The sequence below is a fragment of the Herpailurus yagouaroundi genome, unplaced genomic scaffold (genome assembly GCF_014898765.1).
Source record: "Herpailurus yagouaroundi ecotype Mexico unplaced genomic scaffold, PumYag 181, whole genome shotgun sequence".
NCBI lineage: Eukaryota > Metazoa > Chordata > Mammalia > Carnivora > Felidae > Herpailurus > Herpailurus yagouaroundi.
This window is the reverse complement of record NW_024412412.1, coordinates 4341475-4395829: the sequence shown is the minus strand read 5'-3', so window position 1 is coordinate 4395829 and position 54355 is coordinate 4341475. Positions and strand designations below refer to the sequence as shown.

The following is a 54355-nucleotide window of genomic DNA, read 5'->3' as shown; positions in this document are numbered from 1 at the left end:
CTTCCTTCCTTCCTTCCTTCCTTCCTTCCTTCCTTCCTTCCTTCCTTTCTTTTTTAGTTTCAAAAGCATCTTATTCTGCTCAGGAGGCAATAACAAATTACCATAGACTGGAGAGAGTTGACAAGAAACATTTACTTCTCATATTTTTGGAGGCTGGGCAGTCCAAGATCAAGTCACCAGCAGATCCAGTGTCTCGTGTGGACCTGCTTTCTTGCCTGTTGACGACTGTCTTCTTTTTTTTTTTTTTTTTAATGTTTATTTCTTTTTGAGACAGAGAGAGACAGAGCATGAAGAGGGGAGGGTCAGAGAGAGAGGGAGACACAGAATCTGAAACAGGCTCCAGGCTCTGAGCTGTCAGCACAGAGCCCGCCGCAGGGCTCCAACTCACAGACCATGTGATCATGACCTGAGCCGAAGTCGGACACTTAACCCGCTGAGCCACCCAGGCATCCCACGACTGTCTTCTCATTGTATCTGCACATTGGCAGAGAGTAGAGAGAGAGGCGGCCAGCTCTCTTTGATCCTTTATAAGGACACTAATCCCATTCATTACGATTCCATCTTCATGACTTAATTATCTTCAAAAGACCCAGCTCTCAATATTATCACACTGGGGGGTGAGAATTCCAACATATGAATTTTGGGAGGACATAAACATTCAGTCAAGTAGTGTGTGTCTTTTTAGAAATCTGATCATTTAAGGACGCCTGTGTGGCTTAGTCAATTTAGCATTGGGCTTCGGCTCAGGTCATGATTTCGAGGTCCATGGGTTCAAGTATCCTGTTGGGCTCTGTGCTCACAGCTCAGAGGCTGGAGCCCGCTTCGGATTCTGTGTCTCCCTCTTTCTCTGCACCTCTGCTGTTTTAACTCAGTCTTTCTATCTCTCAGAAATAAATAAACATTAAAAAACAAAAATTTAAACAATAAGAAATCTTATAATTTAATCTGGAGTATCATATATGTTGGCATAGAGTGAGTGAGTTATTTATTTATTTATTTATTTATTTATTTATTTATTTATTTATTTTCTGCAAGTCTGGTAATCATATCTCCTCTTTCACTCCTGGATTTTGTAATATGAGTCTTTATTCTTTATTTTCTTGGTCAGTATAGGTAAAGATTTGTTGGTTTTGTTAATCCTTTCAGAAATCCAATTCTTGGTGTTTTTTATGGTCTCTATTCTTACTCTATGCCCTAGTTCATCCATTTATACTCTAATCTTTATTATTTCCTTTTTTCTTTTTTCTTTTGGTTTAATGTCCTTTCCTTCTAGTTTCTTAAAGTGTAATGTGTTGTTGATTTATTTTAGATCTTTCTTTTAATACAGGAATTTGCAGCTATAAATTTCCTTCTAAGCATGTTTATCTTTATTCACTGATTTTTTTTTTTTTGAGTGAGCAAGACCAAGTGTGGGAGAGGGGTAGAGGGGGAGAGAAAGAGAAACTTAAACAGACTTCATGCCCAGCCCAGAGTCCAATGCAGTGTTCCATCTCACAACCGACTGTGAGATCATGACCTGAGCCAAAATCATGGGTCAGATGCTTAACATCCTGAGCCACCCAGGTGCTCCCTAGAATGTTGTTCAAGTTTTCTATTTCCTAGTGGATTTTCCCGCTGGATTTTTTATCTATTATTGAAATTGTGAAATTGAAGCCTAAAAATTTTTGCAAAATTATCCATTTCTCATTTAAGTTCTGTTTTGGCTGTATGTATTTTTCACCTCTGTTGTCAGGTATATATATGTTTACCATTGTTATGTCTCCCTGGTGTAATGAAAATTTTATGAATATTAAATATATTTTTTTTATTTTACAAACAATTTTTTTATAATATTACTACACCTACTCCTCTGGTTACTATTTGCAAGGCACATTTTTTTCCATAGTTTTACTTTTAACCTACTTGTGCCCTTGAATGTAAAATGTATCTCTTTTAGATAGTTTAGAGATGTTTTTTATCCATTGTATCAATTTTTATCTTTTGATTAGTGCATTTATTTATGCTTAATGTACTTCCTGATAAAGTAGGATTTATATTTTCTGTTTTCTTTGCCTTCAATGTGTCTTATGTATTTTGTTCCTCTATTCCTCCATAATAGATATATTCTTGTGTGCTGTTTTAATTTTCTAGTTGTTAATTTTAGGACACATTTTTAATTAACTTTCTTGTCCTCATCCAGAGGATTACAATTTGCATTTTTAAATAATCTTATTTATATTAATAGCAACTTTATTTAAGCAATATGCAAAAAATGTATCACCTGTGAAGAGCTAACCTTCCTATTTGACATTCCTGTGTCATATTTTTTGTTGTTGAAAAACAGACATTTTAAATAATGTAATGTGGCAACACTGTGCACTAAATCTGCCTATATTTAAATTATCGTCGCTGCTCTTTGATTATTTGGTGACTTTCCTGGTCTCATTCTGTAAAGTCTAATTTTTTCATATGATGTCTCTTAAGTCTCTGTTTTGTTAGCTTAATGGGAAGTGGATGATTGGACAGCTACATCAGAATTATGAATTGAAAATATTGAAGGGCACCTGGGTGGCTCAGTCGGTTAAGCGTCCGTCTTCAGCTCAGGTCACGATCTCACGGTTTGTGGGTTCGAGCCCCATGTCGGGTTCTGTGCTGACAGCTCGAGCCTGGAGCCTGCTTCCGATTCTGTGTCTCCCTCTCTCTCTGCCCATCCCCAACTTGTGCTCTGTCTCTGTCTCTTTCTCAAAAGTAAATAAACATTAAAAAATTTAAAAAAAAAAGAAAATAATGAAAAGAAATCTGGGCTTTGGTATTGTTAAAATTATAAATATATTTGAAACCTTACTTAAAGATTAAAGTTTTGTTATTTCTCTCTTATTCATCTAATGGAAGTGTTTACAACTCTGCTTTAGCTTTTATTTTCAGCTTGTACAGAGACTCTTGGTCAGCCAGACATGAGACAATATGTTCTTAGGTCCTTCCTGGGCATACACAAGCCCTCTACATGCACATTATCTCTTTGATTCCCAGGAATACATCATAACTTTTCAAACCCTTCAACGATCATCTGATTTCCAAAATAAATTTTTTTTTTATTGCAAGCATTTTGTTTGCCATTTTGTGCAACTTTACTGTTAAGCAATCACCCCTGATTCCTTGTTCAACAGTTACCCTGGGCAGACGGTTTCTCGGTGAGCAAACACTCAGTCAAATCAAATAAATACAAGCTCTGTGAATGAGAATTTTCCTGGAAACTGCAAGGAAGGTCAAATAGTGAAAAAAATCTGCGATTGGGGCCTTTTGGGGAGATCCAAGCTCATTTTACCCCCTTTAGTGACTTATTCACTACTGGGTTTCTCAATTACTTCGGAACTAGGGAGAGGGATATAGAAATAGGGAAAATTAAAATGACACAAAGCCCATTGCTTTTACCAAGATCTAGACATTTTTATTCAATAAATAATCTTCTAGTTTTTGCTGCCTTTGGTTGACTTCCAGAATTCTGAATAGTTGAATGTGACCATTTAGCCTGTGTTGTCATCGCTTTTATGAAGGAGTGGGATTTCAGAGGCCCTTACTCTGCCATTTCAGAAGGGCTCCCTATTACATTTTATTTATAGCTTTTATGTTGTTCAGCTGGGAACAGGTGTGAATGAGGTCAGACCCTGGGAAACAGTAGTCATCTGTTGACTGTATCCTGACTATAAATTGGACTCACCTGTAAGTCCTAAAAAAAGTACTGATTCTCTGGTCACATGTATTTGCCTTAGAGGGAGGCTCAGACTGTAAGGAAAACTTTTCAGGTAAATCTAATGTGCAACTAGGACTGAGAAAAATAGTTTCAGGTAAAGAGAGCGAGGTTTGTAACATCTTAGACACTGGTTCCCCCCCCCCCCCCCGCCGCCCCAGAAGGAGTAGAAGACACTCTAGGGAAGTTCCTTCCATGGAGGGACCAAAAAGAGGAACTTACAATAAAAAGCTATGTGGTTTAAAAGACTTAACTAGACAAAGGGATATGATTTAGGTCCTGGGCCTAAATAGTTATAAACATAGGTTTTAAAACAGGAAATTATTTTAATTCTCTAGTTCTCTGAGTACTGTTTGGGATCCACATAGCTCTAAGGGAGGAAAGGAGAAAAAAAATTAATAAAACCAACTGTAATGATCACCCCCAAGGGAGCCCAGATCCCTCTTAAACCTTAACATACCTATGCAGAACTAGAGCAGTACTCCACAATGAGGACAAAGGGCTCTAGCCCCCGATGGCCGGGAGCTTCTCAAAATGGTCATGAAAGTGTGAAGATATTTGGGACAAGACCAGGAAGATAAACACAGAATGTTCAAGACATCAGTAAGCTACCTGATACCATTGCCACTGTAGGAGACGGGGTGTGGTGTGTGTTGAGGGATTTGAGGCATGTAATTCTAAAGGCATATACAGTAAGATGACATTTATATGATTTGGTGATTGACTGAAGGAAGGAGGTGACAAAAGTAAGGACTAGAGGGAAAAGTAAAACAAAAAGTTTAAGACTAGCGCATAACCATGTAAAGATGTCTCTTCTAAAAAAGGAAATTCTTCCAGGCATTTGGGCAAGAGAAACAATTCAAAAAATTTGAAAGGAAATTCAGGTTAGATTCAGACTTCAGGTAACAATTAATAGAAGAAGACAATGGAACAGTGTATAGAAAGAAAAAATAAAGGAACAGAAAAAGAAAGTGTGAACAAAGAGTCCTCTCAAAATGCTCGGGGTGGGCAGAAAAGATCAGCAAAAATGTGATTGTATTAATTCTTAATATTTCTTGGAATGAAATGATATTGTGCTAGTTTGAATATCAAGGAAAGAAAGTCTACACATAGCATTTTAAATAATGAAAGCAACCGGGGTGCCTGGGTGGCTCAGTCGGTTAAGCGTCCGACTTCGGCTCAGGTCACGATCTCGCGGTCCATGAGTTCGAGCCCAGCGTCGGGCTCTGTGCTGACAGCTCAGAGCCTGAAGCCTGTTTCAGATTCTGTGTCTCCCTCTCTCTGACCTTCCCCCGTTCATGCTCTGTCTCTCTCTGTCTCAAAAATAAATGTTAAAAAAAAATTAATAATGAAAAGCAACCTGTGGGATAACTAAAAATAAGTGTGATTTCTAAACAAATCAGAGATGGGAAGGAAGAAGCCCTTCTAGGAAGTGTTAGTAACAAAATGCTCTCCTCTTTGACCATGTGAAATCATACCTGTTTTCTAAAGTGCTAAGATGTTGGGTGAAATACACACGCTTCGGCTCATTCTTGTTAAAATTAGACTATAAACTTTCCAAATTGCCAGTAGGAAAATGTGTGCCCCGCAACACATGCATGGAAACAAAGAACAGAAATTACAATCTTTATAGGAGAAGTGACAAAATCAGGGAACATTAAAATCATATAAAGTGGCAAAATTAAATCAAGCACATCACCTTTATAAAGAAATATAAATGGGGGCACCTTGGGTGGCTCAGCCAGTTAAGTGTCAGACTTCCGCTCAGGTCGTGATCTCATGGATTGTGAGTTCAAACCCCATGTCGGGCTCTGTGCTGACACCTCGGAGCCTGGAGCCTGCTTCGGATTCTGGTTCTCCCTCTCTTTCTGCCCCTTCCCAGCTTGCACTCTGTCTCTCTCATTCGCAAATATCAATAAAAATTCCCCCCCCCAAAAAGAAATATAAATGGAAATACATACATGAATATAGATATTTGGATATTACAAGGAAAAAGGGGGTGCTTGCATGGCTCATTCAGTTGAGCCTCTGACTCTTGGTTTCAGCCAAGTCATGATCCCAGGTTCTCAGATCGAGCCCTGCGGCAGGGCCTGGAGCCTACTTGGGATTCTCTCTCTCCCGCTGCCCCTCTCCCCCACTCATGCTCTCTCTCTCTCTTTCCCTAAAATAAATTTGTTTTAAAAAAGGAAAAATGGACCTGAAGTCACGTAAAATGTAAAGCCCAAATATAAACAGCTTAGACAAAGTAACTTAAATGATTAAAAGGACAGGCAAAATAGTAGTGAATGAGAAACCCGTGATGCTGTGATCAGCCAGGACTAAGCTTAATTTAAAGGATGCTTTGAAGACAAAGGGTATCACCCTAAGTGTCAGGTCCTGACAAGAATAGGTGGCCTGTTCAAACTGAAGTAAGTCGAAAGGTGCTTGATGAGGGAAACAGGTGTTAAAATGTGGGCAGAGGGGAATCCAAGGACCAGTGTGTGTGTTACCTCAGTGCTAGCCGCAGCAGAGCCCAATGCCCTCAGGTGTAAAATTTGAGAAGGGGGGCAGTTAGATCTATGGGGAGAGACCAGACGTGCAGCAGGCCCACCCACAGATACCTTGAACTTCCAGACTCACCACCACCCGGAGCGACCCTCTGAGACGGACCCTGGTGAGCTAACCCAAACTCACGTTCTTCCCTCTGTCCGATCTCTAGCAAAACTCAAATGAACAACAGAAGGCGACAGAGCCCAGTGAGGTCGCCCCCACAGACCACCCTCCAGTCACAGAGCCACGGAGGATGTATGAAGAGCAGAGCCAACCAGTGGTTGTTCAGTATCACAGTAAAATAGAGTGCACCGCGCAGGGAGGGTACAGCCGTCGTCAACGTTTATGCCCACGTCACGCTGACATTTGAGAAGGCAAAAGTAGGAAAGCTCAAGGATGGCAAAATCATGGTTGTATGAGACTTCCTATTCGTCTGTAACACATCAAATAGATAAAGAACTAAGATAGGATATTGACAACTGAAATTGAATTATATTCGTTCTTATACCCTGTTGACCGCATATTCCTTATTTCAAGCATCTGTAACATGTTTCACAACACAGAGGAAAATCCTCTCTGTTGAATAGAGGCCAACCCTGCTTGGCTGCTGGTGGCGTGGCTGTAAGCAACGGGTCCCATGAAAATGGGCTTCCAAGGAGAAAAAGATGGGGGAAAATCCGTACGACCCACCACCTGGAACATGGGCGATTCTCACAAACGAACAGCTGTAGGTGAGTCAGTGAAAATCTGCAAGCATCTAGAAAGAAATACAGTCCTCTGTGTTTGGAAATCCAATATCAAAATTGTGCCAAGCCCATGATGGTTCTACCAATTTACACAATTACTGAGGAGAAGCACCGAGGCAGATGTCAATACTTGGGGAAATCATTCACACCTGAGAAATGAACATCTCTAATGTTTTTCTACATTAATTCAGATTACTTTATATATTAGTCCACCAGCTTGTGGGATGAAAGCTCAGTGAGACGCACATCGAAAGAGTGATGATAAATGATACCAAATTAAAGCAAGACTTCGAAACGTTGGCTCTGCGGCTGATTTGCATGTGATGATATACACAAGCGTGTTAATTTGTTTTGATCCTGCAGCACCCGAGCATGTTTTCCGCCCGCAATATTCACATAAAACGCATGAAATGGAAGAAAAGCACTTCAGGTTCTTTTTTTTTTTTTTTAGTTGAGTAAATTCTGACAGCTACGAGTCCACTGTAATTACTTAAAAGATCTTTAATGAGTGTACAAAAGCATATTGAACAGGACTCCAGAATACTGTGGTTATTTTATAAACCTTTCAGCAGGTCTAACTTTATGAAAGGTTAGCACAGTGATTACCTTTAGCACTTTGCAATTTGCCATCCAATTTCACTGATATTATGTTGTCTCTGATGATCCCCACACAACCCAAGTTATTGTGATGTTACTGTCCTTATTGTACCTGAGGAAGCCGGGTTTGGCCAAATTAGGGACCTAGCCGGAGGGAACCAGCAGATAGGCAACTGGACATCAAGGCCCTCTTTTTTTTTTTATTTTTAAGGCTCCTTTTTTAATTTCAAATACCCACCCTCTCCTACTAGGCGTAATTAACCAAACACGAGGACACCAGCTGTGGACAAAACATGGACATACAACAATAACAATGAAAAAAACAAAAACAAAAAAACACCTTACATCCCTAGAACACTATATAGTTTACTAAATGCATAGGCAGACGTGCAGCATTTTATATTCATATCAATAACGTGGGAAAGAAGAAGCTGGCGTTCTTGGGTAGACAGTTTTACAGGCTGGCGGGGGAGACAGCACCTTAACCTGACCCGGATATAATCCACTCTGATTCTTCTTGTACCCTCAGTGTCACTCCTGCTGTCTCTTTATCCGTGCCTTTCCTCTTGATTGAGCATGATGAGGGACCGTAAGGCGAGCTGAGGGGACAAGCACAAGCTCGCACCCACACCTCGCCCAGGGTGGGACATGTGTGCTACTCCTCAGGTGCTCCCGGCCGCCCAAGAACAAAGGAGAGGAAAGGATAGAAATGGGTAACTGACAGAGACCACAGCCCTGCAGGACATGAGTCTCCATCAGTTTACAAATGTCTTAGTAAATTACAAGAGAAAGACCGTCTTATCAGGAGCCTCACCTCCATGAAACCTACAGACTCCGTTTCCTGGAGCCCCAACATCACCCCTCCGTGGCGATATGGGGGGCAAAGGCAAGAAGGAAATGGCAGGTAAAATTAAATCTCCTCCTAACCTGCAGCCGTACGACAAATACTTCTGGCAAACACAGAAAGAATATAACATTTCTCTGGGAACGCCCTCCTGTCTTAATGTTAATGCTTTGCTAGAGGGAAAAGCAACCTCAGCTTGACAATAGCTAGGCTTCCAGTAATCTGTGAGTCTCTAGCATATGAAAGTCTCTTTGGAAACTTCCCTTTTGACTTTACTGCCCCCAAGTCCATAGTGCGTAACCAGCCATTCTGCACAACCCCAGTGCAGCCCTTTCTGCCCAAGGTCCCGTCCCGTGCTTTAATAAAATCACCTTTTTGTACCAAAGACGTCTTCAAGAATTCATTCTTGGCCATCAGCTCCAGACCCCACGAACACCCCCACCACCCCAAAACCTCATGAGAGCTGACACTTTCTTTTGCACTGGCTTGTAGCCTTCCCCTGCCACATTTTTGAGACTCAGATGAGGAGAGGGGACACGGATGCGTCACTGAGGATTGACACCGTCCCCAGCCCTGGTAAACCATAATTTCATTTATTTCATGAAATTTCCATATGTCACACATCTTGAGCGACTTGTGGCGGTGGTGGAACGTTTAACTGAAGGAGTCAATTGCCCAGCATTTCCTGTATACTCAGGATTGTGCTTGGTGCCATGGGTGTGGCCGAAAAGTCGTTGCTATCCTTCACGGCAATACTACCATATTAGTCTCCCCCGTGCTTCGCTGGTTATTTCCTGCAGATAAAATGTGCTTTATTAACAGGTCCAAATTTAGTACATTATTGACATGTTAAGAAAGATTAGGTGTGGGGCGCCTGGGTGGCGCAGTCGGTTAAGCGGCCGACTTCAGCCAGGTCACGATCTCGCGGTCCGTGAGTTCGAGCCCCGCGTCGGGCTCTGGGCTGATGGTTCAGAGCCTGGAGCCTGTTTCCGATTCTGTGTCTCCCTCTCTCTCTGCCCCTCCCCCGTTCATGCTCTGTCTCTCTCTGTCCCAAAAATAAATAAACATTGAAAAAAATTAAAAAAAAAAAAAAGATTAGGTGACACTGAAGTCTTTCCTAATTTTGGTTATGTAAAGAGTTAAGTATCAAAAAAGAGGTACCCACCCCAAACACAATGTCTATGCTAATAAGAATCACTCTTGATGGCTTTTACCGACTGCTGGCTCAATCCTTTGCTAATAGTCCATTGGTAACTCTTTTGCAACTTGAGATGCTTTTTGTAAAATAAATTCCACTGGGCTAAATTGCTGTTTCATTTTTGAGCCCAATCTCAAAATATCTCCTCAGATCTGATAGGCTTTATGGGAGAGCATGGCATTTTTTAAGCATTTACAATGAAAAATAGTTTGGATTAAATTTACAGTAACTTTGCCCTTTTCAGCATTGCATAAATGTGCAAAATGCATTTAGAAGATAGTACTTAGAACTTGGAGTTTGGAACCTTATTTTTAAATGTAAATATTTTGGCTCATTTTAGTCCCAATTGTTCTGACTTAGCTCGAGGGTTTTTTTTGTTTGTTTGTTTGTTTTGTTTTGTTTTGGTTTGGTTTGGTTTGGTTTGGTTTTTGTTTTTCTTCAGGTCCCTGAAGTGAGGTCTGCAGTTTCCCCGGTTCACTTGATTTGCAGACATTTGAACAGAGAAAGCTATCTAAGCACGAAAAGTGTCTTTTCCTCTCTGGCTCACATAGTGTAAGAAATTAAAATGATTTGCCTCTAGTTCTTCCTCCTGTCCCATTTCCCATCTCTTCCCCTGCCCCTTCCCCATCAGGAATACTTGGGAGAGGTTAGAAAGTAGGTTTAAAAAGTGGGAATTCAAAACAGGTTATTTCAGGAGGTACACACACTTGCGAATGTAGCCTAAAGCTCTCTTTGCTGGTACATCTCAGAACGTAGCCTCTCTGTCCCCCTCATCGCTTGGAGTGCTGGGAGAGCCGGGCTAATGCTGCACATTTACGCATCGGGGGCTGTTGCACAGGTAAGAAACACCCTTACCTGACACCCCCTTTCCAACGCTGAGCTATGAACCCCAATCCCTCCCGGTGGCTTTCCAGGCTCTTTTTCAGTCTTGCAGTGTCAGGACCCTTGGGTCAGCCCTGTCCCTTTCCACTGACAGTCCATGCCCCTGAACCCTTCCTCCCCCTCTTCCCTTCTCCAGCTGCAATTCCTATCCCCTCCCATGAACCCTCGCTGACCCTTCCTCTGTAGCCACGGTCCTGGTTCCCACACTGTCATCTCTCTGCACCTAATCAACAGGCCCATTTCCAGTTTTGCCCCCAACCATACCCCCAGGCTCCCGCCCTCACACCCCATTCTCAAGTTGACCTTGGCTCACCTGCCCACACGTGTCCACCTGTCTCCACCAGCACCTGCAGGACAGATTCAAAGCCTTTGAGACGACACCTGTGCTGTGGGTCATGACCCCTCCCGAGAGTCCAGCCTCAGTCTTACCATGTCCCCATGCCCTTCCATGCTTTCGCTCTAAAATGCGTTTCCCATGAAGACGCCGCATCCCCAGGGAGGTGTCTGATTTTTCTCTCTTCCCACACTTCTTATGCCCCTGATCTCAGAGGCCCCGTAAGTTTTGCCCCTAATCCTCACTCCGGCTTGCAGATGGACCACCATCCCCACTCTTGCCTGCAAACACTTTCCCTCTGAAGTGCAACTACTCCTGTATTCCATGGTCACCCCCTGCTTCGCCTATTGAGAATCTGGCTTCTGGCTCTGAGTGTGGCCGGGATGTTGTCACTCTTGGTGAATTCAGCAGCCACACACTGTCTCACACGGGCTTTCCATTCGCTGATGGATGGTCTCCCCAGACACGCTGGTGGTCCTTTCCCACCGGTCCTTTGAACAATACTGTCAGAGCTCCGCAACGGTCCTTCCCCCGACTGAGAGGATGACCTTCTCTGACCACAACCTCCTTCCTCTGATACCCCTTCTTCAAAGATGCCACTTTGAGCAAATATTTGCTGTCACCAAGTCTTCTGATCCATTGCGCGATCAAGCTCCCTCTATCCCCTACCCAGCTCAACACTCACTCCCCCCAGATCCAGCTTTCATACCCTGGTCTCTCATTCATATGGTTCCTCCCTGTTTACACACTTCCAACTTCTTTGTCTTCAGTCCATAATCCCTAAACTACATCTGTTTTTGCCGATTCTGGTGCCATCAAAATACCTGGAAACGGTTGGAGAAAAAATACACAACGGTGTTGGTTGCTTTCGTTTTGTATTCATGACTACACAGTTTTACTCTGCCTGTCACCATTTGACACAGGTAACCACCTGCTTTTTCTTTGAAACACATTTTTAAGTTGGCTCCTGGGACCATACACGCTCGTGGTTTTGCTCCCACCTCACTGCCCACTCCTCAACATCCTTGATTACACCCCGCATCTCTTCCTGTTCCCTAAACCCTGAATCGCCCTAGGGCTCATTTCTTGGTGCTCTTTTCTCTTCTCCCTCTGTGCTCCTGCACTTTGAGCCCATAGTGGTTCTTAGGCTTTACATACCATTTTCACATGGAACACTCCCGAATGTTACATCTCGAGTCCCCGTCCCTTTGTCCACCAGACATCTCCACTTGTACAGCTCATGGGCATCTGACTTGTCGAAAGCCGAGACATATGGGTTGGGTAGAGTGAACCACCTCCCCACCAGTGATGTGGGTGGGATTCAAGGCCTCCCCCGGGCCCCTTTAACTGGACCAGAGCCCACGAAGCGACCAAATCTGGGCTTTGGCAACTCTTCAGCTCGTCTCTGCAGTCTCTATCTCTGTACTCCCCATCTTAACGTAACACTTGCCTCCATAATTGCCTTTTTTATACCATTTGACACCCCTCTGAGAGAGCGAGGTCATTTCCGTTGTGTAGATGAGGAAACTGAGACCCAAAGGACTTCACTTATTTGCCTGATGCCATGCAGCTCATTAGTGGGAGGGAAGAAGGAGGAGGTGGCCCAGATCTGACTGCCTGCAGGCCCGGGGTTCATCCCACCCCATTGCCCTAGGGTGCTTTGGGGAGGAAGAATAGCGTCCGTGGTGTAGACTTTGTCTCAGGGACACACAGTGCTAGATGACAAGGTGGACACACCGACCCCAGGGATACCTTCCCTGGCTCTTTCCACACAACAGCCAAATGCTCTGATCCTCACCCTTAGTGATGAAGACTCCTGCCCCAGGCAGAGGACCCCCTCAGGTAGACCTGTGGATCGTGCGGAATGGCAGCTGGACCTTGGGAAAGAGGTCGTCTCTTTGGGCTTCAGGGCACCCAATGGCAAAAGGAGCCGGTGGATGCATGAGGGTTCTCTCTGCACTTCTCAGCCCTTTTGCTAACCCCAGAGTCCTGAGGCTGTTGTTGCGCGCATGCTGATGGATGTATGCACTGTCTGTCCTTAGGAGGCCCCAGAAGGTTCTGCAGAATCCTGCCCCCGACCCTCTCTCTGACCTCATCTCCTGCCCCTCTGGCTCTTGCCTCAGCTTTCCAGCCAAGAGAGCTTCCTTGCTATTCCTCACATCTTCCACGGTGCTCCCAGCTAGGCCTGCCTGTTGGACGATCTCCACTCTCTGCCTGAAATGCTCTCCTTGGATATTAATATCCCTCAGCTCTTCAATATATTTTTGTTCCTGTTCAAACACCATCTTTCTTGATAAATCTGTGAAAATGCTCTCCGAAAAAGCACTCCTATCATTTTGTTTAAAAATTGGTCTTCCTAGCATTTATTGCTACTGTAACTTATATATCTATTTGTTTACTTTTTATTGTCTGTCTCTATTTCTCTATTGCCCCATAAACATAAAGAGTTTTTAGTTTTACTCTCAGCTATTTTGGGAAGTAATTTCAATAGCTTCTCAATAAATATTTGTTGGATGGATGAATAAATGTTATAGCCCCCACTGACCTTTACACTATGTGATATTAATGAAAATTAAATTGGCAGTTTGTATAGTCCGAACCAGAAGGGAGTAAAGAATTTTCGCACGGGGTCCCGTTAGAGAGCGATTGCAGTAACTCACCTGTAGATCGATTGCGACCAAAATAATGACGGTAGAAGTAATGTCATAGGGCCTTTTTTAAAAATGGAAGACACACATTTTTATTTTGTTTTATTTGTGTTGTTACTTCATTCTCCATTTTCTACATTGAGAAGAACAAAATAAGAAAAGAGAAAAAAAAGACATTATCTCCAGTGATGAAATGGAATAGCTCTGACTTCCAATCAACTATGATATATATATATATATATATATATATATCCTAATATTGTAAATGTGAGTCAAAATAAAAGAGAGAACTTGAGACTTCGTAGCTAAATCGTCAAACCTCAGGCAGAATAAAATATATTTACTTAAAAATAAGGACCAGCGTCCTAAAGGTGATCTTTAGTTAAGAGTTGTCTTTAGGATATGGATGGACCATGAAAGAAATTTGTGCTGATCATCTTGAATTTCCACGTGACACTTCTGGAGAGTGAGAATTGCCTGACATAGAGTTTTTACACCATGGCCTTCAAGCTTAGGGAAGTTTCTATGGGCCCAGGAATGTGAAGGGAAGATATGTAAAAATTGAAGACATCAGTCTCTTACTCATGGGTTTTGCTATAAACCTTACCAATTTCTTGAATACCAAATACTAAGGGAGATACTCTTTTGTGTCAATGACTAGTAGATAATTCATGAAGAATTGTTTGTAAAAATCCTCAGTCGCAGTTATGAACTGTGTACCAATTGTTTGCCCTCCGTCAAACTGAAGCACAATCTTACAGTTACGGAAATGAAAACTGCATTAGAAAAACAGAAAAAACGGAGTGGATATACAACAGAAAACTACACTAATTCCATGGAACATAGGTGACTGGTCGTGGGTAATAATGGGTTTTAAAGCAGTGATATCTTTGGAGGACAAAGGAGGTCTAATTCTTAATGTTCTCAAAAACAGAATAGAACAATGGAACAGGGGGGAAAAAAAGGTTGGAGATAAAAAAAAAAAAAAGCTTTCCTGAAATAGTTTGTATCTGTAAATGGAAAGAACACTAAACATCCAATTTCCTACGGAGGTGGGGTACAGAATCACGGTAAGGAGTGAGGGAAGAGAGGAGAGCCTAAGTACTAATTTCCTCACTGTTCAGAGCAAGGAGAAAATCATATGGTCTAATGGTGAAATGTTGGCTTCAAAAATCGTACTGATTACAACCTTAATATTTTTCATAATTTTTGAAATCAGAGGTACCATATCATAGTTTCTCTTATTTTTAACAAATTTTGTCTGACACTTACAATTCATTCTTTTTACTACATCCCTATCCCTAATATAAATTCAATATATTTTGCTAAAAATTAAAAATTAAAAATTTTTAAATATTTAATTTTTTTCACTAAAGATAAAACTTTTATTATTTTATTTACATGTGTTACATTTTTTATATGAGATTTACTGTCATATTGGTTTGCATACAACACCCAGTGCTCTTCCCAACAGGTGCCCTCCTCAATGCCCATCACCCACCCCCCATCAACCCTCAGTTTATTCTCAGTTTTTAAGAGTCTCTGATGGTTTGGCTCCCTCCCTCTCTAACTTTTTTTTTTTTTGTCCTTCCCCTCCCCCATGGTCTTCTGTTAAGTTTCTCAGGATCCACATAAGAGTGAAAACATATGGTATCTGAACTGGAGGGTGTTATGCTAAGTGAAATAAGTCATACAGAGAAAGACAGATACAATATTTGATATCTTAAAATCTTATTTTTTGTCTATTCATTAATCTACCTATCAAGATATATGGATAAATATGTAAAATGATGTTTAACATATTTTAATGACAAGTGCTTCTGCACAGTGAGTTTTTGGTGATTTTTTTTCTCTTTCCCTTTTTTTTCCATCTAATGTTACAAAATAATAAAAAAAAGTTGTTGAATAGGATGGAACTAGAGAACTATCAGGAAGTCCTAGGAATGATTAAAGATCAGTCAGGAAAGCAAGATTGGTCTTGATTATTAACCTGGGGAATCTGGAGAGGCTCTATCCTGTTCCCTTCATCAATTTTCCTACTTAGTGCCCCAACACCACACTTTCTTACTTATTCTAAGTGTAGAGTAACTCTTGAAACATTGCCAGTCCCCTGACTTTGTCCTTCTGCCTCCCCATTGTGTTGACTATTAAGCCTTTGCCCTTCCATAAATAAATAAATAAATAAATAAGAATTAGTTTATTGATATCCACAAAACAACTATTGGGATTTTGTTTCGGACTGCATTCAATCTATGGATGAACATGGGGAAAACTGACATCTTGACCATATTGACTCTTCCTACACATTGTTATGCACTATCTCTCCATTTATTAACATGTTCATTGCATGAGAGTTTTACAATTTTCATTGCCTTAATTTGGGGCAATTTTTTAAAGATTTTTTTTTTTTTAGATTTTGTACTAAATTATTTCATTTATTTTGTGCTATATAAGTGATATTGTGTTTTTAATTTCAAATTGCAATTGCTCCTTACTGGTATATAAACATTAATTGACGAATCTAGTATCCTGTAACCTTGCATTAACCATTTATTTGTTCCAAGAAGGTTTTATTTACTTTTTTTTTTTTTGAGATTTTCTCATAGACCACCATATTATCTGTGAAAAAGAACATATTTCTTTTGTCTTGTCATATATATATATATATATAGTCTAAAATAATAAAATAAAAAAAATTTATTTCTTTTTCTTGTGTAATTAAATTCTACGGGAATTACAGTATGATGTTTCCAATCTTAGGGGGAAAGCCTCTAGCTTCTTACCATTAAGGAAAATATTAACTGTAGGTGTTTCATAGTTGTTTTCTGTCAACTGGAGAAGATGCTCCTCTACTGCTAATTTTCTGGGATTTTTTTTTTTTTAATTTTTTTTTTCAACGTTTATTTATTTTGGGGGCAGAGAGAGACAGAGCATGAACGGGGGAGGGGCAGAGAGAGAGGGAGACACAGAATCGGAAACAGGCTCCAGGCTCTGAGCCATCAGCCCAGAGCCCGACGCGGGGCTCGAACTCACGGACCGCGAGATGGTGACCTGGCTGAAGTCAGACGCTGAACCGACTGTGCCACCCAGGCGCCCCAGGGTGCCTGCTATCTTAACCACTTTTTTTTTTTCAACATTTTATTTATTTTGGGGACAGAGAGAGACAGAGCATGAACGGGGGAGGAGCAGAGAGAGAGGGAGACACAGAATCGGAAACAGGCTCCAGGCTCTGAGCCATCAGCCCAGAGCCTGACGCGGGGCTCGAACTCACGGACCGCGAGATCGTGACCTGGCTGAAGTCGGACGCTTAACCGACTGCGCCACCCAGGCGCCCCAAGGGATTTCTTTTTTTTTAATCGTGAGTATTGAATTTTGTAAAATGTTTTTTCTGCATTGGCTAAAATGGTCATATGATTTTTCTGTTTCAGCCTGTTGATGTCATGGGACAGGCCTTCATTTCAGAATGTTGATCTAGCCCTGCACACCTGGTGTCAGTCTCACTCAGTTGTGATTTATACTTCTTTTTACACGTCGATTTTGATTTGCTGATATTTCACTGAGAGTCTGCATCTCTGTTCAGGACAGATTTTGGTCTCTCATTTTTCTTTCTTATAATATCTTTGTCCAGTTTTAGTATTATGGTAATGCTGACTTTGCAGAATGAGTTAGGACGTATTTTTTCTGCTTCTGTTTTCTGGAAGAGATTGTAGAGAATTGGTATCATTTCTTCCCTAAATGCTTGATGGAATTCACACTGAAAGCTTCTGGGCCTGTGCTCTCTGTTTTGGAAGGTTATTCACTCTCTCTTCCCTTTCTGTAACAGAAATATGCCTTTTCAAATTGTCTATTTTTTTAAATTTTTTTAACGTTTATTTATTTTTGAGACAAAGAAGACAGAGCATGAATGAGGGAGGGGCAGAGAGAGAGGGAGACACAGAATCTGAAACAGGCTCCAGGCTCTGAGCCCTCAGCCCAGAGACCAACACAGGGCTGGAACTCACGGACCGCGAGATCATGACCTGAGCTGAAGTCGGACGCTTAACCGACTGAGCCACCCAGGCGCCCCTCAAATTGTCTATTTATTGATGGTGTGCCTGGCTGGCTCAGTCAGAGTGGCATGCGAAGCTTGATCTTGGGGTTATGAGTTCGAGCCTCACATTGCAGGTAGAGATTAATTAAACAAATAAATAAACTTTAAAAAAACACAAGTTGTCTAATGTTTCTTTTTTTTAAAACTGTTTAATGTTTATTTATTTTGGAGAGACAGAGAGAGAGAGAGACAGAGCATGGGTGGGGAAAGGCAGAGAGAGGGAGACACAGAATCTGAAGCAGGCTCCAGGCTCCCAGCTGTCAGCATAGAGCCCAAAGCGGGGCTCGAACTCATGAACCATGAGACCATGCTCTGAGTTGAAGTCGGATGCTCAACCAACTGAGCCACCCAGGTGCCCCTGTAATGCTTCTTATGTAAATTTCAGTTTCTTTCGAGGAACGGGTCCACTGTTTCTAAGTTCTCAAATTTCTGGACATAGAGTTATTCATATTTTCCTTTATTATCCTTTTAACATTCATGGGATCAGTAGTGGTGGGCCCTCTTTCGTGTCTGATATTGTTAATTTACATCTTTGCTGTTTTGTTTCTTCATTAGCTTGACTAGATGTCTATCAATATCATTGATCTTTTCAAGGAAAAATCTTTTAGCTTTGTTGATCTTTACTGATAGCCCGTCTTCAATTTTACTGATTTCTGTTATACTGTATCCTTTCTTTTCTCGTGTTTATTTTGGGTTTAGCATGTTCTTTATTTTCTAGTTTCCTAATGTGGAAACTTAGATTATTGATTTGCAATCTTTATTCTTTTCTACTATGCACATTCAGTGCTAAACATTTCCCTCTTGGCACGGGTTTGCAATATGCATTTATAAGTATTTCACATCTACTGTCAAATAAAACTGTACCACCTCAGAGGTGCTGTGGGTGTACCAGGTGTCCTTCATTCCTGCCTCTGTCCCTTATAACATTGCTGCCATTCTTTTCAGTAATCCGTAAGCTAGAATTACTAAATACATCGTTGCTTTTGTTATGACAAATTATCTGTTGTATCAATTAAGAACCAAATCGATAAAAGATTACTTTCCCTTCATTTACGCTTTCTCTCGCACTCTTTCTTTCTTTATGCACTTCTATATAGCTAAGATTTGAGTGTCTGACCTATGTCCTTATCCTTTTTTTTTTTTTTTAACGTTTATTTATTTTTGAGACAGAGGGAGACAGAGCATGAACGGGGGAGGGGCAGAGAGAGAGGGAGACACAGAATCGGAAGCAGGCTCCAGGCTCTGAGCCATCAACCCAGAGCACGACGCGGGGCTCAAACTCACGGACCGGGCTGGAACTCACGGACCGCGAGATCGTAACCTGAGCCGAAGTCGGACGCTTAACCGACTGCGCCACCCAGGCGCCCCGTCATTATCCTTCTTTCCAAAGAAATTCTTTTAAAATTGGGGCGCCTGGGTGGCGCAGTCGGTTAAGTGTCCGACTTCAGCCAGGTCACGATCTCGCGGTCCGTGATTTCGAACCCCGCGTCAGGTTCTGGGCTGATGGCTCAGAGCCTGGAGCCTGTTTCCGATTCTGTGTCTCCCTCTCTCTCTGCCCCTCCCCCGTTCATGCTCTGTCTCTCTCTGTCCCAAAAATAAATAAACGTTGAAAAAAATTAAAAAAAAAAAAAAGAAATTCTTTTAAAATAATTTGAAGTCGGTCCTACTGGCAACAAATTATCTCATTTTGGGTTTGCCTGAGGAAGTCTTTATTTCTGTTTGACTTTTGAAAGACAATTTCCCTGGATACAGTCTTAATTCTAGGCTAGTCGTTTTGTTTTTGTTTTTCTTTTTACACTTTCTTCCTGCTTATTGGTTTCTGAAGAAAAGTCCCTGATAATTCATACGCTTGGTACTCTACCAGTAAGGGGTTTCTTTGTCTTCCTTCAAGATTTTCAACCTAAGTTTCATTTTTCTGCAGAATTGCTAGGCCTCAATGTGGCATTTTGGCATTTATCCTGTGTAGTTTTCTTAGGTTTCTGGATCTGGGATTCGGTGTCTGTCACTAATCCCTTGAAATATTTCTTCTGTTCCTTTCTCCACTTCTTTTCCTTTTTGTCTTCCCACATGCATTTGTTAGCTCTTGGGTGATTTCACCGTTCTTAAATATCCTGTTCCGTTCATAACTTTTCTTTTCATTTCCTCCATTCTTGTTTCTCTCTGCTTTTCAGCTTGAGAAGCATCATACTCATACGTTGAAGCCCTAACTCCCGGGACCTCAGAATGGGACCGGATTTGGGACGGGGCCTCTAAAGAGACAATTAAAGGTGAATGAGGTCATTGGGGTCAAGCATAGGGGTTGGCAGGTGTTGAGGTTTGTTAGAGCTGTAGCTGGCTAAGGCTAGATGTCCTCCGGGGTGATGTCATTCTGTAGTCCTGCCTCGAGTCCCCCCCCCCACTTTCTCTGGGCCCCCGTCTCCAGACGGAGACCTTCACAGGTGCTTCTCAGCTTTCCACCCAGTCAGGGAGGGGCAGGCCACAGGAAGATGCCCAGCTGCAGGGGAGGGGCTGCTTCCCTGCCCCCCGGGCCCCGAAGTCTCCCTCAAACAGGTGTGCCCAATAGCCTCCTTCGAGGGCAAGGCCTTTGTTGGTAACAGCTCTCTGGGCTTATTTCACAAGGGTTACTTTCCCCTCCCCCTGCTGGAGGCGCGAGGGGGTGATTCTCTGATCTGAGCACTTGATGGGGCTCCTGGCAGAAAATCCAGGCAAGGCAGGAGGTGGGGGTTCAGGGGGCCGGGGCAGAGTCCTGATCCCCCAATCCAGCCCAGGTTCAGGCTCCAGCAACCACCCCCCACGCCTTCAGTGTTCCCAACGAGCCCCAGCGGCAGCTTCCTCTCCAGCTAGGCCTGAGTCTACGCACTCGCCTGTGCCTCCTGTTGGCTTGGTGGTGGTTTGTCCCGTGACCTTGTGTCTTTGGGGGAGTCCAGGAAGGACTGTAGATGCTCAGTGCGTGCGGCTGTTTTCTTCTTGCGAGGGTGACCCTGGGGATTTGCAAGCCCCTCATCTCTCAGACCAGAGGCCGGAAGTCCACGGCGCTGCCTTTCCAGGTAAGTCTGACCAATACTTGGTTTTGATTTCCTGCTGTTACCAAACCGGAAAAGGTGGCTGAGCGTCTGCGTGTAAAAGGTAAAAGGCTGATTCACACTGCAAGGTGTTTACGACATGAGGGAGAATCGGTAGCAGGGAGGTTTGCCCCCTCAAAGGGGGGACAAGCTCCCCACCCCCAGCCCCTGGAACCGGCAGCTGGACACAGTGAGTCAGAGGCACTAAGGGTCCCTGTGCTTGAGCTGTGGTGGCAAAGCTCTGAGTAGCCCCCAGATTCGCGAGATTCTAATGCAGGACTTCTCAACTTTGACCACAACTTAGAATTTCCTGGAGATATTATGCAAATTCAGGTGCCCATAGGACACTCGAATTCAACTGACAATTATATCAGATTCTCTGAGGGATGATGATGAGGTTTATCAGTATATTTTAAAGCTCCATAGATAATGTTTACTCTCCAGGGGAGAATTGCAATTACTGTTCTGAAATATTCCAGGAACAAATTGAAATTGTGGTGAGCATTAACCAAGTTTTAAGTTAGGTTTTTTTTTTTAATGTTTATTTATTTTTGAAAGAGAAATAGAGAGTGGGGAAGGACAGAGAGAGAGGTAGAGAGAGAGAGAGGATCCCAAGCAGGCTCTCTGCTGACACCAGAGAGCCCAATGCAGGGCTTGAACTCACCATGAGATCATGACCTGAGCCAAAGTTGAATGCTTCACCGACGGAGCCACCCAGGTGCCCCCTAGGTTTGATTTTCTTTTTTTAATTAAAAAAAAAAATTGTAATGTTTACGTTTGAGAGAGAGAGAGATAGAGCGTGAGCAGAGGAGGGGCAAAGAGACAGGGAGACACAGAGTCCGATGAAGGCTCCAGGCTCTGAGCTGTCAGCACAGAGTCCAACACGGGGCTCGAATTCACGAATCGTGAGATCATGACCTGAGCCAAAGTTGGATGCTCAACCGACTGAGCCATCCAGGCACCCCTCCTAGGTTTGATCTTTTTTTATGTCCGAGGCAAAAATGTTGGTTTACCCCATCCCCAGTGACATGCACGTGTTCTTGAGTGGAAACCCACCACACACAAGCCCTTCTCCTTGATAGCAACTTACTGGTTTTTTGGTTTGTGGTGATTCACTTGGAGGGGTTACATCCCTCAACTCCAGAGTAAAGCGTCAATGGTGGGGCCAGCCTGTGGGTGGTGACCTGAAATGAGCAAATGCCATCAACATGATTCTTTGTTTTTCTTTTAATTTCATTTTTTAAAAATTTACATCCAAATTAGTTAGCATATAGTGAAACAATGATTTCAGGAGTAGATTCCTTAATGCCCCTGACTCATTTAGCCCATCCCCCCCCCCCACAATCCCTCCAGCAACTCTCAGTTTGTTCTCCATATTTATGAGTCTCTACTGTTTTGTCCCCCTCCCTGTTTTTATATTTTTGTTTCCCTTCCCTTATGTTCATCTCTTTTGTCTCTTCAAGTCCTCATATAAGGGAAGTCATGATTTTTGTGTTTCTCTGATTGACTCCTTTCACTTAGCATAATACCCTCCAGTTCCATCCACATAGTTGCAAATGGCAAGATTTCATTTTTTCCAATTGCCGAGTAATACTCCATCGTATATACAGACCATATCTTCTTTATCCATTCATCCATCGATGGACATTTGGGCTCTTTCCATACTTTGGCTATTGTTTGACACACGACATAGTGGGATAGGTTAGGAACAGGCACTTGTTCCCAAGACATCAATAAATGTGGCAGGACTCCAGAGACCCTGGTGGCTGACAATAAAATTGGAGGTACATGATTTTATGAAGGGGACCTCATAGTCTCACACACACACACACACACACACACACACACACACACAAGCTGAACTGATACCTAAAGAATGCGAATATGAAAAGGCACCAAATGGTCAGCTGTCCAGGCAACTCTGTGCCAACGTTAGCACAGGAAGAATGGCGTCTGCGGGATGTACTTGTGCGCAGAGGGCGTGAACACGAGCAACGTAAAGGGAATGGAGGCTGCTGTGGGTAACATTCTGATGCCAGGCTTTGTTAAACCTCTTGTACCTTGTGGGAACCATCGTGGCAGTATGGAAACATCACACGGGCAGGTTACAGAGAGAGCCCAAGCCGGTGGCTTATCCTTAGTGTAAACCGTATGCGAACCCTCAATCTGACAATGCCTGGGGCAGTGGGAAGCTTGGGACTGGTTTTCTCTGGTTGCGAATGGACCTTAGTGGCAAGTGAGGGTGGAGGCTGGAGCCGGGAAGGAGCCGAGAGTACAGAACAGATGTCTTCCAGCAGTCCTGTCCCCCAACATCCCTCCATCTGTGAACAAGATAGCAACTGTGGGCTTGACTTTGCTTTTTTTCTTTTTAGCATCTTATCAACTGGCATTTCAATCTTGTCTTCTGGTTCTTCTTCTGAATCATAACCGTGATAGAAAATAGAATCCCCAGATCCTCGTGATGCCGGGTCAGACCTAAATACCCTCAGGGTTCTGCCCATATTATTTTAAAGCCAATTGTAAATGAGATATTTCCAAAATGCTTTCTTAAAATATTATAGTTTTTGTCGACTTTACACCCAGGGTCGTCTTTGTCAAAACGCATCATCCTCCCTAAGCGACGAATGCCATTTTTATTTTATTCTCTGCTCCATACGTAACATAAAAATCATGCCTCCATCCTGTCTGAAAATCTTGCCCCGAACGTAATAATAAATACTAAGAAAAGAGGCATCTGGTTAGTGAATTTGGTGAATGCTGGCTTAAAGAAAGTTAAACAGGTTTTTCTTTTTTTCCTTTTTTTTAGTATCAATTAATTTTATCTTTTTCAATATATGAAATTTATTGTCAAATTGGTTTCCATACAACACCCAGTGCTCCTCCCAAAAGGTGCCCTCCTCAGTACCCATCACCCACCCCCATCGGCCCTCAGTTAAACAGGTTTTTCTAATGTAGAACCACGGAAAGCATGTGTTGTGAATCATGGAAAGAACACCTATTAACTAGAGCTAATCATGTTAACTATATAGTTGAATCCATAACTATAATATATTGTAGAATATAATTTATATGTATTTCAATTATATTTTAATATATTATAAATACACTGATGAATATAAATTAAAATATATATAAATATATTTCACATATACAGAATATATCCCTGAAGTCATTGGAATCAGAAACCTGTTTCGTAAATTTGACAAACAGGTGATTACGTTTGAGAAATCCATCCTTCACTTGTTTCTAGGCATGAATATTTCCTTTACAATATATTCAAGCTCTCCTAGCTATCATACCTTTACAACGGGAAGATGCTTAAACACATGTGATCATCTCTTTTCTCTATGAAGATTGTGGCCACTTAGAGGCCACAGATCCTGCTCGTCACTACTGGGGTTCAAGCCACATGCTCGTCAGGGTTCTAGTCAGATGACCTCATGCTAGGGACTTCGGACTGTCAACACCCTTAGTTCTCCATGGAAGCAGCTGATAATCATGCTGCTTTAAGTGAGTTAGTAGCACCAGGGAAATGGGAAGAGTTGTGGAGGGAAAGAGTTTGAAGTTGTTCAGCGTTTCACCTTAAGCTGCTGCACAATGACATTTTTAGGAAGTGCTTTAACCATAACTCTCTATTTCCTCCTATTTCCCAACCGCATTGATACGGTGCATTGAAACAGCAGAGAATCAAAATCAGGGCTGAAGGAGAGGGGTAGACATTTCATATGGTCTCAATCAATACTGAAGATACAGAGGGTAAGAAAAACGGAGGCTGGTTACCCACGGACGGGGACGGTGGGGCACCGCACCCAGGGGAAGGTGCATGCCTCCAGAAGTCCCAGATCCCCACATATACTCACCCCTCGTCAACTCACGATTCCTCAGTTCAAACTTCACGCCGGTGATATGACTTCAGGGGCCAGTTTATTTGGGCAAACTGATCAATGGGCTGTAGAAATCTTACATGTGCCAAAGTTATATTAGGAAACGAGTTAAGATACTCCCATATCAATGTAAAGTCCATCATTAATGACATAGGTACTGATTGCTCCTTATGTGCTCACAGTCGAAATTGATCTGTTTTAATGCACAATCTTACTAAAATGTTAGTGCAATACGTGTGCGTGTGTGTGTGTTCGATTTCCTAGAATTTATAGACTATATTCAAACCGAATTCCTCGTTAGGCATTTAGGAAGTTTATAACAGGCCTAAGGAGTTAGGGCAGTAATAAGTTCATTTAAATCCATTAGAGATCCTCTGTGTAAATACCTCCAACAAAATACAGTAATACATCTTCTTTGTATATAAAAATGTAAATGATAAACAGTGCATTTTATAGTCTGTGGATTAAAACTATTAGGTGTCATTAGACTCAGTAAGTTAGTAAATGAAAATGAGCTCAGAGTAGGTACCGTTTCTGATAGCAGTATCTGGAGTGCCTGGAACATATTGTTGATTCAATGGGAAAGGAACTTATCCTTTGTGATTTCAATTGTATGTGTGCAAATTTAAGGAGGCAGAGACGGAAGTCTGGAATATGAAGTGGGTTACAGAGTTTCCTTTTCCATTGGTGCAGACTTTCTCCTCTTCTCGCAGGGCCAGTAGGGGCTCGCCTGCATTCTACTGTCCGTCACTACGAACTTGCCTGGTCTCCAGATTTCACATACATGGAATCATACAGGACTTGTCTTTTTGTACCCGTCTTCTCTCACTTAGCATAATGTTCTTAAAGTTCATCCGTGTGGTCGCAGCTATCAGAACTTCATCCTTTCTTACGGCAGAAGAATAACCCATTCTCTGTATAGACCACACTCTGCTTATCTGTCCACCCATCAATGGACACTTGGCTTGCTTGGACCCTTTTGCTCTCATGAATGATACTGCAGGAATGTCGGTGTGCAAATATCTGCTAAAGTCCCTGCTTTCAGTCCGTTTGCCTCTGTATCTTTTAGTGAAATCTGAGTCCTGTAGTAAGTCTGTTTCACTCTTTGAAACACGGTTTCCACAGCAATCTACATTTTACATTCCCACCCGCAAGCTATAAGGATTTTATTTTTTCTCCTCCCTCTTTCTCTTTTCTATTATAGCCATCTTAATAGGTATGAAGAGGTATCTCATTGTGGCTTTGATTTACAAAGTCACTTCCCTAGTGATTAATCCTGCTGAGCATCTCTACTGGGCGTGTCTGACTGTTTACATATCTGACCTCTGCTTTTGCTGATTCACAAAGTTTGTGTTTCTGTTTTTACTCATCTTGAGGTATTTTCTCATTTCCCTTATGATTTATTGTTTGGCCCGTTGGTGGATTCTGTATCCCTTTAGTTTCCGTTTATTTATGGATCCCCCAGTTTTCTGTCTGTTGCTACTTTCCCGTTGTATTCCACAGTGGTTGGAAAGGGCATTTTGCATGATTTCAGTTCATTTTTTTAAGTGGTTACGTAGTTGAGAGAGAGCGCGCGCACGTGCACATGCGTGGGGAGGGGCAGAGAGAGAGGGGAACAGAGGATCTGAAGCAGGATCCATGCTGACAGCAGAGAGCCGGATGTGGGGTTTGAACTATGAGGTCATGACCTGGGCTGGTGGAAGTCGGATGCTTCAACGACAGAGCCCCCCGGGAGCCCCTGTATGATTTCAAATAAAAAAAAGTATATCAGCACTTGTTTTGCAGCCTAGATGACATGTGGTCTGTTCTGGTGAGTGCTCTGTATGCACTTAGAACATGGCGTGTTTTGCTGCTGCCTGTTGGATGTTTCCAGAAACCTGTACATCTAATTTGCATACAGTGTTGTTTACATTCTGTTTCCTCACTGACCTGCTTGTTCTGTATTGAAAGTGGGTTCTGATGAGTCCAACTGTTGTAGAACTAACTCTCTCTCTCTCCCCCCCTCCCCCCCCCCTCTCTCTCCCCCTCTCTCCCTCTCCCCCTCTCCCCCTCTCTCCCCATCTCCTCCTCTCTCCCCCTCCCTCCTCTCTCTCTCGAATTTGGTCAGATTTTTTCCTTTGCCTATTATGGGACTTTGTTGTTAGCCACATGCAATTGTTACATATTCTTAATGGATTGCAACTTGTAACAATAGATAATATACTTCTTTGTCTCTTGTGGCTTGTAAACTTTTACTATTTATGTCTTTCCCTATGTCTGTATTTATCTTTTTTACTTAAAATCTGTTTTGTCTGCTAATATAATTCTTTGCTTTTGTGACCGTGTCCATGGGATATCTTTCTCCCTCCTTTTATTTTCAAATGTTTTGTCTTTGCATCCAAATACTCTCACACAGTATATAGATAAGTGAGATTTTTACTTACTCTGTCAATCTCTGCCTTATTTGGAGAGTTGAATCTGTTTTATTTTAAAGTAATGTTGATAACAAAAATTCACTTATACCATGTGGCTATTTCCTTATGTGTGTCTTAATTTTTTCCTTTTTTTTTTTTTTTTGTTCTATCTTCTATTATTCCCTTTCCTCATACGTAGTCGGGGTGTGTGTGTGTGTGTGTGTGTGTGTGTGTGTGTGTGCGCGCGCGTGCATGCATGTGAGATCGGTGGTTATCTTGGGGAAGCAGTCCACTTGGTCACCTTATATCAACCTAGTTCCAATGATACCAACTTAGTGTCAAAATTATGCAACACTCTGTTTCTGTACATATCTATCCCTCCCCCTTATATTGTTATTTTCACTGCTTACATCCTTCTGCATTGCATGCCCATTAATATCGATAGAAACAATACATTGGTTTGTGTGTTTGCCTTTTAAATCAGAGGACAGATGCTGGTGAGGATGTGGAGAAACAGGAACCCTCTTGCACTGTTGGTGGGAATGCACACTGGTGCAGCCACCCTGGAAAACAGTGTGGAGGTTCCTCAGAAAATTAAAAATAGATCTACCCTATGACCCAGCAATATAGCACTGCTAGGAATTTACCCAAGGGATACAGGAGTACTGATGCATAGGGGCACTTGTACCCAATGTTTATAGCAGCACTTTCAGCAACAGCCAAACTATGGAAAGAGCCTAAATATCCATCAACTGATGAATGGATAAAGAAGATGTGGTTTATATACACAGTGGAATACTACTTGGCAATGAGAAAGAATGAAATCATGCCATTTGCATCAACATGGTAGAACTGGAGCGTATTATGCTGAGTGAAATAAGTCAGTCAGAGAAGAGGACAGACACCATATGTTTTCACTCATACGTGGATCCTGAGAAATTTTACAGAAGACCATGGGAGAGGGGAAGGAGAAAAAATAGTTTCAAACAGAGAGGGAGGCAAACCATAGGAGACTCTTAAAAACAGAGTACAAACTGAGGGTTGATGGGGGTTGGTGAGAGGGAAATGGGTGATGGGCACTGAGGAGGGCACTTGTTGGGATCAGTACTGGGCCTTGTATGTAAGCGATGAATCATGGGAATCTACTCCCGAAGCCAAGAGCATGCTGTATACACTGTATGTTAGCTAACTTGACAATAAATTATCTTTTAAAAATATAAATAATATAAATTAAAAAACCAAAAATAAATCAGAGGAGAAATGAGGAGTTATAAACCCCAAATGCAATAATATTAGTTTTTATATTTCCTTAGGTGGTTACCTTTACCAGTGTTCTTTATTCATCCATTCTTCTTGTATTTAGTTACTGTCTAGCATTCTTTCATTCCAACTTAAGGGGCTATATTAACATTTCTTGTATGGTTGGTCTAAAGGGAATAGAGTCCCTTGGTTTTGCTTATTTGGGAATGTTATGATTTCTCTCTAATTTCTGAAGGGCAATTTTTATTTCAAATTCTTTGTTGATGGGTTTCTTTTTCCCCTTTCCACACTTTAATTATGTCATCCCACTGTCTTTTGGCCTCATGGTTTATTAAGAGAAATAAGCTAGCAATAACACTGAGGACCCTTGAGATGAGTCACTTTTGTGGCATTCAAGATCCTCTCTCCTTGTTTTTAGGTTTTTATTTAAATTCTAGTTAACATACAGTGTGATATGAGTTCCAGGTGTACAATCAAGATCCTGTCTTTGTCATTGTCTATAACGTGTCTTGGTGGCTTTTGATTTAGCCTGCGTGGCGTTCATTTGAGCTCCTTGGATTTTCGTTCATTTCCTTCATCAAGTTCGGAAATTTTCATTCATTATTTTTTCAAATGGTTCCTCGACCTCTTTGTCTCTTCTCACAGGTTGGTCTACTTAACGGTGACCCACAGAACCCTTGGGTTTCATTCCATTTCCTCCACTCTTTTGTCATTCTTCTCTTCAGGCTCGATTATTTATCTTTCAGTTCACTGATCCTTTCTTCTACAGAATCAAATCAGTTGTTGAAATTTGCTTATAAATTTGTCCAGTTGTTGTATTTTGTAATGCGAGAATTCCTATTAGTTTCCTCTTTATGATTTTTACCTCCTTATTGATATTCCCATTTTGTTCATCCATCATTTTTCTGGTTTACTTTGTTTCTTGCCTATGGTTTTCTTTAAATTTTTGAAAATATTTAAAACAGTTGATTTAAAGTCTTGGTCTAGTAACTCCAAGGTCTAGGGTTCTCCAAGGATGGTTTCTGTTCATTTCTTTTTCTCCTGCGTGGGCTGTCTTTTCTTACTTCATTGTATGCTTTGTAATTTTGTGTTGTTATTGTTGTTGAAAACTGGACATTAGAATATTATTCTCTGGTAACTCTGTAAATCAAATTCTCTCCCCTCCTAGATGTTTCTCTTCTTGATGGCTAAAAGCTTACCCCTTTGTTCAACTAGTGTAATGTTAAGGTAAAGACTTCCTTCAATCCAAGAGCAAAAAGCTAAGCGAGGCAAAACAAAACAAAAACACCCAGAAGACAAAAGTATTCTTCTACTCTTTGTGGCTTGACTTTGTCACTTGTGTGGAGGCTAGAGATCAGCTTAGGGTCTTCTCTGGTCTTTTGTGAGCACGCATCCTGCCCTGGGTATATCTGTGGTTTTCTAAACTCCCGCAGTACCCATGGGTGCTTTTGGATGTCCCAGTATCCCCAGAGAAATTTCCTCCAGGCCTCTGAGTCAACCGTATGTCTCGACCATTATCTTCTGCCCCACATAGCTGTGGGTCTTTCTTTGCCATACAAGTGTTTTTGAGCAATGTCTGTCATTTTCTGCCCCCAGTGGGTTCTGTGTTCGGTGAAACAGAAATGGAAGGCTTGCATCAATCGTTCTGGTAGTTTCCAGACTGATTAGGATAGACAAGCAGAATGAATTATGGCTCCCTCTGAAGCCAGAGACCAGGTTCCCACACAGGAGCCAGGGAGGGAGGTGGAGCAAGGGCAACTAAGGTGGCTCAAAGCTTTCAACCATTTTCAAGTCCTCTTATCCTTGATTCAGCATTTGTCTGATTGCTGTGAAGGTTTGGCTCTTTTCCAGAGTCCTGACCCTGTGGGTTCAGTTTCTGTGCACTTCTCTTCTCTCTTGGGGGAGGGGAATTTGGAGCCATCCAGTCCTCCATTTTGCCAAAGTCACTCCCGTTGACTTCACTTTTTTTTTTTATGTCACTTCACTTTCAAACCCCAAATATCACAGTTTCCATGAATTCCCTGGATTCCTTCCACTTTCCCATGTTTTTGTGTGTATACAGTCAGATTGATCTAATACTCTTAGTGACAGAAATTAACATGATGAACACTTCTTCACAATAACAGAATATTTATTAAATTTTCATGGGCTAAGCAACATCTATCTTCCTGGAAGATTGCAGGTAGTTTTGAAAAAAAAAATCAGATATTTGGCAGTAAAATACATATTTGGGTTTGTCTTTATAAATCTGGTACGATCTCCAGCATAGAAATAATCTGAATCATTTTTGTTTGCTTTTTTTGAGATATAATTGATATATGCCATTATATTAGTTTTGGGTGTACAACATAATGATTTCATATTTGTATATATTGTGAAATAACCATCACACTAAGTCTAGGTAACATCTGTGTTAATATGCTTTTTTTAGCATTCAGGAAAAAGAAAATGGTCTCACTGTGTCTTTCTATTTCTTCCTGTCCCAGCTCTCTGCTGGTTGAGTGTATGTAGACATATCCATGAATAGATGTACACACACACAGAGATACATGCTCCCCTACACATACATCCAAATATTTTATTGAATTGTTTTGTTTCATGAGGGGTGCTTGTCTTTATAGCTTTTCTTGTACACAGTGTTTTAATTTTGCTTCTACTCCATATAGTACAATTTAAAGGTAGCATGAAGGGTAAGAAAGAATATATGTTGACAAATCACTAAGCTGTGACATAATAATCTGATATCTAGGCTTCTGTCTGTCAGATGCAATCATAAACAAAAGATAGAAAGAAGCAAGGGATTGCTTTTTAAGGAAATTAAATTGTCTTGAGAATATTTCAAAAATGTGACTTGAAAGGGCATATACATGACATAAGTATTCTTCAGATTTCTATTCATTCCCGAATGATACCGGGTGAGATCAATTGTGGTGATGTTCTTGTCTTGTGTCTAAACGCTCATCCAGGGAATAAACTCCTATAGAGCAAAGGGCCTTGCTCAAATCCCCAGAGCACCTGCTTGGCAGACTGTGACTCAAAGCTTTCTAAGGTGATTCAGCCCTTCACCGCACCCCCCAGGGCTCTCACGTGCTAGATGTAAGGTTCCCTTTTGTGTTGTAAGACTTTTCTGTGTGATAATTAAGACAGCGACTAGTACAACATTTTTAGGCATATGCCCATACACACAGCTCCTGAAGTGATGACTGTGGATGTCTTGAGGTTTTGTACATTCTCTCAGTGGGCCAAATGTCAAGACGCGAAATATCAAAGTTCTGGATTCATTGGAACAAAGGGAGGAAAAGCCTGCCACATTTGGAACTGAGAAATGGAAATCCAGTACCGACAGATAAAAGATGCAGAGGTGTCGTGTTTGTGTAGGTGGCTTTAAAGGCATTTTGCCACAACTAGTTAATAAATTTGCATATGCTTCTTCCAAAGTCTCTGGATTTAAGTAATTAGACATTAAGATTCTTATCAAGTAGCATTTTGCATTTTGTTCTGTTTCACGCTGTTTATGCAGAAGCCAATGGATATTTAACCTCTGAGAAACCTGCATTAAATCAATATTACATTAGTGTTTTAATGGCATTAGCTCAATAGCCATATGCCCAGATATTTTCTCCATTCAGAAAGTTAGGAATCAGTAAATAAAAATGAGATAATTAACCATGAATACCTGCTACTCACATTTTATGTGTACAACATTATCTCTTTCCATTCAAAGCTTGACATTATTACCTATCACTCAAGAAATGCAAACCCACATTCCATATATTGCATAGCAATGGAGCTCTTGTGGTGACCTCACATATGTTTCCATGGTAGCATATTCATCTGAAAATAGCACAGCACTTTGATTTATACATGGTCAAAGATGGACTCCTGAATGATGCTCATTGAAAAGCCTAATTTCAAAAGAAATTCTTAGGTTGGAAATTTTGCAAGGCAATATTATAAACTAACACGGTGTTTATATTTTTAATGATTATGCATTTCTACTTCTGAATTTGAAGTAATATTTTCACCATCCAAATGCCTTGCAATTTGAATATTTACCGGCAAGGTAGATATTAGCACCAGAGTAAAGGAATAGAGTTTTGGCAACTCGCCATTCCCATTGGCTGCCTTGCCAACTGACCCCAAGGGTGTTAGTGTATTTGGGCTGTAGACTGGGCAGCTTAAATGATATAAAAAAGTTATTTTCTCATAGTTCTGGAAGCTGGAAGTCCCCAGATCATGGCCTGGTTTCCCCTGTTGGTGAGGACTCTTAGCTCGCGGACGTAGCCTTTCCTGTGAGCACCTGCAGGGAGAGAGAGAGAGAGAGAGAAAGTGTGAGCTAACAAGCAGGCTCTGGTTCCCTTTTAAAAGGACACTAATCCTATGAGATCAGGGCCCACCCTTAGAACCTCATTTAACCTGAAGTAGCCCTAAGTACTTTCTTAGGGGCCTATCTCCAAACGTAGCTGTACTAGGTTTGGGGGCTTTAGCGTATGAACTGGGGAGAGGGCCACAAACATTCAGTGCCCAACAGCAGGCCTCGTTAGCCCCATCTTCTCAGGGCGCTGGTATCTGCATTGTCCATTCTAACAGTGGGATAGATTTGTACCTCCTGAGATCAGGCGGCATGTCGGGATCACTGGGTGATTGGTGTCACCATAGATCATTCAGTTGCACCAAAGTTAAGTTTTAACTTCAGCAAAGCAGTAATAAACTAGAGATGAATATTGATTAAAAAAAAAAAAAAACACCAAAAGCAAAACTCTTCTTCTGCGGTAACATACGAGTAAAGGTAAGAGAGTAGATGTTTTCCTGTGTTTTGTGGGAAGGCTTTCAAGCACCCAGGACTATGAAATTGGCTGGAAACTCCAAAACCTCAGCATTCGCTTTGACCCTTCCCGGCTCCTTCTCACCTGCTTTGCTCAGTGAATCGGGGCGATCACATTCACTGACCCCAGGCCTGACCTGTTTCTACAGGCAAAAGACGTGAGGAAAGGGATGCCCATTACATAACCTCACAATATCTCAGAAGGATCGATACTTTTAACTCAGAGTCTGGATTGTTGAAACAATTTAAAGTTATTGTTGTCAGCAGAGACCCTTGGAAATCGGAATAATGCTTACCTGCAGCAGCATAAAATAATGTAAAGTACTCCACATGGGTTCTGAAAAACTCTGTATTCTGCAAAATCATGGGCTAGAACACAGGGTTTATGAGGCAAAAAAGGTCAGCAACAACTCTTTTAAGCCCTTGGGGACTCCACATCCAGAGCCCTAATTAAAGCAATAATGATCCTCGGGTGAGTTCTAGCCCTTTGCGTGGGCATCACCACTCAGAGCCATCACCTGTGCATCTTTACAGGCCCTCAGAGTTACGGGGCTTTGAAGACATTGACTTCTCGTAGAGACCATGTGATCAAAATGAAAACTCCAGCTCAGGGGTAACCTTCTTCATCAGTTAGTATTTGAATACAGGGAGAAATGTCCTTGCACCTTCTCTGTCTATCCTTACAGCTTCCCGGGTAGCTTATGCTGGAGAACGAAGACTAAGTCACCGATTTCTTGTACTGGAGTAGGATGCTTCTAGCAGATTTTGCATGTTTTTTCCTTCAGGTCTTTATATATTGCTGATGTTTTTGTCTTTAGTCCTGATGTGACCTTGAACCATAATCCCTTCAAATTATTAACGTGCCAGGAGAAATTGTAGATGAACCCGCAGGATGTATAGAAACTCACCTTATTTTCCTGTGTGTAGAAGTTAATTTCAGTCAAATAACAGGGGCACGTGGGTGGCCCAGTTGGTAAAGCGCCCGACTTCAGCTCCCATCATGATCTCACGATTTGCGAGTTGTGCTGACAGCGTGGAGCCTGCTTGGGATTCTCTCTCCCTCTGTGCCCCTAACCCGCTCGTGCCCTCTCTCTCTCTCTGAAATAATAAATATCAAAGAAACAACATAGGCAGCAGAATAGACTGTGTTTGGGTGTATGATCAAAAATTAAAAAAAACAGAGACACCACGTAATGGAGAGACCACCCATTACCTTATGAAGATGGTCTATGCTTCATCCAGCCCACTATCCCAGAAATTAACACACACACACACACACGCCTGCAATCCCTGTTTCTCTATTCAGTGACTCACTCTCAGCTTCTTCATATGTGAACACTCTTGCCTTCTATCCCCCTTCTTTAATTTTTTTTTTCAACGTTTATTTATTTTTGGGACAGAGAGAGACAGAGCATGAACGGGCGAGGGGCAGAGAGAGAGGGAGACACAGAATCGGAAACAGGCTCCAGGCTCTGAGCCATCAGCCCAGAGCCCGACGTGGGGCTCGAACTCACGGACCGCGAGATCGTGACCTGGCTGAAGTCGGACACTGAACCGACTGCGCCACCCAGGCGCCCCAATCCCCCTTCTTTAGATTTCATAACCCTTCAGGCTCTGCCCTTCTGCATGAACCATTTCTGTCCGACCAATTTGACCTCCTTCTACACCTTGAAAGAGGTCGTACCCCAGCTCTGCACCAGCTCCCCGCTAGGACAGAGCCTCTGACCACATGGCTGAGCTTCTGCTCTTTGGCGGGAGAACAGGGTCGGTTTGCGATCAGAGCAGGGAGTTTAGGAAGCAAAAGGTGGGCACTCACATTTGGAGAAAGACCTCGAATTCTGAGTTAAGGAGGTCTTGTACAATTCGAGTGACAAGACGTACTTAAACCTTTTGAATTGCTGAGAAAAAATTTCTGGAAAAAGCATTCATTCCTTTTAATTCCAGCCAAGCGTATATGTGAAGGAGCCAATGAGGGTGTCTGAGAATAGAGGGAGAGTAGGAAAGACCTAAAGAACAGGGTGCCCCAGGGATGTAATGAGAAGAGTGGAGCCTGCTTCTCACTTGGAATGCTACCTGAGCATCATGTACCACAGGCTGGAGGAGAGGGTGCTGTGGTCTGAATGTGGGTGCCCCCTCCAATTCATATCTTGAAATTCTAACCCCAGTGTGAATACTGGCAGGAGGGGCTTCAGGGAGGTTCTACCTCATGAGGGTGGGGTTCTCACGAATGGATTAGTGTGCCCTCAGGGAAGAGACCCCAGACGGACCCCTTCCCCCTCCCACCATGAGAGGACATGTAAGTCAGCCATCTGGACCCAGCCACACTGGTGCCTCGATCCTGGACCTCTAGGCTCCAGAACAGTGAGATTCAGCTCTGTGTGCTTGAAAGGCCCCCCAGTCGGTGACACTCGGCTGTGGCAGCCCCAGCAGATGGGGGCAGAGAGTGGCCTCACCTGCCCTGGCTTCTCTCTGTACTGGTCACAGAAGACAGTGCTCTGCTGATGCTCCCAGCCCTTTCCTTCTAGCCAGCTTCTCAAAAGTGGTCCCGTGTGCAATTCCATACAGAAATGACTCCCTAGTCCTCCTGACTCCTTACCTTCCATTCTGATTGAACATTGGGATTTTCTTGCCCAAAGGTATGGGAAGAATAATGGGACTGGCGGGGGGTGGGGGGAGGTTTCCTCAGTGGATATTGTAAATCCTGTAACCTTCATGAAAGAGTTAAACCCATGAGATAACAAATAATGACTATTTCTCCATTGACACAAAGCCTCAATTTCACTTCTAAATGGATGGGCGTATTGTAAAGAATAAAATGGTTCCATCTTTTACATTTATTTTTGTCCAGCTGTGAAAGTTTTCATTTATAGTTTCAGATCTCTCGAAACTTCTAGAAGGTAGTTTCCTCTTAAGTATTTCTCCCCATTTATACTTCCTCTGAATTAAGACAGACATTGACTCTGTTTCCATCAGCAGGAGAGCTGAGCTGAGAGACTTTAAGCTCTGGAATTAGAACAATGGCATTCGAAGCTTGGCTTCACCACTGGCTGGTTGTTAGGTCCTACAAAAAAATACTTCATCTTTCTTTTCCTCAGATTTACACACCAGGTCAAGAGCAAGACACATATATTTCCATATAAGAGAAATAAAAGTATTTACCTCAAAGGATTTTTGTGAGGATTAGAAGAGGTCCCAGATATAGAGAGTTCTTGGCACTCAGTAAACACTCATGAAATGATGGGTGTTACTATTACCTAAAATAAAGCACTTCAATAGCATCAAGAAAGCAATTACTCTTGTGCCAAACCTGAGGAGCAATGTGATTTAAACAGTTGTAACTAAGTTGTGGGTCAAAAGGAAGAAATTAAGTTTCTGTTTGGCCAAATAATCGTTGACTGGGTCAGGTAGCATCAGGAGACAGAAACCAGGAACCCGTGCCGATGTCCCTAAAGAAAGGTAAAGTCTCCGTGGAAGCCCCAGGCCCTTAGCACAGACTGAAAGGCGAAAAGCAAATGTTCGAGGTGAACGATCTCAGCCAAGACTCACATGCACCAAGAAGCATTAAAATATAGATGCTTTAATACAACTTGTTACACTTATCATGTCTTTCAATTTTCATAAAATCCTATGGACCAGGAATTATTCAGTTGGACTGGGGGAGGGCACGCCAATATGCTGGGTGACCAGTAGTCTACCTTCACTGCTAGCTCCGGGTGGAAAACAACACAACATGGGGCGCCTGGGTGGCTCAGTTGGTTAAGCCTCCGACTTCAGCTCAGGTCACGATCTCACGGTCCGTGAGTTCGAGCCCCGCGTCGGGCTCTGGGCTGATGGCTTGGAGCCTGGAGCCTGTTTCGGATTCTGTGTCTCCCTCTCTCTCTGCCCCTCCCCCGTTCATGCTCTGTCTCTGTCTCAAAAATAAATAAACGTTAAAAAAAAAAAAAACAACACAACACACAGAGGTTCAGGATGGGTGGACATTCAACAGTGCTGTTTTCATAATTTGTTACATACTAACTCAATGGAAAAACAATTTATATACTAGCTCTATAAAAAAAAAAAAGGCATTCTAGGCATTTCCATCAAGGCTGTTGTGGGCTGTTACTATTTTCCTTGGCATCTGTCTCCTCTTCTCTGCCAGGATGTTTTTCTCTGGCATTTTCCCCTCATTCACGTGTCTCTTTCTCACTGTGATTTTTTTTGTTTTTTTTTTTTTGCTGTTGCTTTTTGAGTCTCTGCGAGCTCTGTATTAATTTCTGCTCCTGCCCATTTGTCCTCAGTTTTCAAATTTTGAAATAAATGGCAAAAAAAAAAAAAAAATCTCAACAAATATCTGCAAGTTATAAAACAAAACAAAACAGGGGCGCCCGGGTAGCTCAATTAATTGAGCATCCAACTCTTGCTTTCGGCTCAGGTCATGATTTTCACAGTTCAGGGGTTCAAGCCCCGCATTGGGCTCTGTGCTGACAGTGCAGAGCCTGCTTGGGATTCTCTCTCTCCCTCTCCCTTTGCCCCTCTCCTGCTTGCTTGCTGTCTCTCTCTCAAAATAAATCCATAAACTTTAAAACAAACAAGACAAATGGACATATAAATATGGAAAACACATCAGCAGAAGTTAAGAAACTCAAGAGATGGCTCCAACAGTAGAGAGATGATGAAGGATGAAGCCAGTGAACTGAGATTAGAGTAATTCACCCACTCTGAACCACAAGGAAGGATTAGGCTGAAAAATAATGAGCAAATCCTCAGGCCTGTGGGACAGTAAGGAAATATCCAGCATTTGTTTCTTTGAAGTCCTAGTAGGACAGAACAGTGTGCAGTTGAAAGGTTTTGGGAGAGGGCACCTGGGTGGCTCAGTCGGTTGAGCATCAGACTCTTGATTTTAACGCAGGTCATGATCCCAGGGTTGTGAGATCGAGCGACATGTCAGGCTCTACACTGAGCATGGCACCTGCTTAAGATTCTCTCTCTCTCTCTCTCTCTCACTCTCCCTCTTTCAAGCTCTGTCTCTCTCTGTCCCAAAAATAAATGAACGTTGAAAAAAAAATTAAAAAAAAAATAAAAGAAAATAAAAAATAAATAAATAAAATAGAAAATTTAGAAAGGTATTGGGAGAAATAGTGACTGAAACTATTTCAAATTTGGTAAAACATACAAATCTAAAGGCTCCAGAAGCTGAGTAAACCTCAAATAGGATGTACCCCCCACATACACACACAGACACGAATGCGGGAAGACACATCCTAGTTAATTTCTTGAAAATTCAAGACAAAAAAAATCTTGAAGGTTGCCGCCAGAAACGAGGCATTACCTGCAGGAAACAGCAGTTTGAAGGATAGCAGATTTCTTGTCTGAAACCATGGAAGCCGGAAGCAGGTAGCACCTGGTTTTTCCTGTGTCCATCGCAAATTCAGTATCTGGTGAAACTGTCCCTCAGAAATGAGATGGGAATGAGAACTTTCTCGCATAAGGGGAAAAGAAAAGAATTGGTCCCTAGCAGACCTTCCTGTTCTTCCGACAGGAAAGGGCGTTCTTCCAACAGGAAAGAAAGAGTGAAAGGAATCTTGGAGCAGAAAGAAGGCACCGCGCGTAGAGCGGAAACATGGCTGTATGCAATAGAATATTCTCCTCCTGATTGTTATAGACAGTATTTCATCCCTGAGACAAGAGTCACAGCCCCGTCTGATACTCAGCTCAAGCCTTTGCTGGGATTTTGATAAATGGAACATAGGTTCACGCAAAACCTGAACACAGATTTCTATAGCAACTTTATCCGCTCTAGCCCCAAACGGAATCGGTCCAGATGTCCTTCAACAGGTGAATGGTTAACTAAACTGTGATATATCTGTAACATGGACAGCTACTTAGCAATAAAAATAAATGTGCTGTTGATCCACCAACAAGTTGGATGAATCTCCAGAGAAATACTGAGTGAAAAAAAGCCAGTCCCCAGAGGTTATGTACTGTATGGGTCCATTTATATTACATTTTGAAAGGCAAGGTTTCAGGAAAGAATGACAGCTTAGCGGTTGACAGAGTTTAAGAGTAGAGAGAAGAAAGGAGGGTGTGTTAACTATAACTTGTTCTTTTCTGCATTTTCTGATGGTTTGACGTAGGGAGGCCTTACTGACTCTGGAAAGATGGCCCCTTCCAGGGCAAGCAAACTCCTAAAGAGCAAACACCTTGCTTAAACGCACCCTTTGTATGCAAGACAACCAATCCAGCGCCCCACACCCCCTGACGACTTCCCTAATGGGGCCCTCACACCCCAGGCCACTCTCCAACTGCCCCACTCACCGCAGGGCAGGTGCAGACAACTCACAGTGACCCCTGTGTCCTTGAGCCCACTGAAATTATTCAGACCAGCCCATCCTGCACCTGCTTCCCCATCCTCAACTGTTCCTTGCAGTGGAAACCCCAGTGAAGCTCCTTGCTTCCAGTCCACTGCTCCCTATGCTGCTGACTGGCCCCTGTGCCTCCCGATGTGGCCCTACAGGGGCCTCCTATTTCTAGAAATCCATGAGAATATATTTCATCCATCATGACCATCATTTCTAGGTCTGTTTGTCGCACCGTGCCTCTAGAAAACAAGTCTTTGGTACATTTTAAAATAGGAGATGGTTGCACTGGCCAATGCCAGCAACCTCTGTGGTATCGATTCAGTTTCTTAACTGTGGTGGTGAATGCATGATGCGTTTGTATGGAACTCGCAAACAAGGGCCAGGAAAACTTGGGGAATCTGAATAAGACCAGTGACCACATCACTGTCAGTATCCAGGTTGTGATGTTTTACTGTAGCATGCAAAGTGTTGCTGTTGGCAGAAATGGGGAGCAAAGTAGAAAAGGATTCTCTCTCTAGATCATTTCTCACAGTGGCGTGTGAATCTGCAATTACCTGGAAGCAAATTTTAAGTACACATGTTTGTAAGGCCACGCTATAGAGTTTTATAAAATAATAGAACTCATTTAAATAATGTGGTCTAAGTACAGTTTCATGACTCTAAAATTCGTTGGGTAATTATAGACACATTTGTGGATGGGAATTGGGTTTAGAAAGATTTTGCTTAGGGAGCTGTCCAGAAGCGTCACTATTTGTTTCTTTGGTTTAATTATTATTTGCTTAATTAAAAATGGCTCTCTGCCCCTCCCCCGTTCATGCTCTGTCTCTGTCTCAAAAATAAATAAATGTTAAAAATGTCATCAGTTGTCTGCGAATGAGCAGCTTGTTGGAGAAATGTTGGCAAAATAACATTTGAGCGAAAGATGAAAGACCGAGGCAGACGGAAACTTGTGTAATGATAGGAAGGGCACGTCCTATTAACAGGGAAGAAAAAAAATCTCAAAATGAGCCAACCTGAAAGTGAGTAGGGTCGTGTCTTGGGGAAGACGGGTGATGCAGGCTCGTATTTCCCAAAATAAAAACACATCTCAGGAGAGAGCAGGAAGATTCCAGAGGGAAACAGGTTAGTGTCCTCAGAGGAGAGCTAACGTCATAGAGCTTGCGAACTACTGGTGAGGACTTGGCCCCGCCCGTCCTGCCACAGAACCACAAATGCAGGCTCAGGTGACAAGAGACTTGACCGAAGAGACTGGGGCATCGGGAGGAACGTTCAGGCCTGGAAACGTGCAGGTGTCTCGCAGATCCGGTGGAACCGGGCACCTGCCATGGGAAGGATGCACCCTGCCAGAATTCATGGAGTGGCAGGCGATGAGCAGCGTTGGCCAGGTGGTGCACGTCGGTTCTGGAAGGGTTTTCCCGGAGGGGCGGGTCTGTTCTAGGTGCCAGTGCCCCGGTGTGCCCCAGTCCTGCGGCCCGTGGGGCTGAGAGCCATGGCTAACGGCCGGCAGGTTCAGGAGAGCAGGTGTTTTGCTGGCTTGCTCAGCGAGCAACAGTTCAGCTCTTCCTATATGAGAAGAACAGAAGGAAGTTTGGAGGGATGTATCTGGCCTTGTCCTAGGCCCGCAAGGGGCCTTTCTGAATCTTACTAAGTTGGACAAGGGAAGGCAGCTCTTTGCAACAGGTGTTTCCTGAAACACAAAAGGCAGAAGGCGTCTCTGCATGGTCACTGTGTCCAGAGACTATGGGGCTCCAGGAAAGGTCAACAGGTTTCCCCAGAGCCTGGTTCCTAGTTTTTACATTTTGGACTACCTCACTACCCGGGCTGCTGGGAAGGACTGTCCTGCAGGGGAGGCCTTGGGGACGGCAGGGAGGGACTAGAAGATGCAAAGGAGGGGCCCCTGCGTGGCTCAGTCAGGTAAGCAGCCAACCCTTGGTTTCCACTCAGGTCATGATCTCATGGTTTGTGAGTTCAAACTCCGCCTTGGGCCCCACGCTGTCAGTGCAGAGCCTGCTTGGGATTCTCTCTCTTTCCCTGTCTCTGTCCCTCCTCTCTCTCTCTCTCTCTCTCTCTCTCTCTCTCTCTAAGTAAATAAATAAAAGAAAATGCAAAGGAGTTACAAAATAATGACAGAGATGGTGAGCTTGAGGGGGACAGCAAAGTCTAGTGAGTCTTGCACCGAGAGGGAAAAGGTTACAGGAAAAAGGCAAAAAAGCTACAGTGCTCTTGGACGTACGGAAGTGCATCCGTAAGTGGGCTTTGCGACAGACGGTGCTTTGGTTCGTGTTTTTCCCCCCACGTTTGGCTTCTTATTCTTTCCTGAACATTAGGCTTTTGTGGTGGTTGCCATAGACCGAAAGAGTGCGTCTTCCCCAGATTCCTGTGCTGAAATGCCGATTCCCAAGGTGACCGTCTTAGGAGGTGGGGCTTTGGGGAGGTGAGAATATGCCATGAGGGTGAAGCCTTCATAAATGAGGTTAGCGCTTTTATAAAACAGACCCCACAGAGCTCCCTTGCCCCTCCCACCATGCGAGGAAGTGGTGAGAAAATGACCTTCATCAGACGCCTAATCCGTCTACGCCGTGATCTTGGCTCCTCCAGCCTCCGAAGTGTGGGAAGTAAGTCTCCATTGTTTTTTTAACAGCTACCCAGTTTATGGTATTGAGGTTGTAGCAGCCTGAACTAAGAGAGCGCTGCTGTTTCTCTGTATCGACCATGGGGTCCCCCCAGAGCACACACTCCCTGTCCCCATGGTTCAGAGCCACTGGGCCCAGAGAGTGTAGGGGAGACTCAAGGGGGGTGAGGGGCAGTTCCCCCACGGCTTTGTGCTTTTGCTGAAACTGAGGAAAGCAGATCTCAGACTATCCGGTGCACACTTCCCCCACGTGATGTTCCAGGCGGGAGAGCCGTTTCCTAATAAAAGTGACGGAAGCTCAGTCACTTTGACATTTCAAGCTAGACTGTACCAAGCTCCAGAATTGTGATAAAGGAAATTCTTGTCCTGACAGGCAAAAGGGATTAAATCAACAAACTGGAAGGGGACGGGAGGAAGGCAGTAATTCTCTGTGCTGCCTTCTCAGGCTGTTCCCTCGCTAACAGTGGCATGCACTCTTTGCCACAGTTCTGCACATTTCATTTTTGCAACACGAACCAAGCATTTTATGAGGTGAGACGAACTTCTCTACCTGCTTTATTTCTAATTTTATTAGCGTTTATTTATTCTTGAGAGGGAGAGACAGAGTGTGAGGGGGAGAGGGACAGAGAGAAAGGGAGACATGGAATTGGAAGCAGGCTCCCGGCTCTGAGCGGTCAGCACAGAGCCTGATGCGGGGCTTGAACTCATGAACCGTGAGATCATGACCTGAGCTGAAGTCGGAAGCTCAACCGACTGAGCCACCCAGGCGCCCCCACCTGCTTTATTTCTAACTGAAGAAATTATTTGTATTGGAAGGGGGGGCATTTGGGGGGCCATGGACTGTTCTCTGCAAAAAAAAAAAAAAACCACATACACACACAATACACACACACACACGCACACACTTACAAATTATTTGAGTGATCATCTAATCACCTGAAAACAGTGCATAGACCCAGGTTAAAATCCCTTCCCTATAGTATTGAAAATCTCAACTTCACTTGCCCATCTGGAAAATTTTCTGAAATGATTAGGAATTTCACTTTTTTTTTTTAATGTTTTTGAATGTTATTCATTTTGAGAGAGAGTTAATGTCAGGGGTGGGGGTGGGAAAGGACAGAGAGGGAGAGAGGGAGGGAGGGAAGGAGGGAGGGAGGGAGAGAGAGACAGACAGAGAGAGACAGAGACAGAGAGAGACAGAGAGAGACAGAGAGAGAATCCCAATGGGTTTGGATCCTTTGGGATCATGACCTTAGCTGCAATCAAGAGTTCGAGGCTTAACTGACTGAGCCACCCAGGTGCCCCAGGATTTTTAATATTTTGAAGGAAGATGTTTTATAATGTGTTCACAATTCTTTGTTTCAGTGAGTTAGCATTTTCCCACTACTACTAATTTCATATCTACCTTTGAGAAGCACCTTAGTCTACTCACCAGCGTGCTAGCAGGGGCTGTGGCTTGGACAGGTCCGTGGTGACCCCCGCGTCTCCTTTCTTTATGTAAGCATCATCATACCGATGACCAAGGCTCCCATGAGGGCTGAATGAGGTGAAGTGCACAATGTGTAGAATGAAGGGACTGTGCTGTCTAGTGACCTCTTCTGATCGCATCTTCTCATTTCAAACAATGACAGTTTATAGCATTTCCTGTTCATAAACGGGCTTAGCCCTGTCACCTCCTTGACTGCCACAATCGTGGCCACCCCGGTTACACTAGGTCGCACCTCAACGTTTGCAGTGACAAATGGCTGGGAACGATTTCCACATCTCTTTGTTAATGGTACTGGACCTACTCAATAATAATAACAAATGTTTGTGCTGACCTTTTAAATTTCAATAGTGTTCTCCCATCTAGCACTTACTATGCTCTCAAAATTACCTGGGACGTGGGCGGATATTATTGGCCTAGTTGTTGCAAGGAAATTAAGAAATTAAGACCGAAGAAATTTATAATGGGAAGTGACTTTCCCCAATCCTCACAGCCGGCTGGTGGATAGGGAGAATTTGGAGCTGGGCCGGCTTACTCTGCATTCATTTCCTTCCGCCTCTACCTTTCCGTGATGCCAGCTCTACCCAAAAGCAGGCTGAAGCCAAGGTTCTTCCTCCAGAGTCTCTAACCACATGTTCCACTCAGCTGCTGGAATATTCCATTTATTTATTTACTGTTTGTTTATTTTGAGACAGCAAGGAGGGGAGGAGAAGGGGGAGGAGGAGGAGGAAGAGGGGAAGAGGGAGAGAGGGAAGGAGGGAGGGAGAGAGAGAGATGGGGAGAGAGAGAGAGAATCCCAGGCAGTTTCCGCACGGTCAGCACAGAGCCCAACTCACCAACCCCGAGATCATGACCTGAGCCGATATCAGAAGAGCACTGTCGTGATAGATGCTGTTTGCAAAAGATTTTGCCCTTTCACTGACAAAGACACAGTTGGCATTTGTAACTCGGAGCGTGTGGGTTCGCATTCACACGCGCATGCGTGTGAGTTGTCACACTTGTCACGACTGGGAACACACTCTTGGAATTTGAAGGAAATTCATGGATTTGGGTCTAATCAGAGCATCTGGCGAAATTGAGGGGTGTCTCCTGACTGAAAATAGAAGTGTCTACTTATTTTCTGCTGCAAGGCTTGTTGGTAAGCGTTGCAGTATTGGGGGCCTGGGTCCATCTGACGTCAACAGTAGTCCCCCCCAACTCAACTTCTGCATGCACTTGGAATCCCCTTCTTCAGTTAATTTCCTGAGAGCCCCCAGTATCAAGCCGCTCACTCTGATCTGAATTAGCTTCATAAACAGAGGTGAGAGGAAAGAGGAATAAGTCAGTGCAGAGATAAACTCTGAATCGCTCCCGAAAAGCTTCTTTGAAAATGATCCCAGTGACAAATTGCTCAATTCTCCAAACTATCGGGGAGACTGATACAAAAATGTCTTAATGGACATGCAAAAGTTTTTTCATTACCTTTGGTGTGAGGTCACAGGCCTGAGCTACAGATTCCAATTTCTACTCCCATTTGAGGACTGTCCCGTGGGGATGTGTCTTCGAGATCCATGTAATTACTGTTTAGATGGACGTAATACCTATCCTCAGGGCCTATGGACGGCCATTCTCCTAGAACACGTGTAAGCATGGTTCCAACGTGTCCTTCCCAGCACTCTCCAGTGTTTGGCACTGCATTCCCCACCAGCATCCTAGATCTGGGCTTGCGTCCATCCTGTAATGGCAGCTCTAATGCTCAAGGTCCCTGAGAACAGGCCAGGCTCTAGGGAATCCCACCGCATGCCATACACAGCTGACCCGCTTCTTAGGGAATCCCTGTCTATTTCCAGGGATGCTCCATGTCTTAAAGGAATCGTGTGCCACTGAGTGTAGATTTAGCACTCCCCTGCCAGATTACCACTGATTACTTCTTGGCCTCGATCATCCTAGTGAGCTCGGGAAGGGCGACAGAGGCCCTGCATTGACTGGGGCGTCCACTTGCTGACGGTGAGTCTGCACCAAGGTGAAAACGCTTCAGCTTCCTGTTGTGGGGGAGTCCACTGAAGGACAGATACTCTAACCGAGGGGTCACTCTCTGCTGCTCTGGTTAACGTGTCAGCACAGGCATGAGAAGAACAGACCCTCAACCTAGATGGAGAGTGACGACAGTCACAGGGAGACGGGATCCTGCATGTCTTCATCCAAAGATCCAATACAAATGTCCCCCAAGTATCCAAGGCATTGCTGGGCCCTCTACACTTCCTGAGAACAAGGCAGTGTCCTCTGTATGAGCAAGATGGCTGGTCTTACTGTCCTCCTGGGTCTCTTCCCCAGCAGGCGGCAGAATGGTGGCTGTCTCATTTCCGCCACACAGCAATCCCGACTAGGAAGATCTATCTTTTTATTGTTTTCCTCGCGCGGAAATTCAATCTCACTCAGCATTTTCTTTAGTCTGGTATCAGAACTGACAGCCCTGTACGGGAGTAGAATGAGAGGTAACGGTGCTGGTGCACGGATTTCTATTATCTCCTAGCCCCCTGGGGCCCTCCTCCCACCGCCTGCTTCTTTACCTTCCGGAAGCCCAGATTCACAGGGGGGGGGGGGCTGTTCGCAAGACAATTAGCACATCCCTGCAAAGTTCTCCACTTCAGCTTCTTCCGAGGCTTCTGAATACAATGTTCTCCGTATATTTATGATTTAACTTAGAGCATCATCTGCTTAAACAAATGTCAATCTTCTACTGTAGAGCGTAGTTTCAGAGACGGACAATACTTACATAAACACATAGGGCCCTTGATTGCCTTTGGGTAGATAAGTTCCATTGATTAGTTCCATTTACAAATAAGGTAATGTTGGGCAGGGGGTAGTAAAGTCCTGGGGAGAGTCAATAGCGGCTGTTAGTGGTCATTTTTCCCTCGAGTGCCCAAGGGCTTGTCAGCCTCTTGCTAACACTGTTTGCAATTGAGCCTGGGCACACTGTGTTTCTAATGGAAGTAGGGATCTGTGGGAATGGCTTCATGTGGCAATCCAGGAGGGGCGGCTGGAGTTGTGTCAGGAACAGGCTTCTCCCATCCCCAGGTCACTTACCATGTCATGGACTGCATTTAGCACCTTCCCCTCTGACACAGCACAATCTGGGTGACCTTGCCTGTAATCAAATGATCCATAGTCTGTAAATACACATTCACGGTAGGATTCCCAAACCTGGGTCCATGCTCAAAAAAAAAAAAAAAAAAAAAAAAAAAGTAAAACATCTTCTGCTTCATTATGTATATACCCCTCTAAGCCTGTTCGTATGTGTTGTGCCCTCCCCTAGAATTATCTTCCTTTTTTCCATTGGTGTAGAAATCCCATTTCTCCTCCTGGGTCACCCAAAACCTTGACATATCAGAAAACCTTCAGTACCAACCCCAGATGCATCAGGATGTCATGAAAAAAGCCTGGACCTCATACTTGAGTTTCCGTCTGGTTCCTGATAATTACTTATGTGAGCCAGGACATGTTCATTAATCACCTGGAGTCTACCTTTCGACATAAGCACATACTGGACACATAGTAGGTATGTTATGGGGGCACCTTCTCTCTTCTTCTGATGATCCCAATAGGAACCATGCCTGATACCTCTTTGTATTATGGCACCGATCGCAGAATCCCACACATTTCAGAAGCTCAGCATAAATTATATTATTGCTACTGCTGTTGATGTAGCAATCACCTACTATTTTAGATCATACTATAGCTCTGCTCCGCATTTAAACGGAATAACCTAAGAATGAACTGTTTTGTGGTAATTCCAAGGATGACAACTATTGCTTTTTAGAGAAGCTTTTCCAATAGGAAAGATTTTGTATATATAGTTTCAGGAAATATTTTAGAGGATCTCATTTCAGTCAATAAGTAAGGAAGGACAATCCTTCAGGAAAAAAAAATATGAAAACATATTTAAACTCAAAGGCAGAACTAAAAAGAATGAGGACAAAGGGAGCTACACTTGCTTTTTTTTCTCCTCAAGTTCTAACTTAGTATTTTTATATAGCGTCTCAATTACTTCTCACAGCAATCTTAAGAAAAAAGTAGATATTCTTTTAGGGACCGAGCAGTTGATGTCCTTGAGTAACTGCACAAGATCAACCAGCTAGGAAATGGAAGAATTTAGGACACCACCTCAGTCAGTGAAGACTCGTGTTCTCCCCACACCAGGAATGTGTGGGGAGAACACATTCTCCACTTACAGAATGTTGACCTACAGCCAGATGGAAAAAACAGGGCTTCTAAGGTAACCAGTGATGGTGGCCTTATCAGTCCTTGATCATGCGATGCCTTTCTGAACATGTTTCTTTGCCTTTACTACCATACTTTGCCCAAATCTCCAGGGATTTTGCTTTCTCAGTGAAAGGTCAGGCTAGTTCGTAAGAGTTGACTATGACAACTCAAAATTCATACAAGTATCTTTGCCTCTTGGGGTGTTCGGGAATACCAAAAAGCCTCCAAGCTTCAAAGGACAAGACTCTGCTAGTGACATTTTAGACATACTGAAATTCAAAGGGATTTGGACAGTTGACATATAAAATATACAGGTAATCATACACTTTGTCTATCCTTGAGGTCAAAGAGAAACGGGCAAGGAGTGGAGGGAAGGAACTCCTGGGTAGGCAGAGGAAGCACGATGGAAATATTCTAGAGCAGTCTGTGTCTCTTTTATGAGGAGATTTTTATAACACCCTTCTTCACCCCCCTGCTGCCCCCCACTGCTCAGTCATATTCTTCCCAAAGTATTTGAAGGGAGAAGGAGGAGAAGAAGACCAAGCATGTTCAACCTCAATTCCTGGCACCTTTAATGCTCATCCCAGGACCTCCTCTCTAATACAGTCAATCTGGCAGAATGAGGACATGCTACACGATCATGGGTGGAATGAAAGCCCACCAGTATCAGAATCCCCAGTTTTCAAACGGAGCCATGGTTCTATGGCTGTTCTCCATGTGTTTTAAAAACAGGCAAATGAAACATTTTAATTCGATGCTTTCTCAATATGAGGAAATCAGTCCCCACAAGCAAGATGGATTGATACAACACAGTGGATGGTGTCACTGTCTCCTCCTGATGTCTGAATGTAAGACATTTTCGAGCAAAATGATTATTTCCAGCTTTGTGATTACTGTTCAACCACCGACTTTTTAGAAAGAACATAGAAAAATCAGAACAGTCCCAGTTCATACCTGAAGACAAATGCAACAATTTGTATTGGAAAGTTGCTGCAGAGGGGTGTGTGTGTGTGTGTGTGTGTGTGTGTGTGTGTGTGTGTGTGTGTGTGTTGTGACTGCTTCTTTGCAGGTCATTCTGATAAAAAGATTATTTTTATATTATAATTTTGGAACGCTTTTCCTTAACTCCCTGAACCTAACAAGAGACATATAAACACTTGTCATTATATAGTTACCTGAAGAAGAGGAAAATGCTAAAAGTAGGATAAGAAAGGAAGAATCAGAACTTTAGAGTTAGCGTAAATATGAACCCAAACTCTCTTTTCTAGCTAAAGAAATTGAGTCTCAGAAGGGAGGTAGTTTTGCCAAAAGCATCAAGCTAGAGAAAATGTCCAGCCCTTCTAAAAGTTCATCTCTTTGGAGAATGGCTATCTGCTGAAGTCTCTGGAAAAGTCACCTACTGCTAGGCAACTGTCCCTAAAGCTAGATAAACTTTTGGTTGTGTTTTCACAACAGTATCGAGACCTGGAGAAGCAACCAAATCTCTCCTCACTGATCTAATGACCTCAGTATTAGACCGTGCTGGTAGCTATTAAAAGCATCTCTGCCCTAGGTTTGTTTTAGTGCAAGAAGAAAGCATTATTAATGAACATTCAGAAGGTCATGTCACCTAGTTCCGGACTGAGGTTTTCAAGCTTGCTGGTGTTCTGCAAGCCTTGGGAAAGAGCCAGGTGCGAAGCAGCCTTTCAAGCTGATCTTAAAAGTCATAGTCAATAAAGCCTGTGGTTTTCCCCACATGGATTCTTGTGGGATTCACCTTGAGACAATCTGGGGGATGTTGACTGAATGCGTTCCTTTTTCACTACCAAAATCCACTTGGCCACTCCTAAAATGTGGATCAGAGCAGATGGGTAAGCCTTTCTCCATCTGGGTTGTTTTCTTCCCTCCTCCTTCAGAGATTGACTGGATAGAAAAGGAAAATCAGGGGCACCTGGGTGGCGCAGTCGGTTAAGCGTCCGACTTCAGCCAGGTCACGATCTCGCGGTCCGTGAGTTCGAGCCCCGCGTCGGGCTCTGGGCTGAGGGCTCGGAGCCTGGAGCCTGTTTCCGATTCTGTGTCTCCCTCTCTCTCTGCCCCTCCCCCATTCATGCTCTGTCTCTCTCTGTCGCAAAAATAAATAAACGTTGGAAAAAAAAAAAAAGAAAAGGAAAATCATATTTTTTTTGATCATTGTGCTATATGTCAACTGTTGTTAACTTTCCAACAGGACTATGAGGTAAGTATCATTTGACGTATTTTCAGATGATCAAACTTAGATTACTGGTGGTTTTTAATGTCCCCTGTTTAGAAAGTGGCAGATATGGGATTTAAAGCATGACATTGTGACCACAAACTAACCCCCCATACCAATGGTTCCCACAAATGGTCCCAGCATGCACCGGTGTCACCTAGAAACTTGTAAGAAATGTAAATTCTTGGGCCCCATCCCAGACATGGTGAATCAGAAGCACCACTATTGGGGTCAGAAATCTGTGCTTCAACAAGCCTTCTGTGCCATTTTGAGGCACACGGAAGCCTGCATTTTAGGCCTCTTTAATTTGGCTACCTGTTTGTGAAAGAAGAGAATTCACAATTTTCTCCTCCTTCCCAGTGGATCACTTATAGCATGGTTTGTCTTCTCAGATTGATTTAACACATCTTAGTTCCCTACACCCTAATACCATTCATCTCTCTTCTGTTTATATGTCATTAACAAAGCGAAAGTAATCTCCATATACATACACATATATACATATGTATGTTTATATACACGCATACATGTAGTTAAGGGCGTCCTTTTGTTAAAAAACATTGAAAAGTACTCAACTTATTTATTTTCAAACCATGCAATGAGCATAGTTTTAAAAATCAAGATTTATATGAGTAAATAGTTTGCAAATAGTCACAGGATCTGTTTTGTTTTTTTTTTTTATTTTTTTTATTTTTTATGGTCGAGCAAACAGTCTATCTTGGAGGATGCTCTACGCACACTTGAAAAGAATGTGTAGTCTGCTGATATTGAGCAGAGTGTTCTATAGATGCCTGGCTCTGTTCTTTCATAAAGCAACCACAGGAGCGGAGAGGCCCATTTGTGAGAGCACTGGAGCCCAGGCTTGGGTGCTACTCAGTGTGGGCGGCGGGGGGAGTAGACATGGTTTGTAAATGTTGATGTAGTGAAAGGCTGAGTGTTAGTCACCATCTGGTCCTTAGTAAGATGTGACCTCCTACAAAGTCACGTGATTCCTGAAAGACCCCCCCCCCTTTCCTCCTCCTCACAAGGGGCGGGGGCGGTGATCATGTCAGCCATGTTATTGAGGAGATTATGTATAAAAGGCGTCTGCAAACTATCAGTATTTGTTCTGACTTCTGCTTTAATACCTTGAGCATCCATACTTCTTGCTCCTCCAAGATAGGCATTGCATTTAGGGAAACAGGAATCCTGTGGCTCTCATACTGACCATTTACCCAGTTCCATAGTCACCCCTCACATTTTAGTCCGTGACATTAAAAAAGCCAGTGACCCGCTTAGCATTCACGACAGCATACTGGATTCTCTAAGATTTTCATGCATGCGTTGCTTTTCTGGCGAATTAGCATTCTCATTTGTGCAAAGTTTTTAATTCCTCATTTTATCTCAGGTATCCTGTTCCGATTTTCTGTCCCCTCCTCAGGCCATTTCACTTAAAACCACTCTCCCTCTTCATTTACAAGACTTTCAGAGGTTTCTATTGCCACCCCACCACCTGAGTCTTAACAAGGTAGTTTTTACCTGCTCAACTCCCATTGCTGAGTGCCAAAAATATCGCTAGTACTGCTTAGCCAGAAGCCTGAGAATTAAGACCGTAGTATGCCTACGGCTGGGAGAAAAAAACAAAACAAAACAAGACAAAACAAAACACCTCAATGCAAAAGCACGATGTGCCAGACACTGCAGGCCAAAAGAGAAAAGTGGTCACGAATCTGCCTGGTGTGAATTCCCCACAGTACCTGACTTAACTCTAATCCCATTCGGTTAATGCCGCTCTAAATAACTGGCATTAGAATTGTGATATAAATCAAGGATTTCACATCCACTGAATCAAAGGGGGAAAGAGCTCCTAGGAACATAATCATGGCCTTCATCTACAGCCTGATTACATGAAGGGGGCCAGAGGGGCTTTCTAAAAACAAGTAGGGGTCCTCGGATCAACTAAGGGACCACCAATTTCTCTGCAACACCCAACAAGGAAAGCTTGACACTAGATGGCAGCAACACCACACGCTTTTCTCCCAAACGAAACCTTAAGGTCTTGGGGATAAAAAAATCTCGTATTATTAAAACACAAACACAACCAGATTACAAGATCAGTCGATCTTATTTGACAGCCCTCTCCCCACCCTCACCATACTTAAGATCAAGGAGCAATTTGGCAGGAGCCACTGTAACTCTCTGACACATGATCTGGGCAGAGAAAATGCCCCACCTAGATCGCAGCAAGAAAAGGTAGTTACGGTTATTGGGGATCATTGTTTCCTAAAAATGAGTCGGACAGGTTTTTTGTACCCCAGAGAAAGGGGGTGGCGTTAAAGACCTTAAGCCGGACCCAAGAAACATGCAGTTCAAACTACAGCCTGGGGGCTGTCACAACACGGATAAGAGTATTGGGTTGTGCTGGTGACACTCAGCGTTGCTGATTGGGATCCGAATAAAACAAAAATCATCTATGCATCCAGACCAGGATGGTTACATTTTGGAAATGATTTTTTAATGGGAGAGATCCTTCTTGGTGACATGAGTCATTAAGGATAGCAGTGGAAAGACAAGACTCTGTTTCTCAAGAAGTCAGCTCTTTAGTCTTCTAAAACCAATTTTTTTGTTTGTTCCTGATGAGAAGCTGTGAATGAACTATTGGAGCACTTAATGGGTCTTAGAACACATTTCTGTTGACTTGCTGATTTACAGGTACAGATCTGGGATCTGACCTGAAGTCACAAAGGGATGATCCTCCCCTCTAAATGCCCAGCTTAGCCCAAAGAATAGAACTCGTGGAATCCACTGGGAATTCCTCAATGCTTGAGCCATTTTGCCCTCCTATTCTCCCTCCAGGGAGAGCTACCACATAATAGGACTCTGCACGTATCTAAGTCAGGTCTACTAACACTGCAACTTTCAGAGAAGCACATTTGGTTCCTCATATGTGGAAGCTCATATCTCTGTTGAGAGGGATGTTGGTTTTGATGGCACTCCCAGTCGCTCCTGGGAGGCTGTAGGGAGGCTGAGGAAATCATGCTTTGGAGCTTACATTTCAAGATTGTAACCCTTCATTTTCTGGATGGTCATCACATTCTTGTGTAGCCTAGAGACCATTGGGGCAAGGAGAATATAAGAGAAATAAGGCAGGAATGTAAGAAATTATTCTGAAGTTGTCAGCCGATTCAGTCTTGAACACTGAAAGAGACAAGAGTAAAGCAATATGGGCAATTGCCAACCACAGGCTCTCCATTCCACCAAAGGCATTCAGTGATGGGGAGGATCGGCGATTAGTATCAACGGTGACTGTGTTTCTGGACATAAAATGGAATCCTCTCTTACTGAGGTGTGGGGTGTCCGTGTTCTGGTTCCCTCCAATCCTCTAATGGAGTTACTAAACCTTTTTTGGTCAGAAGTGATAAATCCTTTAAATGACCCTTTGTTAGTGCTAGCACTCACTTGTGGTTTCTGTCTTGTATGGACTTCGCGGCATTCCCTAAAATGCCTTGCCTTACATATTCCCCAGAGACTGCATAAACACAATTTTTTTTTTTTTTTAATTTGGGGAGGGCGGAATCTGGTTCATTCTACCAACCACTTGCTGTTCTAGGGCTCTGTTCTCTCTCTGCTGGCTTCATCCCTTTAGCAGATTCAGAAAGGATCTCTGTCTCTTTTCTCTGAAAGTCTCTACCCAGCCCATTAAATCTGACACAGTTCCACTTGAAGATTTGCCAACCTGCCGTCTCTCTTGCCTAGACCATGCTATCAATTCTAGACGTCCTGCCTGATTTTGAATTGAATCTGAACCTAAGTTTGTTCACAGATAACCCTAACGCGACCTAAGTCAGGAAATAGGAAAATCGGTCTAACTTCTTGCAGATAGCCATCATGCCCAAAGATCTCAAAATGATAACTATTTTATTTCATTTTATTTTAATGTTCATCTTTGCTCCTTGGGGTTAGAGCTTGCGGGCTCTCTGTCTCCACCCGCATTTCTTTTCCAAGTTACGCAGGGGGCTCCTCTCAGGTCAGCGGGGAGAGAGACACCAGCAGGTGGAGGCCGGCCCCCGCCCCCGCACAGTCCCTCCTGTGCGCTCGAGTGGCCGGGTGGCGCGGCCTCTCCCCGCGCGTGGCTGGGTGTCCCCCACCGGAGCGGCCGCCGAGCCTCCTTTTTCCAGCCTGCGCGCCGCTGCTGCTGCTGCTGCTGCGCCCCAGGCCGCACGAGCGCGGCGCGGGGAGCGCGGGGAGCGCGGGGCCCGAGGCCGGGCTGTGTCTGGGGCTGCGCCGAGCCCAGCCTCCTTCCCCTCTCCGCGGGTAGGGATGGTTGAGTCCAGCCGCCGCGGCGGCGGCGGCTCCTTGTGCCGCTAGCAGCCTGTCTCCTGCGCTCCCCGCCTTCCCTCTCCGTGCTGGCTCTCCTCCCCCCCCC

At 43.3% G+C, this 54355-nt stretch overlaps 2 long non-coding RNA genes across 2 annotated transcripts; both read right to left on the bottom strand.

The window, feature by feature from the left end:
- Positions 1–16890: 16890 nt before the first annotated feature.
- On the bottom strand, positions 16891–31932 carry LOC121039946 (uncharacterized). The gene is made up of 3 exons (XR_005795055.1): positions 31882–31932; positions 21748–21841; positions 16891–17199 (listed from the first exon to the last, which is right to left on the bottom strand). It is a non-coding gene; the product is annotated as an uncharacterized LOC121039946 (long non-coding RNA).
- A 7852-nt stretch (positions 31933–39784) lies between these two features.
- Positions 39785–40484, bottom strand: LOC121039945 (uncharacterized). The gene is made up of 2 exons (XR_005795054.1): positions 40374–40484; positions 39785–39914 (listed from the first exon to the last, which is right to left on the bottom strand). It is a non-coding gene; the product is annotated as an uncharacterized LOC121039945 (long non-coding RNA).
- Between the last annotated feature and the right edge of the window lie 13871 nt (positions 40485–54355).